The 72,089-nt window shown below is 37.6% G+C and overlaps 1 long non-coding RNA gene and 1 pseudogene across 1 annotated transcript; both read left to right on the forward strand.

Moving 5' to 3' along the window:
- The first annotated feature begins 18,890 nt into the window (after positions 1-18,890).
- LOC113319073 lies at positions 18,891-22,658 on the forward strand. The gene is made up of 4 exons (XR_003345054.1): positions 18,891-19,026; positions 19,476-19,552; positions 21,499-21,592; positions 21,684-22,658. It is a non-coding gene; the product is annotated as an uncharacterized LOC113319073 (long non-coding RNA).
- Positions 22,659-24,450: 1,792 nt separating this feature from the next.
- LOC113316802 lies at positions 24,451-34,866 on the forward strand (annotated as a pseudogene).
- The last annotated feature ends 37,223 nt before the right edge of the window (positions 34,867-72,089 follow it).

A 72,089-nucleotide genomic window follows, 5' to 3' on the forward strand; every position in this document is an offset into this window, starting at 1 on the left:
TGTACATGTTATGACGTACAAATGATGAAAAACTGGAAGAAAAAAGTACCATCCGTTTGGCTTTAATTTGTATGTGTTATCTGACTAATCTTTGTCATGTGAAAATGATGAAACTTCCTGGACTAGTCGGGTTTATACCGACAACGAGGGTCATTATCAATTACAAGGCTTTCTTTGATCATCATCACCATTGTCATCCCATTGTCTTTACCTAGCATTAAAAAAGAAAGATTATCATCGAAGACAAAGGAAAAGAAGTAAAACTCACTTTCTCATCGATATACATCATGGTCAATATCGTGTCAGCGCTTTCATGCTGGTTGCTCAAAGCGGTTGTTGTAGTGTTCCTATCTTACGTAGCTAGGAGTAGATAAACTAATTCAACTCACAAAACTATTCACTAACCGAGATTTAATTTAGAAACCGTAAACTTGACTCCCACATGGTAAATGATATCGAAAATGGGTCATTTGTCCAAACTTTTTAAAACATGGTTCGAATGGACGAGTAAAAAATTAGTATGGGTGAAATGGACATCAAAAAAATAGAAAGGATGAAACTGGATTCATCCTGACTTAAACTTAAAAAATAGCAAGGATGAAGTTGGATGCATCCTGATGTAAATTAAAAATAAAAGAAATATTTGAAAATTGATAGGATGAAACTGTTTACATCCTTACTATTTTTACATTTTTGTTCATTTAAATAGTGTCAAAATCTAAATGTCCTTTTCACCCAGGAATTGTTGATTTTGATCTTTTTAACCAATTTTGTGTAAACGATATTCGGTTAAAATAAAAATATTCCCAGAAAATCTTATATTCTAGGAATATATATCTCAGATCATTTGAAAATCGAAAGAAAAAAGGTTAAATTCTATTTTTCCCATTTTCCTGCCTATTACTCAAAACTTGGTAATTCGATTTACTTGCTAATCTTGTTACTCGTGTAACTTGAGAAAAGGCTAGTCTTCCCCCACTCCCTTCCCCCACCCCTTTCCTTCATTACGTGTCAAGCAGATAGTGGTGTGATGCCACACAAAAGGGTTCCCTGTTAACTCCAATCCAAGAGATCAAGGCCTAAGATCGCTGCCAACTAATAGGGGAAAGGGATGGAGAAGGGAACGGGGGAAGTGCAGCAGCTTCGTGTAACTTGTGTGTGTCAGAACAAGGACAGCTCCTTTCTGGCAACAACATACCTCGAAAAGAAGAAAAGGTTGGGGGTTGAATGGGCCGTTGGACATCCCTTGGGGCAACAACTATTTTGTCTTTAGAATTTTGCATTTGTCTTTAGAATTTTGCACTAGAGTGGACAAGACAGCAACCTTGTATGTGAATTTATGCTTTTGCCGTACCAGGATTTCCAGATGGGGAAATTGACAATTCGTTGAATCCAACTCCTAACAAGAATCCACTACAAAAGCTTGGAAGTTGGATTGCAATCCCAAACAAATTTGAAGGCTTCAATGGCAAGATAAGCATGTGAATGATCCCCATTAACATGTAACAAGATAAAGTATGTGAATGAATCCCCCTTAACATGTAACCAATGATGCTTCTTCACCAATGACCTCCTTGATTCAACTCTATTACATTTAAAATTAATAAATAATGCTTGGATTTTGGTTTTCTTGGACCTCAACCCCAATTTTGTTGTAGGTTCAAAGAATATATGTATTTAAAATTAGAAAATTAAAAATGAAATAGAAATTTATTATTGAGATGATAACTTGGTATTTCGGAGACAATTACTTGTAAATCAAGTCATACTAAATATAACCCTAATACTAAATTTTTCATATAGAATATTATAACCAATCCTATGATCGAACACCCTCCCTTGATCATATGGGAATTGAAAAACCATATGGGATTGGCCATGAAAACTCTTGTCGAAGTTCGGTGTCAATAAAACCCAAAAAGTATAAGAACAAAAACCGATTAGGAGAACCGTTAAAAATAGCGAAATTCACAAATTCGCTTATGGGCATATAAGAACCATCTATAAGAAATAAATTATAAAATAGGGATTAGAAAAATTTGACGAAGGACCACACAGTCATAGGAAAAACATAATTGATTACAAGAACCCCATGCGGCCATGCCAAGAACTGGATTCACATAATCATTAAAAGCGATCCACAAAACGTATCAGAACCATTAATAAACAAATAAAAACTACTGAAAAGGGGCAAAAGGAGCAAAAGTATGCCGCTACGTCTTCAACAAAATTTGATAACTTGAAATACTGGAGGTTAGATTTAGGATTTGACAAAAATGGATGAAAACCTAAAATAAAACTCCTAATACTACAACGGATGAAAATTAATGTGGCAGACGATAGCATTGAAAGCTACCGCCGCCGGTTGACAAATAATGAAGTGGGCACATGTCAGGATTGAACTTGCTCTGAACCAACTTAGATCTAGAAAAATAAAATAATTTTTTTTATTATTAAATGAGATGATCAACCTAGAGACCCCATAATGCTAGCGTAACTTTAAATTCGACAAACAATTACTCGTAAATCGAGTCATACTGAATATAACCTTAATACTAAGCTTTCCATGTAAAATATTACAACAATCCCATATTCTAACGTATGTCCTTCGTTTTTGTAGTTGGCCGACACCCATCTTGGTTTCAGCCCGAATCTTGCTACTTCCACAGGGTTAAAAATGCATGTCGGGAGCATCAAATCAACTACACTACACACCTTTTTTTTGTTCAATTTTATTTCCAAGATAAAATTGGAAGGATTATTTTAACGTCCTCATTTATTTATTTTTTTCTAAAAATATTATTTAAGGTATATATTTTTAGGATATTGTTGTTGATTTCGAATTTAGGTACCTTGCTGAAACAAGTGCTAATTGGTACCCAAATTTTGGTTTAATGATGAAAATTGAATCGAATTTAGGTTCGGAGAATTAAAAGTTCTAAACATCGAATTTCAGATCAAATTGAAGAGAAATTCAAAGAAAGAGTTGGTTGCGTGGGTGGTGTTATTGTGAAACAACAAGAGAAACAACGTCGGAAGTTATTGTTACAGGCAAAAAGTCAAAAGAAAAAAGGAAAAAATGAGAGAGAGAAAATATACGACTCCTTCTCTCTCCTGAATTGTATCTTTTTTTCTAATTCCGATCATATGGATCACCGAAAGAAAGAGTCGCAAATCGAAAGAAGGTTTGTGGATATAGAGAATAAATCTTATGAGATCTTAACCCACTGGGATAATAATAATCCAATAACACAAATAATCGAAAGATCAAAGGGTTTCTCTGTATGTTGCTGGGCTACTAAAACAGGGGTGTCATGGCTTATTAATATTTTGTGGGAAGCATTATCTGGGATCAGAAATCCAACAAAAAAATTTTTCTGGAGAAAGCCATTTGATAAAGATCTTTTCCATGTAATCTATTGCCAAAATTCTCATGGTAACTTCCTTGCTATTGACTGGTACACAGGGAATCATAATGATAGACCACATCATTTGATTGTACCTGAAGGCAAGGAAGGACAAGGGTGTAAGAGCTTTAAAGCTTCTCTAGAACTGAGTCAGAAGAGGGAGAAGGCAGCCTCATTGAATCATACATCATAAAAGCTCTTGGCCTAATCTCTCTTACAAAGAATCTGTCTTGAATGAAAAACAAATGCAAAATGTATCTGTGCAAAGAGAAGTCTACAGTAGTAGGGGGTTAATGGCATTAATTTTAACTCTAGAACATCAAAGGGGGGAGCTTTAAATGTTCATGGTGATGATGGAAGAGTACTGGGGCGGTGGAAAACAGCAATAATATGTGAAGTTCAACCTTATCCTGCAGAGTGGAGGATGGTAGCATACCGGATCAAAGCTGTATTTCATATTGGTGGTGTTTTAAAGGTTAATCCTTTTAAGAAAACGATGGGTGTTTTTTGGATTAAAAATCAGACCAGCTACAAGACTATTATTGAACAGAAGACAATTCCTTTTCTTGAAGGTACAATTTCTTTTCAAATTTGGTGGCCATCTGTTAATGAAGAATCTGTTTTTCTTGAACAAAATGAGTGTTGGGTCAATCTTAGAGGTGTCCCTTTTCATTTATGGGCATACCAAATAGCAGAAGAACTACTTCGCCCATGGGGAAAAATTGTCAAAGTGGATGATAGATGTTTAGTTGGGGAAGATCTCACAGGGATTAAAGTGCTAATTAGAGGGAATTCTCTCGTTGATAAACTTCCTAGAGCGCTGGAACTCGTTAAAGATGGTATTAATTACAAAATTGCAGTCTCTATTATCTTTCCCGGTGAGTTCATCGATCATCAACCGTATAAGAGCGTCGGAGAAGATGAAGTATTTCAATTGCACGTGGCAGAAAATCATCAGTCCAGGAGCAAACAAAAGGTGGTAGAGCACGAAATCAATGGTCACTCATCACAAGTTGGGGGTGAACATTTAAATATGGGTGAACAAAAGGGTCATTTAATGCACAAACCTACTCCATCAGGGAACAATGATAGTACTTCTGGCAATAAGACCGTTCCACCTGTTCGAAACAGTTTGACTTCAAAAACCAAAGGAAAAAGGATTACGAGACAAAAGAATAATGGGACACATCGGCAAACTAGTGGGACACCTGGTTCATTCTCAAGCAGAAACATCTTCACGTGCAAACCTAGTGCTACTCAAGTTTGGCGACAAAAAGAAACGGGACTGGGCATTCTTGGGCCAAAACCAATTGAATTTTTTAACTCGTCTAAGGACCCAGAAATGAGGAATACTGAAATTCATCAAAATCTGGTTAAAGGAAAATTTATTATCAGCGAGGGTTTCAAAGGCATACTCAATTCCTTGTGTCTAAGTACTTCGATACCAACTATTTCTTCTCCCATTGATCTCCATAATCGATTTTCTGTGCTTACGCCTGAATTACAAAAGAATCTAATCGAAGATGATAGTATTGTGTAAGATGAAGAGAGACTCTCGATAACTTCGCTCAATCAGATGGATCCAAATAACTCAATTGGTGAATCACACAGGGTGATTGATGGGTTTTCTGATAGAGGGGTAACTAGATATCAACACCAATCTTATCAAGAACAAAACAGTAGAGAGGTAAGTATCATAGAGAGTGAGGAAGCTCGATTAGAAAAAGAACATTTGATTTTCGTTGTCCAATCAGTGATGGCACTTTTCGGCATTGCACAACATGAGAAGGGGAAGGAAGTTGATGAAATTATTAATCGTCAAGTGAGGGAAATAAAGCAAAGAAAATTAGTACGGAAGGAGAAAAAACATCAAGCTATAAGGGAACTAGATGAGGCGATTCTAGATGAGGGACTGGAAGGGGCAAGATTACTTCTTATGGATTCTGAAGAAGTCATACTAGAGAATACTTCCCCGGAGGAGGACGGCACAGAGTCACCTAAAAACACGCCAATCACGACTAGCGCTACAAAAGTGCAGCGAGAGACAAACAGGTTAGTGTGCTCTATGAGTAACCTAGTTCCTTGCAGTTCTAAATTGGGCAAAAAAGTGGGCAATAGGGGCAGGAAAGGTTATATATGAATGCAAAAATTGTTAATTGGAACATTAGGGGGGCAGGGGATGCGATTAAGAGGGATATTATTAATGAAGCATTATTGAGAAGTAAACCAAATATTGTTGTTTTACAAGAAACTAAGACAGAGGTTATTACACAAAGATTTTGTAGAGAATTATGGAACAAGAATGGAGTTCAGTTTTGTTATGTTCCATCGCAAGGGGCTTCAGATGGTATGTGCATCATGCGGTTGGAAGATGAGTATGAATTATTAGACACATTAGAAGATCAGTATACTCTTTCATGTATGTTTAAATCTAGAAGGGATGGGACAGAATGGTTTGTTACTGGGGTATATGCACCAAATGATAGAGTGCAAAGAAGGAGAGTTTGGAGGGAGATTGCTAGTTTTTTGGGAGTCTGGGATATACCAGGGTTTGTTGTAGGAGATTTCAACACAATTCTCTTTGTCGAGGAGAAGAACAAAGATATTACCACTAACAGAGGTATGGCTAAATTTTCAAATTTCATCTCGGATTGTGATCTGTTTGACCTTCCATTATATGGTGCTCAATACACTTGGTCGAACTTTCAAGAAGACCCAATTTGTTGAAGGCTTGATCATATGTTAGTTAATAGAAAATGGGAGGAGATGTTTCCTGACACCACACAAAGAGCAAGACCTAGACCCACTTCTGATCACTACCCATTGCTACTTAATACTCATGGGATTACTGTTGGTCATTTACCTTTCAAGTTTGAGATCATGTGGATGGAAGACAACTCACTTTATGATTTGATCAAGGGGTGGTGGGAAGGGTACGAAGTTTCTGGAAATCCGAGGTACATCTTCTGGAAGAAATTACAATTGCTCAAAGGATATTTAAAGAAATGGAACTGGACACATTTTGGCAGTACTAAGAGAGTGATGGATGAAATTTTGGCCAACATTCATATTATTGATCAGAAGGATGAAGCTCGTTAAGCGACATTGGAGGATAGATTGGATAGAATCAACCTTAGAAACGACTTTCAGAAATGGGCTAGACTAGAGGCTTTGAGGCTGAAAAGTAAGGCGAAAGACAAGTGGGTGGACGAGGGCGATAACAATACTGGGTATTTTCATAGGTGTGCGAATCGGAGGAGAAGGCGGAACTTCATTAGTTGTTTGGTAATTGATGGGGTATTACATGATGATGATAATACTGTAATTAAGGGCCACATTGATGATTATTATACTGGGTTGTACAAGGAAAATTGTTCTCAGAGACCATTTATGGAGGATATTCGCTTCTCATCAATCTCTCCGGACGAAAATGCCAGATTAGTAAGACCAATTACCGAGGAAGAAATTCTGGGAACTATTAAGGAAATGGAGCATGATAAGGCTCCGGGACCTGATGGGTATCCAATAGAGGTGTTCACTAGATATTGGAAGATTTTGGGGGAGGATTTTATGAAGGTAGTGAAGCATTTCGAGTTAACTGAGTCATTGGATTGGAGAATAAACAACACCTTTGTTACACTAATACCAAAAAAGGAAACAGTTGAGGTGGTTAAGGATTTTAGGCCTATTAGCCTGATTAATACATCATATAAAATCATTGTTAAGACGTTGGCGATGAGACTAAAACAAGTACTTCCTAGTCTGATATCAGACACCCAAAGTTCATTCGTAGCTGGGAGACAGATTACTGACTGTATATTACTCGCTAATGAATGTATGGATACAAGGATGAAACAAAATGAAGCTGGATGGGTGATGAAGTTGGATGTGGAGAAAGCGTATGATAAGGTGAACTGGAATTATCTACTTAAGGTAATGAAGAGGATGGGGTTTGGTTTTACCTGGAGGAATTGGATTCGTTCTTGCATATCCCATGCACACTTTTCTGTCTTGGTTAATGGGGTGTCAGGTGTTAATTTTAGTAGCTCTAGTGGACTTAGGAAAGGGGACCCCTTGTCCCCATTCTTATTCACCATGGTCATGGAAGGGTTCTGTCGGATGATCGCTAGAGCTGAAGAAAATGGTTGTTTATCTGGATTTAAGGTCACTCTGGATGAACCTGTTGTTTCGCACTTGCTTTTTGCTGACGACACTTTACTCTTTAGCGCAGATAAGTCTCAAAGTTTACATACTATTAGGGAAATTTTAACCTGTTTTGAGTTAGTGTCGGGACTAAGTATAAATATGACAAAAAGTACAGCAATTAATATTGGAGATACTACACATGACGAGTTTGTGGAAGATGTTCTCGGTTGTACACTCGAAGATTTGCCTTTCAAGTATTTGGGAATGCCAGCAGGGGCTAAATATAGGTGCAAGAAGATTTGGGACATGGTAGTAGAGAGTGTGGAGAAAAGATTAGAAAGCTGGAAAAGAAGTTATCTCTCGTATGGTGGTAGATTGGTACTTATTAAGAGTGTTTTATGTGCACTTGCAGTCTACTTGATGTCTGCCTTCACAATTCCTCCTCCCGTAGCAAAGAAGATCGAAAGAGCAATGCGAACTTTTCTTTGGGAAACGAAAGATGGTAAAAATAGAACTGCACTGTTGGCATGGCACAAAGTATGTCATAGTAAACAAGAGGGAGGGTTGGGGATAAAAGTTATATCAGTGATGAATGATGCATTACCGTGCAAGTGACTATGGAGATTCTCAAATGAACCGGAGACACTGTGGAGAAGATTTGTTGAGGATAATTATGGGTGTGATAATAATGGGTGGGATGCTAAGAAAACTAAGCGACCATATGGCATGGGGGTATGGAGAGGTATTTGCAACAGAATGGATAAATTCAGATTGGGAATAATGTACAATGTTGGAAATGGGAGAAGAACTCGATTCTGGTTGGATAGATGGATGGGTGGGGAGGTGCTAAAGGACAAGTTCCCAAATCTTTATGAAGTTACTAGAAAGCAAGGGAGTTGGGTAAGCGAACTAGCTACAAGCAACGTAGAAGCGGGTACTAGTTGGGACTTGGATTTTAAAAGAAGACTCACTGATACGGAGATCCACGAGGCAACAACTCTATCTTTTCTATTATAGGGGGTTATCTTAAGTGATGTGGAAGATATCAGAAGTTGGAGATGGGAGATTAGTGGAGTCTTTTCAGTGAAGTCGTTCTACCAAGGTCTGGCGAAGAACTCAGCTATCATTTTCCCTTCTGCAGAAATATAGAAACCATTAGTACCAACCAAGGTCTGTTTCTTTGTTTGGTTAATTCATCATAAGGCTATTTTAACTCAAGATAATCTACATAAGAAGGGGTGGCAGTTAGCAAATAAGTGTATATTTTGCAAGTTGAATGAAGAAACCATCGGTCATCTCTTCAGTCACTGCCCTGAAATGTATGTTGTTTGGATGTACTTCATGAAGGAATTTCACAGGGATTGGGTTATTTGTGAAAACGCTACAAACTTGTTTATCGAGCAACGGGCTCGAGGGCTCACTGAGAACGGAAAAACTCTTTGGGAATTACTACCCTTTGCTTTCGTTTGGGGAGTGTGGAAACAAAGGAATAAGTGCATTTTCCAAGATTCGGAATACTCCCAAGAAAACTTGATTAGGAGGATTAAAGCTCTATTACTATATTGGACCTCTACTACCATATCATTTAGAGGCATTACTTTTCAGAATCTATACTACAACTGGGATCTTGTAGTTAATAGGAAGTGTTGATTGCACTTTCTTAATGGAGGTCTTCCTCGATTTTGGGGCAGTTCTGGTGGTTTAGGTTCTTGATAGACGCATTTATGTGTCTATTTTGTTCTCAATTTTCTGTATTTTTAGACTCGATTAAGTACTTATTGTGTTATTTTGTGTTCTTGTAGATGTTTTTAGAGAAATAAGCTCTTGCGGCGATATTGGCTCAAAAAGTGGTGTTTTATACCCCAGGATAGAGTACTAAAGGCACCCCAAAAATGCACCGGAAGCGTCCCAGAAATGTGCCCGAGGAATCCAGAAAAATTATTATTTCCACCCCAATTTCTAAAGGGACCCCAGGGATGGATTAGGGGGAGGTCACTTTCTTCCCCGAATTTGAAAATAATATTTGGCGGGAAAATTTCTTCATGTACTGGTAGATTTGCCAATCGATTTTTGAAGGTGTTTTAAGGTGATTAAATCGCTGAAACTTAATGGGTATATGTGATATGTATATAAGAAGATATTTTGGTGGTTGGGATCGATCAAATTTGGCCAGATACTCGATTCTCGATTAAAACAGGAAAGAAGAGATATCGGTTAAACTTGGAAAGAAAATTACGTGAAGATGCTGCATGGGTTGTGGAAATTAAGTGCAGATATTCTCCTAGGTTGCATATCAACATATTTTGGAAATTTTCAAGACAATTAACGCATGCATAGAAAGAAAATAGGGAATTATTCCCAAGAATAATTTTCCTTTACTGTGAAGATTTTGAGGAATTAATGGAGAGATTTGATGCGCCTAAAATGTATAAATAGTAGCTACATGAGTCCTGGAAGGGTGGTCGAGAGTTTGGGGTCGAGAGGAGAGCTCAGGAGGCGTGAATCAAGAGTTTTCAGAACTCTGTTGCTGCTGCTCCTGCTTCTCGTGAAGAACAGGGAAACGACGACGGTTTATTCATCCGTCGTAACAGTTTCTTCAACTGGATTGCAACGTTTATCTTCATTGTAACAGTTTCTTCATCCTCGTTTGCAACATTTATCTTCAGATTTGTAACGATTATCTTCAGTATAACAGTTAAGACTTAAAACAGTCGGTCTGTAACGCATATGCGCTGTTGCAGATTTCCTATTTCATTGTTTTCTCTTCTTATAAATACGAATTGAGCTTAATAAAATATTTTGAGAGGTATTTCACCATGATGAGCTACACCCAACATTGGGACAACAGGAGGCGATTTTCGTCAGTCTGATAAATTTAGTTTATTCTTTTTATGACTTTTGCAGTGATTTAAAATTGAAAAAATGATTTTGATTAATTAGTTATCATTTTATTTGATGCGGCTTGCTTTCTTAAATGTTTGATGTCACATGCTTACGATTTATAACTAATATTCTGAGAATCTATATTGGCAAAATAAGAGTCCTTACATTTTATGTTTTGAGCGATAATTGTTAAGGATAAATAAAATGTACCATATGCATGAGAATTGGCCAAGTCCTTAGTCCCAGTAACTCTCTACCAATTTGTCAATATATTTGTATATATTTATTTTCTAAAAAAATTATCCTTCACAAATCCGAGAGTTTGAACCTCATTACTACAACCCCACGAAAAATCTTTAATCATTTTGGCGCCACCGACGCGGATTTGTGCTTAGGTAGAATTTTTAGGTTTTTATTATTTTATTTGTTCCTTTTTACGTTTCTTTTTTTTGTCTTTGATTTACAGGTTCGAAGTGGAATACTAAGGAGAAGAAAAAAAAAAGACATAATTTTTTTTTAGGATTTAATTTTTATTATTTTTTTTTTTTTGTATATAGCTTTTATTTATTTTTTTAGAATTTATAAATAGGCTTTATTTTTCATAATTTTTGTATTTTTTTTGGACTTTTTATCTGGACTTTATTCTGGACAATTGGACTTTATTCTTTTTTTTAACCCTACGGAAGGGTATTATTAAAAAAAAAAAATTTTATATAAACTGTGTGCAGGGAAGGACGACGATTACTATATCGTCTCGGCCCCTCGGATTCGTACATGACATAGGAGTCGTGGCCCGAGTCGACTTCAACGGTTCATCCCCCGTCTGGTACGGGAGGTAAGTCCATCGAAACACTCGCGAATCTCCTGTAAGCGAGTTACTGTGTTCCTTAAGGTGATTCATTGATTGAGGACGAATTTGGACTGTTTTAAATTCCTAGTAAAGGGCAAAGCCTGGACAATACAAGATAAGGGTTCGGATTTCATCACCGCTCCCTTCTTGCCCGCCTTAGGCAAACGAAACCAAACGCGAACCTAAGCTTTAAAATTTGGAATAGAACGAGACCGATATGGTAACGAGCTTAATAGGAAACTCGTTCGGAAAATATTGGTTGCTCTTTAAGCACACCAAAAAGTTCATGATGGTTTCTGTGAGTTGAATGCGTGATTGCGTCGCCTTGTGATAGCGGTGAGGCCTTGGGTAACAAAGCTCCACTGAGCTTCCCTCGCCTCGGTTCAACTTACATTAGCTCGGATTGATTCCAGAGGGGTGTGCTCAAATTGTAACGAATTCCTTTTCGAAGGAATAGAAGTTGGTCTAGAAAACAATCTAAGTGGATCCATCATGCTTTTTGTTTGCTAGATTCTATAGGTTTGATTTGGTCGAGTCATCCTTGTTTGTGATTGTGTAGAATTCCTTTGCAATTAAGAATGTCGAACTGGTGTGATAGAAGCCAATACAATGAGTATCGACCTGAATTTGAATATGGACATCATCCTTTTTATGACCATGTTGGGAATAGTGGTTGGGAACGCAATCCTTTGGAAGGATATGGGTCATACCCTGGTGAGCCCAATTACTATCCACACATGCATCAGTCTTACGAGCAAGAAGATTATAGTACTAGTTCTTCGTCTCTAGAGGATACAATCAAACTATTGAAAACTAGTCCCTATTATGATCCTTCTGTACCTGTTCTTCCTCTAGAAGAGTCTCTCAAACAATTAACTGAGAATACAAATAGGTTTGTGTTAGAAATGAATAAACAAAATGCACCCATGAGTGAACCTTCTATACACGATTACGTCAGGAATTCATGTGAGTCGGCCCAAAAGCTTTTCTTAGAGACCCAGAATAGAACTTCTCTAAAAGATCTAAATTTCCAAAATAGTGTTTCCAATTTTACCCTTGATGTAAATAGTGAATATTTTCCTAATTTAGAGGACGAGGTTAGAATAAAAGACACTACTTATTTAGATAAGGTTCAATCATCTTCGTATTATGATGATGAGGATAGCAGTAATGAAGAATCTGAAATATGTAGGCATAGTGATCAGGAGTCTAGGAATCCAATTCAGCTGTGTAGTGATTATATTATTTCTAGTTCAAATCCAAACAATTTTTATGATTATTCACCTATTCAAAAGGACGAGGATTTGATTAGGGATACCACCGTTTTAGACGATGTAGTTTTTCCTTTTGATTACGAAGCCGATAGTGGTTTAGAGGAACGGGTTCATTTCGAAAATACTGTTTTAGAGTCTCGCGACTTAGAAACAATAGTATTGGAAGAAGAAGATAGACCCGTAGAGATGAGTAAAGATGCAATACCTGATAATAACTTAGAAGAATCTCTTGAATATTTTAAGGACTCTGAAGATACGGAAATTCAAGAAATAATTAGAGGTCTATCTAGAGACACTGAAAACTCTAAGTTTGGGGGTGATTATCACTTCCCTAGTGCCTTACCTTTAACTCTCAGAAAGTCCCTACACTTAGGACTTGATATCTGTGCCTCGACTATTTTACAAGATTACCTTCATACTCGTTTTCCCGAGCCTAATGATGTCCATGAAGGAGTTCAGTCGTTAGAAACCCATCCTCTGGTTGATGTGGTTTGCCCAGGATATGATCCCCACATTGACTTTGTTTTCCCACCAAATAGTTTTCTTCCAACTGTGGGAACGTTTATATTCCAAATGTGTCGAATATTAAGTTGTGAGACTAGACCTAAATGCTTTAGGAAATTAGAGTGGACACATTTGCTTAAGAATGACCACTACTCTCACTGTGGTCAATTATGTAAGTCAAACCTGATTGACTTAGAGGATCCTCAGTTATTTAGATTATTATTATTTTGTGATTCTAAGTTCTTATTTGAGTTTTTCCAGACTCTAGGACCTAATAATTTGGATCCAACCTATGAGGAAATGCATCCGAGGAAAATATTTTATTTAGACCCTTTCATAAAACCTGAACCTGAACCACAATTAGATATAAATATCTTAATCAGGAAACTAGATAAGGGCATGTTATCCTTGTTCACTTTCTTGGGTTATTGTAGTTTCCTTTGGTCAGTTCTATTTCGTTTTGAAGACCCAAAGTTATTTCGACTGTTATTTTATGGTTCGAGTAGACTAATCCTTTCCGATGTCTGGCTGAAGACTTTAAACTTAGCGCTTCTTGGGAGGTAACCCGATCTCATGCAACACGGTAATATCTTTCCTTATCTCTTTTGCTTCAAATGGTAACAGTTTCTCCTTGTTCATGCTTTTAATTTCATCTTTAGAACATTGAGGACAATGTTAGATTTAAGTTTGGGGGTATGGGAGAAACTTTTTAGTTGAAGTATGAATAAATAAACTCCAGAGCCTAGAAATTTATGCGTATTTAGGATGGCACTAACCAATCTAAGTGGATGGAAGCATTTTGGTTGTAGGAGTTGAGGAACCAATCTGACTAGATGGAAACATCTATAGAGTCTATTCATAAAAGCACAGAGCTCAGGTGTTAGAAATAACATGATAGTTTCTCCATATCTCGTCGATTCCTTTTCACTTACTATTTTCAGTTTTATTTTATTTCAAGTGATTTTTTGGGGCACACGATTCAAGTTGTTACCAATGCTAGGGTGAATTAGAGTGACTGAATTACCAAAAAAAAAAAAGACCGGACCAGTTAGACCAATCGGAATAAATATTAACACTTGGATAGCAATATGCGTGTGTTCTCCCTGTTTCCGTCGCCTAAGAAAGCGTGAAATGCAGGACCTGTGGGAACTATCGTGTAATCTGCTGACAAGAAGCATGCGCTTGGATCAAAAAGATCTATTCATGCCGTTAAGTTAAAAAAAATGGTTATTGTTATGTGTAGTCAACTGCTGGTTCCCTTATATTTGCCAGTTTGTTGATCTAGATTTAAGTTATTGACCACTGGTTCCCTTGTATATGCCAGTGTGTTAATATTAGTCAGACTGGTATCTCAGTCATTTAGGTTAGGTTCATCTTGGCAGAGGCCTTCAGACAGATATGGGAAACACCGTTCGCTTTTCAACCATCTACATTTTTCTTTTTCCATCTTCTTAATCTTTTCATGTGATTAGTCTGACTCCGAGTATGATGTCCATCGGGAAACTATCTTAGTAGAGCTATGTCACTTATATGAATTTTAGTATGCTTGAGTGCAAACTCGTGTACAGCAATTGGAATTTCGCATCAGGGTTCTTCCTCTTAGAGTCAATAATTGTATGCCAACCAAGGAGGTTCTTTAGTACTTTCCAAGGTTCTGCGTAGATAGCTAGGGTCTGGAGTATTGGTTTTTTGGGTACACCTCTGGTAAACCCTCCGGAGACAACACTCCGCCACTAGGGCCACCTAGGGGTTCAAATGATTTTCCTTTCTAAAATAAATTTGCTCGAGGACTAGCAAATAATAAGTTTGGGGGTATTTGATAGACGCATTTATGTGTCTATTTTGTTCTCAATTTTCTGTATTGTTAGACTCGATTAAGTACTTATTGTATTATTTTGTGTTCTTGTAGATGTTTTTAGAGAAATAAGCTCTTGCGGCGATATTGGCTCAAAAAGTGGTGTTTTATACCCCAGGATAGAGTACTAAAGGCACCCCAAAAATGCACCGGAAGCGTCCCAGAAATGTGCCCGAGGAATCCAGAAAAATTATTATTTCCACCCCAATTGCTAAAGGGACCCCAGGGATGGATTAGGGGGAGGTCACTTTCTTCCCAGAATTTGAAAATAATATTTGGCGGGAAAATTTCTTCATGTACTGGAAAATTTGCCAATCGATTTTTGAAGGTGTTTTAAGGTGATTAAATCACTGAAACTTAATGGGTATATGTGATATGTATATAAGAAGATATTTTGGTGGTTGAGATCGATCAAATTTAACCAGATAATCGATTCTCGATTAAAACAGGAAAGAAGAGATATCGGTTAAACTTGGAAAGAAAATTACGTGAAGATGCTGCATGGGTTGTGGAAATTAAGTGCAGATATTCTCCTAGGTTGCGTATCAACATATTGTGGAAATTTTCAAGACAATTAACGCATGCATAGAAAGAAAATAGGAAATTATTCCCAAGAATAATTTTCCTTTACTGTGAAGATTTTGAGGAATTAATGGAGAGATTTGATGCGCCTAAAATGTATAAATAGTAGCTACATGAGTCCTGGAAGGGTGGTCGAGAGTTTGGGGTCGATAGGAGAGCTTAGGAGGCGTGAATCAAGAGTTTTCAGAACTCTGTTGCTGCTGTTCCTGCTGCTCGTGAAGAACAGGGAAACGACGACGGTTTATTCATCCGTCGTAACAGTTTCTTCAACTGGATTGCAACGTTTATCTTCATTGTAACAGTTTCTTCATCCTCGTTTGCAACATTTATCTTCAGATTTGTAACGATTATCTTCAGTATAACAGTTGAGACTTGAAACAGTCGGTCTGTAACGCATATGCGCTGTTGCAGATTTCCTGTTTCATTGTTTTCTCTTCTTATAAATACGAATTGAGCTTAATAAAATATTTTGAGAGGTATTTCACCATGATGAGCTAAACCCAACATTGGGACAACGGAGGAGGCGATTTTCATCAGTCTGGTAAATTTAATTTATTCTTTTTATGACTTTTGCATTGATTTAAAATTGAAAAAATGATTCAACCGTTCATCCTAAAAAAAAATATCTTGAAAATATTTGAGACAAACTTCAGCCAATCAAATCTTGATTTCTAGTCAAATCCCTTCTACATGATCTCTATATTTTAGGTAATCAATAACAAAAAAAAAGAAAAAAATCGGCTTCTTTATTTTTAGGTAAGAATGAAGAAAACTTCTCTGAGTCTCTGAGATTTTTTCGATAGAAAAAAGGTTACAAGGAGAAGCGGAAACTATATTCTAGGGAAGTTGTATCATATACTTCACGATGCACTAAATTAGGATACATCAGACCATTCATCCAATGGGACTTTCCAGGCATTATTCAAAAACCAAAGACCAATGCTTTTTCTTTTTTTAAGCAAATAATTTTGTTTTTGGTAGTAAAGACTAGCTTTATAATTTCCAAAAAATTCTTCTTGACCTCGGCGGGCGTTGCACCCGGCGTTGCACCCGGGACCCGCCAGCGCGCCTTTGACGCGTGAACGTCCGATGATTAACCTAAATTCATCCTCAAAGTAACCTGGAGGATCGCTAGCTATTTAAGAAAATGCATTCTAATACTAAGCAAATGAGCTTGTGCAAGGATTTTAAGATACCCGGTGCATTTTAGGACGGGATAACAAAATTTCAAGTGCGCGCTGATAAATATCGAGTTGGGAAGTAAATTTTTAAATCAATGGAAAATTATATTGCACTTGAGGTTGAAATTTGTATTAGGTGGCGAATTCACAAAAGAAAATTTGTTCAAGAAATCTTGAGATCCAGTCTTTACCTTCATAAGTAACTGAATTGTGAAGTATAGAGGAAAAACACAAATGACCCTCTTTGTCCTTACAACTCAGTTACTTATTGCGAGATTGTAAGATTATAGAAACAAATGAAAAGATATCACACAAATTTAAAGTCGGGTTAACAAATTTTAGTTACACTGGAAATTTTAGGGTTGGTATTTAAATTCTTGATTCACAAGATAAATTTTAATGTGGTAATACATTTATGCTTGTATTTAAATTTATATTTGATGGAAAAAACAAGTCACGAAGAAAATTTTGGCTACAAATAATAATATACTCTGTGTATATGTATGCATAATGACCACTTATAGATGGGAGGCTCTTGAAGCACTTAACTTCTCAACCAAAAGAAATTTGGACAAATTAGAGCGGAATTTGGGGAAATTTTACTGAGATTGTAGGATATTATACAAAGAAATAAAAAGATACGGAGCAAATTTCAAGCCGAGCTAACAAGATTTTGTCACACAAGAAAATTTGGGATATACAATTAATATACTAGATGGACACTTGTAAAGTTGTAAGCCAAGAACTCAACTTCTTAATAGGAACAAAATTTGGAAAAATTAAAGAGAGCATGAAAAACATCATAGTGATATTGTAAATTTATTGAAAGAAATGAGAAGATACCGAGGATATTTCAAACAAAATTGGCATGTATTGGGATTAGATTCTTGGCTTACAAAACGGAATTTTGGTACAATAATTAATACATATATTCTTGAATTTAATTTGAACTTGATGAAAATTTTGAGTCACTGAAAAAAATTGATTATAGGTAATAATAGTATTTCGTGTACATATGCATGCTTCAACCAAATTCGTCACATCTTCTTCATTCGCTGGATGGCTTAAGGTGAGGTGTACTGCCCAAAAGTTGACTGTCTAATAACTAAAACTAATACTATCTAATAACTAAACTAATATTTACAGAAGTTTCTCCTTGATATTTTCAGTCTTGATCCATCGCGTATTCAATTTGTATATATTAAAAGCGTTAGTCAATTGAGATTTATAGGGAATTTTGGAAACATACTAAATTGTATATATTAAGCTATAATAAATTCCATGCATATATATATAAAAAAAACTATTATTTTCCAAAAACTCCACATTACGCGAGATCTCAACCCATGCATTATATTCGTGTTCAATTTCGTTTAATTTTCGGTTGACAAAATAGTTACAAATTTTATTAGGCACGCGTAAATTTATAATTTTTCATTGATTATATTCTTCCATTTTCTTGTATTAAATCTATGAATTATTTATTATATATTAATTTTATAAAATGATTTTTGAATTTTTCTTATTCTTATATGATGTACGTAAGGTAAAATTCTAATATATTTTTGTCTCAATGACTCACTGAGATTTCTTCTTCTTATATAGACTTACAGAGAGTCTCCCCAAGTTTCTTACAAAAAAAATTCTCTCGATATATCTAAAAATCTCAATTCACTAACCCCTGTAAATGATCGCTTTCATGGTGGGAGGCCGATGAAAACGCAAATTCTCAGTCAGAAGAAACTGGAACAATTAGAGTAAAATATGAGAAAATTATAACGAAATTGTAAGATTATAAGTGTAACTTTTATTGCATAAAATAATATATATTCAATTAGTTTCAATGAAATTGTTTGTTTTAAACACGATAGTTTATTTTCTAATATGACTTATTTTTAAATTACGTGCGATGTAACTCCAAAAATGCTTAAAAACTTATTTATGCAACATGGAGTAATTCACTAAAGAAATAAAAAAAAATGCTTGAATAAATAAATCCTAAAGGAAAATATTTTGCACAAGTAAGAATTTGCTACGATCATATTACGATACATCCAAGTTATTCACCCATACCAAGGCTCCACGTGGGTCTCTTGGATAACTAAACGGTTTAATAACTATGGAGCAATTTATTATGCTAAATTTGGCTACACCATGTTATAACCCAACGGAATCTCCCATATGCGTAGTTTCTAGGGCATTCGATAGAAAAAAAGGAAAAATGGAAATCTCTGTTTCGTCTATGTTCTTCCGTAAAATAAAGAAAACGAAATCGAAATTGATGATGAATGGAGTAATTAATGGGTAAGATGGGTAGGAATTGAAGAAATTCTGCTGACTTCAGGTATGATTCGATTAGTTATGCGCTTAATTTTGATGAAGGTGTTTCTGATGATACGCATCCTGATTATTATCAGTTTCATATGATAAATTTTTCTTCACGATTACCCGCTTCTCCACCGGATACTCCATCTGCAAAGAAATCTTCTCTTCTAATTCTTCAGTTCTTGTTTCGTCTAGAGAGATCACTGCCTATAGTTAGGGTAGGGATTCATCTCTCTCCGTAATTCTTGTGTGAAGATTGAAGAATCATAGATTTTGAGTTATTTTCATTTCATTCTCTTCTTTTATTCTATGTTTAGTTAATGTCTTCTGAAAATACGTATGTAATTTCTTATTCTTTTTTCTATGTAATTTAAGATAATCCGCTGCTAAAATGTGCCAGTGAAAATATATACCGTCGGTGAATGGTGCTTGTTTGTGTAATTTCGGTTTCGTTTTCTTTATCAACAGTTTGAATGGGTTAGGAATTGAGTTCGACTTTCGATTTCTAAAGAAGGGATAGAGACGAAGAAGTGTTGCAAAGAAAGGTTAGTATTCTTCTTCTGTTAACAACAGTTATCCTGAATGGAGTTGTCAATCATATTTTCCCCTAAAAATGTTGATAAAATTATTAATTGTGTGCTTCAATTTCAGTTTAGGGCTAATGATAATAAATTCAATTCGTCCCGACTGAGACTACTATTTGAATTAATTGTATTGATGCTGTTTAATTTTGCACTTTGGTGATTGCTGAAATTCTGGAAATATATGAACTCATGCTTGACTATTAGGGAAGTCAGATCGGATAAGACTCTTGATTACTTTGGCCATAATTTGTTAGTTAGCTATTTGTGGATTTAATTGTATGCTAGACCAATCTAACTATACAGGCTTCCTTGAATAATGATTTGGAAAAAAATTTGTTGTACTTATCTTTATTTTCTCTATCTCGTCTGCTCACCGCTCCGTTATTCTGATCATGATTATGCAAGACAAGCTTATGAATTACAAATTATTGAGCTCTTGTATGGTTCCATAGAATTGGTGTTTGAGGCTCTTAGAGTCTGTAGTTTTGGGTCTGAGGTGAGGCGGATTAGCAGGCCACCTACTAACTTGGTTGATGCCCAGAAAAAATCCTAGGCTTAAATTATAAGCAGGTATCACTTATACGTGTTACTTGTTTGGCATTGTTAAATTTTCTTAGATCGAAACAAGAAATGTTGAATACGAAACATTTTAGCGTAGCACATGCGTACTTAATCCACTTTTCTGTATATCGGTTCTTACATATTAGCCTAACATATTAGGCCCCCATATTATATGCTAATGAAGGACTAGTTATAACATAGTTTGCAATTTGATAGATGAATGTAAAACACCCTGGTCAATTTTTTAAATCAGAAGGGGAGGAAAACAGATGATCTAGACTGTGTTTGCTGGTCAGGAATATCGAGACCATGTTTCAAGAAAGTTAACACACATGAAAAATGTTTGTGCAAAAAGTTCATGGTTGTTTGCACATTTATTAGTTTTGAGGCTTATGGTGGCTTTTGTCGGACCAGGCACAAAGAAATAAAATATATTTGGTCGTATTGGTGTCTGAGTCTACAAGGAACTGATTATGATTATGCAAGACAAGCACTTGTTGTTACTCTGAGTAAATTGCAGAGGATTACATCATTAATGAATGTTTGACATTCATCTCAATGCACTTCACTGAAACTGAAAGTAAATTTAATAGGAAAGAACGAAATGATGATGAATTAGATGGCATTCTACGACGCCAAGGAACAATATCTGTTTTTGCTCAAAAAGTCCGCCCAACTGGTGCTACAGAAATAAAGTCATTGTCACTAGAAGAACGAGATCAGATACATTGGTACATCCTGAACAATTGCGAAGAGGTGCAACCTTACATGAAATAAGTAAAACTATCAAGTTGTTTCTAAGATTATTTTTAGTAAGGCTGATAGTTTTACTTACTTCATCTAAGGTTGGTAAACATGTACACTCTTTAGTATTTATTCTAGGTAGGTTGGTAGATAAATTCCATATTTTCTTTGTAACCTCAGTTGTTTAAGTGGTATCTACCAAAGTGACATCTCAATTTTAGTATTTGGTCACTATTTTGGAAATTTAATCCTATAATTGGGTATGAACATCTTTTATTTTAATATTTAATCTTAACTGAAAGAACTTCTTATAGCGCCAGCAGTCTCAGACAATAGTTGAGCCATAGCGCCAAACACGTTTATTACTTGTAGTTGAGGCAGAGACAGTGTGCCAAGTTCGTGTGCATGTGTGTATCGGTGTTTGTTTGTTTTTGTGAATGTGTGTGTATTTGTTTGAATGAGTTCAGAGTCCATGCTTTTATTTAAAGAATGATAAAAACAAGTGTAGCTCATTGAATGAACATTTCAGAGAGGGACTCCACTGGAGTGTCTTATGTGTATTTCAGATTCTATGCGATTAACTTTTCTGTTTTAAAATATAGGGAACACTTGAAGAAGTTGAAAGAAGAGACGAATAATGATAACTTGCTGTCACAACGACAACAAAAAGAGTTTCCTGATTGGTTTAAGAATCGGGTATGTGGAAAATTTCATTATCTCAAATTTTAATACATTATGATCATCTGCTGTATATTTATTCACGTAGTATTTTTCAAACAATTTGCAGATGTTTGATTTGTGTTTTATCAATTCACCGGAACCTACTGACGAATTGTATTCATTGGCTTTGGGGTTTGAGTTAAGAGCAAACTCATATTCATCTTGCAACCTGAATGGAATTCGGTATCATACGAAACAACGTGAAGCTCGCCGAACAACCCAAAATAGTGGATTGGTAGTTGATTCAGTATTTGAAGGCAAGGAAATTGAGTTTTATGGTACATTATGTGATGTTATTGAGGTAGAATACCTGAAAAATTATAGGGTTGTGTTATTTAAGTGTGACTCTACGGAATAAAAATCTTAAAACAGATTATGATTTGACATGTTTAAATGTGAGTAGTACCTGGTATAAGAATGACCCATATGTTATCGCATCGGACGCGCGACAAGTGTTTTACCTGGATGATCATAAATTCGGAGCAGGCTGGAAAGTGGTTCTAAAGATGCATCACAGACATATATGGGATGTGCCTGAAATGGATGATGATGATGAAGAAGAAGATGTTTATCAACAGACTGGAGATGTAACAGTATCATCAGTCATACAAGAAGATAATAACGTTGGACTAGATGAACTCCATAGAGATGATGTGGAGGCAGAGTTGGTAGATGCAGAGATTGTACATGCAGATGATATTGACGTGGATGATGTTGATGTCGAGGAAGAAGATGAGACATTAGTTGATTATAATGACTCAGAGGTGGACGAGGAAGACATTGAGCCAGTTGACGATGATACAGATTTAGAGGATTAGTTATTTGCATTTTATTTACTAAAAAAATAGTTGTTTGGTTTGGTAATTATTTTGATTAGAACAATAGCTCTTTATCTTTCAATGATTCAGAGATTGGTTTTTTATTTTTATTTTGAACAAAGGGATTGGTTATTTTTGTTGTCGGTTGGATTTCAACAATATTCTTTGTCTCAGATTCAATTTTTTTTTCTAATGCAGTATGGGAATCCACTTTCTTCATGTGCTTTTTGTGTCTTTTCTGTTCTCCTTGTGCATGGTGATCTTTTCTGGTGGTCCTGCCAAGTTTCCCCGGTTTAAACTTGAAATGGTAAAACACGAAATTGTTGTCCAGGAAAAGGAAGGCTGGTTGCACCCGACACACTTTTAATTCAATCTTATAGATTCAATCTTTAGTCTATAGAGCATTCTTTTCGATCTTTTTCCATTAAACAACGTATACAAATGACGACTTGTATGTTTTCCCAATGAAAAATTACTTCGACAAGTGAATTGATTCTCTGTAATTTATTACATTATATTTTAAGTATTATGTTTTACATGATAAAATATATCGTTAGCAAAAACTTATTCTTTAGCAGCTACGTATTTTTTTTATCACCATAAAGAAATCTTTGTGACAACATTTCAGTAATCACTGAAATCACGAACTGCGACGAAGTTATACTGTCACTGAAAATGACTAAAGCGACAAAATCTAGTTCGTTGCGAATGTTCTGTTTTGTGACGATTAGAAGTTGTTACTATATAAATATTTGCAACCAAACAAGTTGATGCTCACTAAAAATAAATATAGCCTCAAACATTTAGTTTCGCCACTATAAAATTAGTTAGTGACGAATTAATTTTGTTAGTATAAACTTCTCTTTTATAACGAAATTTAAAGATTATCACCAAAAAGATTTTATGTCTATGTTTTAGCATCATCACAATAGCATTGAATGGTGACAAACATATATAATCACAACAAAATCATTAGTGACTAGCAGTGTAGTCAATATCGGCCGTATCGTCCGATATATCGGGGATATTTCGGATATCGGCCCAGAACGATACGATAAGAAGGATATCGGGGTTACGATATTCGCCCGATAATATCGGCCGTATCGGTCGAATATCGTCCGTTTCGGTCAAATATCGGCCGTATCGGTCGATACGAAATTTTCCTACATTTCCTGATATGAGACGGTATTGGTCGTTTTCTATAAAGTTTAAGGGTAATTTTCGATCTTCCAGATGGTAGTAGAGGTGCATGTAGCTCTCGAAGCAAGTCTACTAAAGTTACTCTTTTGTTTTTTTGATAAAATTGATGTTATCTCTTATATCTTATCCGAAAATGTGTGGAGAAATGTTTAATATAAAATTATAGTCTCTAAATCTAGAACCGATATTTCAACGATAATATCCCCGATATAAAATCGTACCAGTGTATCGGTCCCGGCCGAGATGAACCGATATCCGATATTAACTACATTGGTGACTAGACATTTTTTCGTCTCTAAATAAGGTCACTAAAAACTTATGAGTGACGAAACCCGAGTCTCGTTGCTGAAAACCGAACAACAGTGACAAAAATTATTTTGATCACAATAACTAAGCTTCAGCGATGAAATATTCTTCGCCGCAAAAACTGTCGTCACCAAAACCATGTTTTCTTGTAGTGAATTGATTTCCATGAACTCGCCAATGAACAGATTTGGTGATTTTGTATGTGGATTGAAATTGGGGATTCGCTGTGGTTAGATGTGGACTGAAGTTCAGGGAATAAATTGGTGTTTTGGCCGTAAGGGAGAGGTGATGGTCTGAAGGCTGTGTATATATGAAACAAGATGGAATCAAACTCCATAAACAGTTGACAATTTGATTGTTATACTGGCTGAATTAGTGACGATACAATTTGGGAGTTCAATGTCTGTTGCCGGAGTTGGGAGATATATTCTGGAACGGGTTATGGCCGGAATTGGTGGAGATGATTGAGCTGTTGCAGTCGGTGGACGAGAGTGCTTAGAGGGACAGAAAATGAACTTAGGTGCTGTAGCCGAGATGGAGAATGAATCGGCAGTAAACTAATTCCCTGAGATGCTGGTGTTGGTTGGATGGTGTGACGGCGAGAAGAGAATGGTGTTGTTGTCGGACTTTGAGGGTTTAAATTTAGAAGTCAGTCGGTGATGGTCAGGCAATAGAACCAGTGGTGTTGGTTGAGAAGTATGTTGGCAGTTGGCTCTTAAAAGTATGGTTGTGAAAAAGGAACGGCACATGATGATGTCATGAACTCAAAGAATAGAACAGCGAAAGTATGGTTTGACTGAGTTAACTCAATGATTGAGACTGAGTTAACTGTGAAACTTAGTGATTTGAGGACTTAAACGTCTTTTTATCTTACCCTAACGGTGAGAAGTATGTTGGCTGTATGGTTGTGAAAATTACAAGGAACGGCAGATGATGATGCTATGAACTCAAATAAGAGAAGAGCGAAGTATGGTTAGACTGAGTTAACTCAATGATTGACACTGAGTTAACTATGAAACTTAATGATCGGAGGACTTAAACGTCTTTTTATCTTACCCCTAACTGTGACAAAAAGGACGGTTAGCCCTTTTTTCAAAAAAAAAAAAAAAACGTTTAAAATCAGGCTAGAATTAAAAAATAAGCCTATAAAAAAAATAAGCCTGTTTATGTTTTTCACACTTTAATCTTTTCTTGTAATATTTTTGATCGGCGAATAAATTGCTTCAATTAATTTCAGGTGGTTGGAGGTTGCTGGTACGAAGTTGCCGTAGGACGTGTCGCCTCATGCGTCATAGACCAATGCCAGGGAACGGAAAATTGCACTCTCAAACTAGCATGTCCACGGGAAACTTGTCATCATCTATACTGTGAAAGTAATTCAAAAATATTTCCCAACTTATATCCTCTTTGCTTGAATCCAGTCGGTTACTTCCGCTTCGGTATCTACAAAGAAGCTTTACAGGTCATTTCTAGCGATTCAATCACCATGAAAATCATATATCCATTTTACTGGGGTTTCGTGACTCTCAGGTAAGTAAATTTTTAAAAGTTTTTACTATAAATATTCGTTTGAATTAAAATTTACTGCTACATTTGTTTTAATTGAAATTCAGATTTGGGTGCAATACTTAAATAAATTTATTACTGTATCGTTTTAATTTATTACTGTACTTATCCAGCACTCTTGGGAACGGCCTCCAACCAACCAAGAATTTGTTAGAGGTCACATTCTGCATTCTTGTCATACTGTTTCGGTTGGTGCTTGTTGCTATGTTGTTTGGTAATATTAAGGTGATCATCCTGAAATTGTTCTCTTTTAATATAAACCTCGTTTTCAATTCAATTAAATAATAATGGAGATTTTGACCTCAAAGTTTTTCCCCTTTCAGTTTTAACCTTATGTAAAAAAAAATCTGTAGGTAGTTGCTGATACAATTCGGATGAGGAAACAGACAATTCATCAAAGATGGAGAGACGTGGAGCTGTGGATGAGAAGGAGGCAGCTGCCCACGCCACTAAAAGAAAGAGTGCGTGGTTTTGAACGCGAAAGATCGGCGGCAATTGGAGGGGACGAAGAAATGAAGCTGCTTAACACCTTGCCTCACGGACTTCGACGGGATATTAAGCGGAGTCTTTGTTTCAATCTAGTTTAAAAGGTTAGTTACTATTTTTTTTACCTTTTCTTGTAAATTAGATTTACTTTTCATTACATTTGGTATTTACTGACTTTTCTCTGAGCATGTGTAGGTGCCTTTCTTCAAGAGCCTGGATGACTTTATTTTGGACCACCTATGCGACCGACTTAAACCCCTTATATACACCAGCGGTGAAAAGGTAAACCTTTACTACAAAACTAAATTTGCAATCCATTTCCTTTACTACTACAGTATCTTTTTCTCATTAGTTTATGTTTTTTTCTTTACCTTAGTAAATAATTTAGGGAAATTGGGGGTTTTCATTAGTTTTTTTTTTCTTTTTTTTAAATTATGGGTTTTAGTCAGTTCAGATCATACATAAAATGAAATTTGATTTTGTTAGTCATATATAACTAATATATATGTAAGTTGAACAAATCAAATGCGGAAGCGGGTTATTAGTTCGTACTTTGTAATCGCTCCAAATGAGGATGACGTCGAACTAACGGATTACTTGCGTTTCACGTTTTTGAACCTTCAAACTCGGCGGTGAGTAAGTGCCACAAAAATGAGCACGAACTATATTTCCACAAACTAAATACCGTATAGAACTTCAATTTTCTCTCTAAAAGACACTAAGAGATCAGTGTTCTTTACAACTAATGTTTGAATACTAGAAGACTTGCTCACTAACTTGAATGCTCACATAGAACTCTCTAGCTTAATCTCCATACTTGGTTTATCTCTAGCTAAACTCACTAATATTGAGTTGTAGTATTTTCTACTTCTTATTCTTGTTTCAACAAATGAAACTAGAAGCCTATTTATACTCAAACTTCAAGTATCTTCTCTTGGCAAGTGTCAAGGAAGAACCAAACACTTGGAGCAAGTTCTAACACTCTTTTAGCATGGAGTAAACACATGGAGTAAGTGATCAAACACTTGTTAGCTTCATGCAAATACATGGTGGCAAGAAACAACACACATGTTTCACCATGGCTTGTTTAGTTGGAGAAGGATTTCCCCTTTGATAAAGTCAAGCATATGACTTTACTCATCCACCCAAGATGGACTTCGGGCATGCACATACACAATGGGTGCCCATATTTCCAACATCTCCCACTCACACATAGTGTGTGTAACGCCAGCATGCTTCCCAATCAAAGTCTTAAAAGAAAAATGTTCATATTAGTAAATAGTTTGTGCGACCGCCGAGATACCTTCATTTTGGGAGATCCATACTAGAACCTCATTACGAGTCAGCATGGAGACATCAACCTTTTACAAAGAATGTCTGTATCTCATTACCTCAGATAATTTGACTACACCTGACACAATACTCTTAATCCCTCTATCAAGCAGTATTGCACCCATGTACATTTTATCAATTGTACTCATGATTTTCGACAGACGAAAAACGCTTGCTAGCTATGAGTCACAATTCATGGTGTATCATCAAATTTTCTTCCAAGAAATTCATATCGTTCCAATTCAACTTAACAACTTTCCTAGACATGTATCATCATACGGGAAGTTGCATCGTATTAGAAAACATTCTAAAGTATCATCATTAAATATCCTCTTCATGACATAAACTCAAGTCAAAGGGGTAAATAAATTGGATATTAATACAGTGGCTCACACAACAATGAAGCAGGGAATCATTCATTGCTCTCACAATTGGTCGACTTAGCAAATACATCACAAAGTGTATGCTATGGCGTTTCTCCCACTCAAATGGGCATGTCCAGCATAAAAGCATACGCCATACAATCTTAGTCTAGTCTTCCTTTAAGGCCTAACTTGACTTTCTGTTCCAACATCATTCACAAGTAACTGTTCATAATTCACATCTGCTGTATACAGCTTCATTAAATGTGGTTACATTTAATGATCGATCTCTTTGTAAGATCTCATCTTAAACATATTAAGGCGACTTCTAGTTGTATAGAAAAGTTTGCCATTAAAAGCACGTGGTTTTTCCGAAAAACATATATGCTATACTACCCAACGCAAGGCGAATCACCGTGTGAGTAGGCCGATTCTTGCCTGCTACAACTTTAGTATCCGTGTACGCATCAAAGTATATGATTTCTATAAACACGATATTCATTTAAGAAAGCATTAATACTTATAATAATAATGTCTTATCACATGTTCTATATATCAAATCTGTTTAATCCATGTTCTCTACGTGATTGAAAAGCAATTTTCGGAATGGGCTTAGTCAAAGGTCAGCCAACATTCTATTTGTGGAGATATGTCCTAAGAAACCTTTCTTCGTGTGCAACCATATCGCGTATAAGTGGAATCTCCTACCAATGTGTTTGGTTTTTCCATGTATTTGGGAACTTTCACATATGCTAGAGCGGATGTGCTATCACTGTGAAGCAACACCGCTTCTTTTGCGTTTTGAGACACCGAGTCTCTTAAGAATCTCCTCAACCAGACAACTTCTTGGATGGCTGCCGCAAGTGCAACATAATCTGCTTCCATTGTATACAAAGCAATACACTTTTGTTTCTGACTAACCAAGTGATTGCACCACCTCTCAAGTTTAAAACGTATCCTGAAGTGGATTTAAACTCATCTCTATCTTGCTCCAATCGACATCGTTAAATCCTCTGAGTATAATGTCTTCACCATGGTTACAAAAGGGAGATTAGCAGTCCTTTAAGATAACGAAATATCCTTTTTAACTGCTTTCCAATGATCTGTCAAGGGTTACTTTGGTACGACTTACCATCCTTACTGCAAACTGATGTCGGGTCTAGTACACAACATAGCGTACATAGGTTCCCAACCCGCAGATGCATATGGTACATTGGGAATGTATTTCTTTTCTTCTTCATTCTTAGGGCATTGGTCTTACTTAGGACACATGCTTTGTCCATAGAGTGTCATGGGTTTGCAATCATGCATTCGAAAGCGTCAAGTATCTTTTTTATAATATTTTGAGACAACTAAGAGTCTTTCTTGAGCGGTCTCGCATGATCTTAACACTAATACATAATTAGCTTCACCCATCCGTCATTTAAAATTAGAGGACAACCACTTCTTAGTGGCGACAATTCCTTCTAGATCATTACCCGCTAATAGAATGTCATCGACATATAAGGCTAGGATAAGAATGCTTTCCTGGGATCGTTTTATGTACACAAATGGTCTTCCTCATCATTTCATAACCAACAGAGGTGATAGATTGATGGAAACACATATACCATTGTCTAGACGATTGTTTAAGGCCATAAATGGAATGTTTGAGACGTAAAACTTTGCGCTCTTGTCCTTTGACCTCGAAACCCGTTTGTTGAGACATGTAAATCTCTTCGTCTAGTTCCCCGTTAAGGAATACAGTTTTAACATCCATCTGGAACAATTCTAAATCCAAATATGCAACAATAGCAAGGATGGGGCGAATTGAGGCAAACCTTTACCACAAGAGAAAGGTTTTCCTCATAGTGTCAATACCTCTGTTGAGTATATCCTTTTGCCACTAGACGAGTTTTGTATTTTTCTATTGAACCTTCCGCCTTGCATTTAATTTTAAAGACCCATTTGTTTCCAATGGCCTTTCGCCCAGGTGGAAGATCAACCAACTCCAAAACGTCATTCTTATCCATTGATTTAATTTCCTCTTGCATTGCAAAAATCCATTTATTGCAATCAACTGAAGAGATGGATTCTCTAAAAGAAGTAGGATCATCTTCAATACTTGCAGCATATATTAATATTCCCCCTTCAATCTCAAAGTGACGACGGGGTACTTTTCCACGCTTACTTCTGCGTGGTTCAAAAACTCGTGTCTCTAGCGGTTCACTCCCACTAGGATGTAGACCACTCCCACTATTTCAGCGATTATAGGTTGAGAAACTAATTCTCTACCTTCGCTCGAAGATGGTAAGATATCTTCACTCTCTTTTATTTAAAAGAGTTCCAAGTTTGTTAATGTCAGTGATTCGAGGAAAATCATTTTCAATGAAAACAATATCTCGGGACTCTATCTCAGTCATCCCTCCACTTGGATGTTCACCATACATCACATATCCTTTTGAGCAATCAGAATATCTTATAGAGACAAGCTTTCTTGCTCTAGGACCTAGCTTTCCATACACATGAGAAGCATTGTGAACATAACCAGCTGAACCCCATGGGCAAAAATTACCTAAATTAGGTTTTTCGCCTTTCCAAAGTTCATATGGCGTAGAAGGAACCGATTGAGTTGGGACACGGTTCAAAATGTAGGACGCAGTCATAATAGCATCCTCCCAGAAAGATATTGGGAGGTTGGCTTGCGCCATCATTGATCTAACCATATCTAATAATGTCCTATTCCTTCTCTCTGCAACATCATTTTGCTGCGGAGCATTTGGAATAATAAGATGTCTAGTTATTCCCTTGGTCTTACAAAATTCCCTGGACATATCGGATAAATATTCGCGTCCACGGTCGGTACGGAGATTCTTCAAACTCTTCCCAGTTTGATTCTCAACTTATGCAACAAAACGCTTGAAACAATCCAAGGCTTCGTAGCGGTGAGCCATCAAATATACATAACCAAATCGCGTATAATCATCAATAAATGTGAGAAAATGAGAATAACCATGTCTATCTTTAACATTCATAGGTCCACAAATATCAGAATGTACCAGCTCAAGAGGTTGAGCAGCACGTTTGGCCTTGCCAAAAGGTTTTCTACAAGCTTTTCCTTCTAGACAAGGTTCACATACGGGTAAGGAAACCTTAGCGAGTGAGCCAAGATGGCCTTCTCGAGCTAACCGAGTCATCCTATCTTGCCCGATATGTCCTAGTCTAGCATGCCAAGTCACACAGTCAATAACACTACTACTAGCATCAGACACTAAAGTCTCAGAAGAAATAGAATTAAACAAGTCTAATTTAAAGAAATTATTACGTAGATAACCATGTCCAAATAAAGTACCATAAAAGAAGATTTCCAACCTACCGTCTTCTATTTTAAAAGGGTACCCTAAACTAAGAAGAGAAATAACTGAAAGTAGATTATGATGAATTCCTGGTACGTATAACACATCGTGAAGTGTTAAAATGCGTCCAGAGCGCATAGAGAGCTGATATGTGCCAAAATTCCCATAGCATCCTCACATGTGCCATTGCCCATATAAACTCTATATGTACCATGTAAAATACGTCGATAATCTATGAACCCCGCTTGATCTCGAGTTACATGTTTTGTTGCTCCCGTATCTACAATCCATTCTGGGAGAGAGCGAGCAACCATTACATGTGAACACACATATGTGTAAACAAAGTTAAATGAACAAAGTACATTTTTCGGATCAGTGCACTCACGGCCAAAGTGTCCTTTGTTTCCACAGTTATAGCATTTTATCTTAGATTTGTCTCTTTTTCCAGCACGTTTTCCACGACGGCGCTTAGCTGGTTTTTCTGCCTTTTCAGCATCCATTTGGCTATTTTTCTTGCGCTTCCCTTGTGGTTTGCACTCACCTTGAGCATACTAGGTAGCAACACGTGTCGCCTCTTGGCGCTCAACTTCAAGCTCAACGTGTCGAGAGAGGTCAGAGAAATTCTTGATGCTTTCATTATGTGTCAGAATTTGCTTCATATGCACCCAAGAATCAGACAATGACCTTATCACAGCTAAAACTTGTTGTTCATCACTTAGAACATTCCCAGCAGATTTCAACTCACGAATCATTGACGACATCCTTCTTAGATGTTCTGCCATTCAATGCTTGGGATCCTTTCGGTAGACCACAAATTTCAGCACTAAGCTGCGAAGTCTAGTGGTGGACGTACCACCAAAGTCAAATTTTAGTTGGTCCCACATTTGCTTGGCAGTAGGAAAATCCTCATATTCTCCAATAAGATCATTGTGCATGCTACTCAACATAGTGTGGCGTGCACTACGATCTTTCTTAACCCAAGTTTCGTAGGCTTCAAGGTCACGACGGTGTTGGGCAGTATGACCCTCTGTGGGTCGGACCATTTCATTTGTTAGGAGTTCCATTTTGCCTCCTTCATCCAACAATTATCGGATTTTTCTAGGCCATACATCATAGTTCTTCCCATCAAGTTTGTCACCCTTATTGAGATCAGCAACACATTGTTGCTAGGCATTTCTACACATTTGTTGCACAAAGTTGGACATTATTATTATGTGTACACTCACTATATTGTCTCAAAATCTAATTGATAAAATCATATCTACACACAAATCCGAGATCGAAAATTTCGCTAGGCTCATAATCATCACCCAAATATGCATTTTAATATAACCTCTATCAATTAAATTGGACTAAGAAATATTGGTAAAGCACATAACTTAAACCAATAAAACCACTTAAATTCAACCAACATATGATGATTATTTATTTATCAACAGAGATAAATAAGCTACATATAAACAAAGTACATCATGTGGAAAACGGACACGAAATCAGGAGTTTATTGCTACTAATTTTCAAAGTATCTCGCTCACGAATTATTTTCATCTAACGAAAATAAAGCAAAAATATCCACTGTTTCGGAAACATATATTATTGAAATTATTTTCAACTAACGAAAATAAAGCAAGTAAATTATTTTTCAACTAAAGAAAAATAAAATAAAAATATGCCCCGTTTCAGAAATAAATAAAATCCATTTTTAGATTTTTCTAAAATTCTGAAAATACACAAAGTAATATATATTTTCGCAAACACATACACTAAGTATTTTTGTTGAGCAAGACACTAATGATATTAAATTAAACAACATGATTCAACAAATTAATCATATTAAAAAAATATTAATATCATGCATGTTGTATTTATATGAAATTAATTAAATCAACCACGAAGGTGATGGTTCCACATAATTAATTTAAGGTCGTAGTCCTTTCGGGCAGAGGCCGTTTAGTCCATGGTCCATTTGATGGTCGGTCCGAGGCCAGAAATTGGAACACATTGAGCCACAAAGGTGATGGCTCCATATAATTAATTTTAGGTCATAGTCCTTTCAGGGAATTGTCGTTTAGTCCATGGTTCAAAAAATAACGAAAACGCATGAAAGGCTCTGATACCAATGTTAGTCATATATAACTAATATATATGTAAGTTGAACAAATCAAATGCGGAAACGGGTTATTAGTTCGTACCTTATAATCGCTTCAAATGAGGATGACGTCGAACCAACGGATCACTTGCGTTTCATGTTCTTGAACCTTCAAACTCGGCGGTGAGTAAGTGCCACAAAAATGAGCACAAACTATATTTTCACAAATTAAATACCGTATAGAACTTCAACTAATGTTTCAATACTAGAAGACTTGCTCACTAACTTGAGTGCTCACATAGAACTCTCTAGCTTAATCTCCATATTTGGTTTATCTCTAGCTAAACTCACTAATATTGAGTTGTAGTATTTTCTATTTCTTATTCTTGTTTCAACAAATGAAACTAGAAGCCTATTTATACTCAAACTTCAAGTATCTTCTCTTGGCAAGTGTCAAGGAAGAACCAAACACTTGGAGCAAGTTCTAACACTCTTTTAGCATGGAGTAAACACATGGAATAAGTGATCAAACACTTGTTAGCTTCATGCAAATACATGGTGGCAAGAAACAACACACATGCTTCATCATGGCTTGGTTAGTTGGCGAAGGATTTTCCCTTTGATAAAGTCAAGCATATGACTTTACTCATCCACCCAAGATGGATTTTGGGCATGCACGTACACAGTGGGTGCCCATATTTCCAACAGATTTGTACTAGGCAGATCTGGGGGTTTTGCATCTACGGGGGTTAAAGTTATTTTTATATAGTGTTTCATTAGTTTAGATTGAGCAGGCCGATGAACTAAAAGGGGTTTCTTATCGACTTTGAGATAAAAGATAATCATCTCATCATCTCAAATTTTCTCTAAAAAAAATACGAATAAAATTGGTCGTTGTTCATCATTCATCAGCGTTCAGTTTTGTTTTTATATCAAAATTTACACTCAAATTCAAGATATATTTTTTTTCTTCTTTCCTTCAATTTTGTTCTTTTAACGATATATAGATTGTGACTGAGATGGAGATATGAGGAAAATGTGGAGCAGAGAGCTTGATGAAGTTTATCTCTAAATCGCCTCTATGAGCTCTTGATTTGATTTATATGAACCATTTCGCTGCCGTTCATGGACACACTGAAAAGGGCGATGATGCTATGAAATTACGATTACATCTCATATGAGGAAAATTCGACCGTTTAATATCACGATAATTCTTATATTTCCTACCAGTATATTATATCGCACTTATATTAATTCATATGATTTTAAACAGATCATCAGGAAAGGACAACCAGTAGATCAGATGATTTTTGTAATCGGAGGTCGGATAGAAAGTACAAACGGAATAGTCAAGACAGGCACATTAGGACCCGGAGATTTTACTGGAGAAGAACTTTTATTGTGGTCCCTTCGTCGCCATTTTGAAGACCCACTTCCCGCTTCGTCGACCACATTAGTTTGCATGGAGACAACTGAAGTGTTCGGACTTGAAGCCGATGACCTGTGCAACCTAACAGAACGTTTCCAGTACATATTTGCGACACAAAGGTTTAAACGAACAGTAAGGTATTACTCCGCAAATTGGCGTACGTGGGGTGCAGTAAACATACAGTTTGCTTGGAATCGTTACAGAATGAGGGCCAGAGGTCGTCCTGCTGAAACCCAGGAAATGGAAAATGGTGATACTACTGAGCGTATACTTCGGCAATGTGCTGCTATGTTCTCATCTTTAAGGCCGCATGATCATCTGGATTGAGGAGTTAATGAATCCATCATGATAGCAATAATTGAACTTTATGAACTCTATTAAGTTTAAATGGAATTTTAGCTATAAGGTTGTTTTAATTTTACTGAAGATATGTATTAAGTGAAGCTTATAATGAGACTGCTGATTTTCTGGTATGTTAATGTGTGGGATTGAATAAGTTTTCTTTGCAGCTTTTGTTTTTCTTTCATGAAATCTTATTGTTATCAAAATATGAATCTTGTAATATAGGAAAATACTATTTTCTGCAAGAAGGTTTGAAACTTTAATTTTAACGTGACCACACCGACCCTGTTTTCTCGGAAAGAGACAGTCCAATGATCCAATAGTATAATTTCATGCATGGTTACCAAAGATGAGCAGATCGGCTACTGACATTTGATCTACCATAAGACTAATTCAATAGACACTTGGTCAACAAAAAATAAGAAATTTAGTCCAGGATGAGGAAACTGAAATGTACATATCTATATGGCTGGTTTATAAAAGTTATTGGAACATCACATAGTTTTGAAATATGTAAATAATGATAGTGCAAACATGATGCGATTTTCTAGATCCCCTTATGTTTGCGTTTTCAGGAATGGAGATTCAAATTTCTTCTCAATCAAAACCAATTTTGAAATCAAATCTGAGCTTAGGAGAGGCAAGAACTTCGATTGATGGAGAAACGAACTTTGGGTCAGTCGATTTCCCCTCTCTAAATGAAACTTATGGTGTTAATGGCGTTTTATCATCAAACCCTAGAACTGGTGTTTCATCACAAATAGGGATGGATCGAACTGATTGTGATAAAACTCACATGAACACCGAGATTATCATTCATGGTGAAGTTGAATGCAGCAGTGTTTTGGAGAAAAGCTCAAAGAATGGAGCTATTGGGCTTAATTCTAACCCAAACTCAGATGATTGGAGAACACTTTTCCCTCCAGCAAAACTAATCACACCCGCAACCTTCAATGAAATTCAATCCACCTTCAGCACTTAATGGTCAGAGAGTGGTGTGGATTACTCAGCTAGGGATTTTACTAAAGGAATCAAAAGATGTGAGGAGTATGTTGTGGGTTTTTGTGTTGGAAAAAGATTATCTTTTCCAGCAGTCAAGGATGCTGCTAGGAAACACTGGAAGCTAAAGAATGAGGTAAGTATCAAACTTCATAGCAACTGTGCTTTCATATTTGAGTTCAAAGATGATGAAGATCGTAAAAAGGTACTAGAATTAGGCTCTTTTTACATCTCAAACTGTCTCTTCACCTTAAGGCCTTGGTCTAATTTGATTGAATCATCAATAGCTAGCATTAGAACTTTATCCATCTGGGTATTGATATTTGGGGTACCTTTGCACATGTGGGATAATGAGGGTTTGAGCTTAATCTCTAGTTACTTCGGGAAACCACTACTTGCAGATGACTGCACCCTGATGAGAACAAGACTATCATATGCTAGGATCTGTGTTGAAGTGGATGTTGATTTCCATTACCCTGCGACTATAACCTTAATGATTGATGGGAACATTGCCTTGGAAATGCCCGTAGAATATCAATGGAAACCCCCAAAGTGTAAATCTTGTAAAGTTCTTGGACACTCGTCTAGAAACTGCACAAAGAAACTGAAGCCCAAATGGAATCCTAAATTTTTTGAAAAGGTCAATGAGAAAAAACAATCAAGAGTGATGGAAGGTGATGTTTGTGGCGAGCAGCAAGGAGAAACTTTTAAAGGAACAGTTGGGAACAATTCCAATGTCTCTCAACTTGGAAGGAATGGGCTGAGTGAGGGTACAGAAATCGAAGTCATTGAGAATGGTGGCAGTCTAAGCTCAACCGGTGTGACTAAAGAGGCATTTATTGCTAGCACTAGCTCAGTTGCTGCATTTGGCTCTATCTCAGCTAGGGTTGAAAAGTCTAGTGCTCCAGCAAGTGGCAGCAAAGATGTAGAGGAACAGACTTTGCTTGTTGATCATTCCAACCAAATGTCAGCGACTTCAGCATTAGCATTAGTAAAATATGGCAGTAGTGGAGGGAGTTTAAATCCATCCGACTCTGTACAGGGAGAGTGGAAGTATGCTAAGGTTAAATCTCCTCCTAAAAAACGAACTACTCAAGCGCCATCTCCAAAAAAGATTACCAAGACAATGGATTTTCCAAAAAGGAATCCTTTTCTGTTGCTAAGTGATTTCAGAGAGGAAAGTAGATTTCACATTGATAGCAGGAAGCTAGTAGCTCATAAGACGGAAGTTTCTGCCCCTTCAAAGATGGCTACTGCAGATAAAGTCATAATAGAAAAGGTTTAAGAAGATAGTGAAGAGTTGGATGATTGTGACTTTGAAGATAAGATCTCTAAAAGAAAGGAGAGAGATATAAATAGAAAGGATAGAGAACTTCAAAGACTCAACTGGAATGGGAATCAGGGAAGCTCAAATAACAAACAAGAGCAGTTGGGGAGAGGGCATAGATCTCAAAAGAAGAAGGGGATCTCTTAGTTTTTTTTTAGTGCCTGTCAAGTTTATTTGTTTTGATTTTTGTTTTCTTTTCACTATAAGTGAAAGGGTTGTTGTTCTCTTTGTTTTAGTTGGTTTCAAACCATCCTTTGTACTCGCTTAGGCGCTCTCATCTTGTTTCCTTTTTCTTTTTCTATAAATGAAATTAACCTTTTAAGTAAAAAAAAAATAGTATAAACATGAATAGGTTTCCAAATAACATTTGGAAAAGTTAGAAATAGCGATAGCATTCTCAGTTGTGACACATGTGGTACTTTCTCTAGTTTTCGTAGGGTGCATTCTCTTTTCGGAGCGTGCATGCCCATCCAACAATCATTTCTGAAGAATCTTATTACTGGGGCTTAAAAAGTCTTGGTCTTTTGGGGGCTTTTTAGGGTCACCAAATAGTAATCGGGACACCCCCTATCAAATATTTATATAATGACTAATATGTCCCCATATAATAAACTTGATTAACATCACTAATGATGATATGCTAATTAATCAACACTAATTCATTTCTTTAAGTTAAGTGTTGTGGATGAAAATCAAAACAAAATAATCAGAGGGAAGAGAAGAAGAAGAGAAAAAAAAATTGGGGAAAAAAAATGAAAATCAGTGATTCAAGCAGAACTTTTGATGTAGGTGAACCCTCATCTTCAAAATACGATAACATATTAATACCCATCAACAACGATGAGTTCTTTGCTGATTTTGCAGAAAATCATGATATTTTTTCTCAAACTCAATATAACCCTTATGAACCCTACTATGATTTTGAAGGACCAACCCAAGAAGAAGAAGAAATCGAAGAAACAGTTGCTCAAGATTACCAGGTATACCTCTATTCTAACTCTTATTTCAGTTTTTAAGCTCAGAGTATCAAGAAGTTTCGATTTTTTCCTTCCGAAAACCCTAGATTTCCAGCCGCCAAGTCCAATCATGGATGGGAACCCAAGAACTCCTGGTCATTATCCTATGTTATGGCTCACAATTAATGAACTCCCAGCCTCTATAAAAAAGTTACGGATGGAACGACGAATACTCCTGGCCGTAACTAAAAAATTATGGTCAGGTTTTTTCTACGTGCATGGGAAGCATTTAATACTGTCGGCGGTGGTTCGGTTTCCTGTCCGAAAATATTAATTGCTATTTAATGTTGTCGGCGCCGGTTAGGTTACCCAACCATAACTTGTTTTACGGCTCGTTTTCTAGGCAGTAAAATGACTCTTCCAGTTACAGGGAAATTTAAGTCTTGGATTTCCTGGACGTAACCGGTTTACGGTTCGGAAATATACTTTTCGACCCAGCCGTGTAAGTGATGACGTCTGGAATATCATTTTTCGACCCATCCGTTTATACTGTGACGACTGGAATATCACTTGAAGACCCAGACGTATACTCATAGACGGCTGGATTATCACTTGTCGACCCAGCCGTTTCTGTGTGTTTAAATTTCTTTTGCGAATAATGATGTGACATATTTCATTTTATTATAGATTGTACCGTACATTCCGGTGGAAGACCAAGAGGTGGTTATGGAAGACCAAGAGGAGGTTATGGAAGATCAACCCCAACCCGTGCAAGTTTCCGAGGACACAAGTTCTCACTATGTAAACAACTATCATAGTCCAGAATAAACAAGTTACATTCAACAGCTTTCAAATGGTTTGCGAATGCAGTGGAAAGTATGAGAGCCATTGGAAAAAGGGTAGTGAGTATATACGAAAAACCACAATGAAAAAGGGAGTATATAATACGAAGAAGTGTGGATGCCCTTTTAAGCTTCAGTTTAAATATAACGACGATAAGAAAGTGTGGTATATTGATAAAGTCGTCTCGAGTTATCAAAATCATCCTATTCCGGAGAGTTTGATCAACCATCCTTATTTGGCAAGGCTCAAGCCCTTAGAAAATGAGTTAGTACACGTGTTGAGTAAAAGACGCACATGACCCTATTGATATTCTTAGTAGCGTGAAGGTGTTAAACCCCCAAAACTCATCCTCCAACGAAAGAGAAAAATTTAGAAAAGAGTCATGGGAAGAGAGAACGCTTATGCAACAATTATTGTTTTTGTTTGAGGAGGCAAAGTACTCTACCGCCTATGAAACGAATGAAGAAAAGGAAGTTGAATATCTTTTCATCGCCAATCTGGAATGTGTACAATTGGCAAGATGCTTTCATCAAACTATCTTTATGGATTGCACGTATAAAACTAACAAGTACAACATGCCGATATTGAACTTTGTTGGGAAAACATCTACCAAGTCGGCATTTACCGTTGTGTTTTTTTTCTTGAAAGACGAGACGAAGGAATGTTATTTGCGGGCATTGCAAAAGGTGAATTTATTGTATCAAGAAGGTTATACTCCATAGGTGTTGATTATGGATAAGGAGCAAGCATTGATGTGGGACATACCACGTGTTTTCCCCTACGTGTGTCATCATCTTTGCAAGTTTCATATATGGAACAATGTGCAAACTAATTGCAAGAGGGTTATATGGCCAGCAAAGAAAACCGAGATGGAGAGGACTACAAATCTACCGTTGGAGAAACAACAAGAAGAGAAAGAAAAGTTTGAGATCAATGACAAGATCGCCGACCTGCTTTGGGAGGATTTTCAAAGTGATTGGGAACAACTAATATGGTCACTCACAGAACCATTATATTTCCTAAGGGAGCGTTTTGAAATGGAAAAATGGTAAACCTACCCGGATGTTATAACATATTTGAAGAACGAGTTATTGGATACCCACAAAGAAAAGTTTGTTAGTGCATGGGTAAACCGTTATAGACATTATGACAATAAAGCCACAAGCACGGTGGAGTCGGATCACTATCGGTTCAAGAGTAAGTTAAATGGTTGTGATGGTGGATTCGTTGTTGTTTTTGAAGCTATGGTCGAGTATTTCAAGCGTGATCTCCATAGAATTAAAGGGGATTTTGAAAAGAGCCGATCTAGAATAGTTACCGACTACCGGGATAACCCTTGGCTCCGGGGAATAAGTTTATATGTTTCTCAATGGGAAATCCTAAAAATGATAACGGAAGTGGAGGCTTGGGAGGAACACAATTTTCCACCGGGAATGAGATGTAATTGTCCCATTAAGTCGGTTATGGGGCTCCTATGTAGGCATGCGGTAGCAAATTATCCCACAAGGATGATTCCGATCGAAGATATAGATTCATTTTGGAAACAACTAGATTTTAAAGATCCATTACCAGATCAAGGTTTTGGGGACGTGTTTTACGACACGGGGGTACACAAGGAACTTTTTGAGAAGTATGCTTCTTTACTACCGGCGCAAAGACAACTTTGGTTGTATGAAATGCGGAAAATCAACCGTTCATTCAGTAGAGATGATATTTTAGAACCTAACAAGGGGCAAGGCAAGGGTAGGCCTTCGAAGAAAATAGCAAAGAAACAAGAAAGGGAAGAAGCTAAGAGAAAGTTTCAAAAGGGTCCACAATTGACTCCTTTAATGCGAAGAGATCTTTCGGTTTTTGAGAAGTTGGACGAGTTGTACGAACTTAAACGAAAAGAAATGGAAAAAGGAGGACCAAAGCCGATCTAGTGAAATGAAGGTAAAAGGCCGTCAGAAGAATGTGGTTGTTCCATCGCAACAAGGTTCAAAAAAAAAAGTTGATAGTGGAGTCAAAATTAGAGACCCAGTTGTTCCATCCCAACAAGGTTCAAAAGAAAAAAAGTTGATAGTGGAGTCAAAATTAAAGACCCGGTTGTTCCATCCCAACAAGGTTCAACAACAAAATAAGCTAGTAGTGTACAAAGAAAAGTTGGTGGTGCGGTGTGGTCGAACCATCGCAAATCACCCCATAAAGAGTTGTTAGTAACCTTGATGGTGAGAAAGAGACGGTTACCTTGGATGTAGGTCCAATGAAATCACCCCCTATAGATGAGGAAGGTAATTATATCCGACCTACATACACGACATACAAAAATTACATGCACTTTTTACCACATTTTATTCATGAGTACATCAAGTCCACCGACGATGTTGAGGACGACGGAAATTGTGGTGACCATGTGTTCGTAGATCAACTTGGACCTTTTGAGGAGGCAAAAGAATGGGGTGACGACCAAATTACTTATGTAAGGAAAAAGTGTTTGATTGAACTACGTGGTTTCCCCAATTTCTACAAGCCAATTGTGAGACTCGAAAGAAATGACACGGAGGCGATGCTAAAGGAGGAATTCAAAGTACTTGAACGGCGTTTAATGGGAAACAAGTGTTTGACAAGTGAATATTATATGAGAATGCCAATATATGGCTATCTACTTTCCAACTCATTACATTGCGTTATTCATTCCATCTCCTATGCACATAGTGTTACATGCGCACCAACAAGACGTATTTTCACCGAAGAAGAACCTCCAAAAATAGTCATCACGGGGTTCGTGAACATGAACCATTATATCGGCCTCCAATTGAAAGATGGATTCCCATTACCTCCATTAAGGAAGGGAGACGGTGGTGACGGTGAATACCATTGGGTTGGTGTCATAGGTTCGATAAAAGATTTCAAACTTGGGATGCATTACAGATTTCCAGGGATGGCCCTTGTCTACTAATGAGTTCGGAGGAGGATGACTATGAGTAAATGTGGTGTGAAGGTTAGTGATAATTGTTAATACCCAAATTTCAGCTTAGGTCCTACCCGTCCTAGTTGCCTCACATGACTTCATTGTACCAATTGTGGTAACAGAGAGAGTTCCCTTTTCATTCTACCTTGTCCTTTCTTTTATAGGCTTTCCCGAAAGCCCCTCATTTTGTGACATCACGCCATGTGTCCTAATACTTCTTAATTACTTTTAATGCCACTCCTTAAGCTAAACCCTTTCTTCTTTGTTAATTCCTTCTTAATCCCTCAATCCTTTTGGGCCTTTTCCACCTAGACTTGGGCTTAGTCCCCAAGTCTCCATGCCTTGACCCAAGTTTGTTACCACTCTTAAGGGTACCCTTAACCCGTTAAGGGGAGTATTTTTCATGTATCAACATTAGTCCCCTGACTATTGGATTATTTATCAAATAATCTAATAGTCAAATCTTCTCTCGCTCTTGTTCATTCCATGCATCATCGTAGGCAGGGCGGTTGTCGAAGCATTTATGATTGCTTCCCTTTATATAGTAATACCGCGTTGCATATTCAGTCACTTTTCAGCTAAGTCTTCCTTTATAGTTATATCGTTTGTGTTCATGGCTCACTCTCTTCATGGATACGTGCTGACTTTGGCGTCCGTCCCCGCATTAGTCTCGATGTTTAAGAAGTTGGAACTGACACACTTGTTGTCAGTGAAGGCAGAAATAGAGGCAGAGGCGCTCTATGAACACAGGACGATCAACAGGGATACAACGCGCTCTCAATTCACGGAATGCTTTGAAGCTCGCCAGTCCTCCGATGCGGCTGGTCGATTGACATCTGCAATTCAGAACGCCTTGGATGATGCAGTTACGACTCGTAATTCTGCTGCTTCATTATTTGACGAGTCCTTGACGATGAAAACGACTATTGAGTATGTCATCAATTACTGTTAGTCACATATCTATGGTCATTCTGCCCCTCATCTCCTTGGGAATACTCTGTCTTTGACCGTTGTTTCTGCGCTTGTTAATCCGTCTTATCTTAGAGACGAGCTCGCGCGCCTTCTAGTATTGAGAGAGGAGATAAGTATGCTGCGTGATTTCAGACAGGCTCGCCGTAACAAGGCACACCAAGATCCTGAGGAACACGAGGGTACTTTGGCATGGGCTCAAGAGGAAAAAGCTAAGAGGAAGGTCATCCGGGACATCCGCCGACTGTTGAGTGATGCCAATTGGGAGTTATCTCAAGCTAGCATTCAATCTGATGAGTGTAGACTCATGGCCGAAGACGTGAATGCGGACATTGCTCGTTGTCATGCATTAATAGCGGGTTAAATTAGGTGTTAGTTTTATATTTCTCCTTTTGTTGTCCCCTGTACTAATATCGAGGTCATTCTCCCTCCTTTTAGTCTGTCATTGACACTTTTCATGGCATGCAAATGGGATAAACAGTTGCTTCGTACTCTGTACCCTCCTTAATGTGTGTGTATATATATATATACCCTCTTATGTTTCCCTCACAGGTCATTCTGATTCCTTGATCACCATCATACTTTGTTCATCGAATCACTATTATGGCCAACTCTCTTCATGGTTATGTATTGTCTTTGGCGCCTATCCCCATGCCGAGATTGAAGAGTTGCGGACACAACGGAGAATAAACAAGGATGCTAAGTCTGCGGCTTACAGATCACAACGTGAATCGTTCCACGTTGCCCAGCGAGATGCTTCCTTCGGTCGGGTGTCGTTTGAGGTCCAGCGAGAGTTGGATGAAGTGTCTCCGCTCGTGATGCTGCTAACCAGTTATTCAATGAATCTTTGATGATGTTAAATGCTATAGACCTCTCCATCTCCGATTGTCATCTTTGGGTTCTGGGTTGGGCAACTCCCCCACTCCTTGGTCATACCCAGTATAGTTAATCTCGGCCGAGATGACCGAGATACCGCCAATAATATCGGTTTCGGTGTTTCACTGAGATGCCGATATTTCCGGTATTGTCCGGTATTTGGCCGATATTTCACCGGTATTCACCGAAATATCGCGTCTCGGTACTCGACCGATATTCACCGAAATCCGATATTGACTACATTGGTCATACACTAGCTTTAGCAGCTGCGTCCATGCTCGTTCCTCATCATTATCTTGAGGATGAGTTGGCTCGTTTGTTGATTCTGAAAGAGGAAGCGGGCTTATTATGGACGCTCAGGTTGATTCACCGGGATAAGATGCGCAAGGAATACGATAATCATGAGGATACTCTTTCAATTGCCCGTGAGGTTGGGGTTGAAGGTAATGTTGTCCAGGGCATCCTTGATTTGGTCCATGAAGCCGACCAGGACCTTCGTTTGGCTTCTGTGCAGCAGGAAGATGGTCGCCTGATGCTAGAAGCCTTGGATGCTAACATCGCAAGGTGTCGGGCGCTACTAGTCGATTAGGTTGCGCAACCTTCAAATGTTGTTTTGTTGCTGTTTTCTCTCGTGTTAGCGAAGTTTTCTCCTTTACTTTTTGTTAAGTTGTTTTTTTTATGCAAATATATCGCGTCTTTGGCTTGTATGTGGTCTGTTTTTATCTTACAAGGTTGTTACATGGGTCAAGCGTTGATTGAACGCGCCTTCTCCTTTATTTAAATCCCTTTTTCTTTTAGATGGATCATGCGCCTGCCCCCCTTCCTCCCCCCCCCCCCTTTTTTACGGGGGTGGTGTGTGGGGTGGTTGTTGGGTAAACACGCCTACTCTCCCCTCCTTTTCTTATCGTAAATGGGTGATGGGTGGGTCGGGCGTTAGCTAAACGCGCCTACTCCCCCTCTTTTGTCTTGTGGAAAAGGGGGATGGGCGGGCGGGCGTTAGTTAAACGCGCCTACTTCCCCTCTTTTTTCTTATGGCAAAGGGGGATGGACGGAGCGGGAGTTAGTTAAACGCGACTACTCCCCCTCTTTTTTTTTTTCTTATGGCAAAGGGGTGATGGGCGGGGAGGGCGGTATTTAGACGCGCCTACTCCCTTTTTTTTCCTTATGGCGAATGGGTGATGGGCGGGGCGGGCGATACTTAAATGCGCCTGCTCATTCTCCTTTTCCTTATAGCGAAGGGGTGATAGGCGGGGCGGGCGATATTTAAACGCGCCTACTCCCTCTCTTTTTTCTTATCGCAAAGGTGTGATGGGCGGGGCGGACGTAGTTAAACGCGCCTAGTACCCCTCTTTTTTCTTGTGGCAAAGGGGGTGATGGGTGGGGCGTGAACGCGCCTACTCTCCATCTTCTTTTTTCTTGTGGCAAAGGGGTTGATGGGTGGGGAGTGCGTTAGTTAAACACGCCTACTCCCCCTCTTTTTTCTTATGGCGAAGTGGTGATGGGAGGGGCGGGCGATATTTAAACGCGCCTACTCCCTCTCTTCTTCCTTATAGCAAAGGGGTGATGGGCGGGGCGGGAGATATTTAAAATCGCATACTCCCTGAATTTTTTCTTATTGCAAAGGGGTGATGGGAGGGGCGGGCGTTAGTTAAACGCGCCTACTCCCCCTCTTTTTTCTTGTGGCAGAGGAGGTGATGGGTGGGGCGTGCGTTAGTTAAACGCGCCTACTCCCCCTCTTTCTTTTTCTTGTGGCAAAGGGGCTGATGGGTGGGGCGTGTGTTACTTAAACGCGCCTACTCCCCCTCTTTTTTCTTATCAAACTTAAATTTTTGCTTTTAAAATTGATTTATTAAGAAAGGGTAAATCTGACATTTTAATTATTTGAGTTCTCCCCGTATCCATTTTTTGGCTACACAAACCATTTTAGCCTCCAAAAATTCACCACCAACACACTACAAGAAAAGTTGGATTAAGCGACCAGGCATTTTTGGTTGGAAAAGCCCATATTGAGTCGCTCTATCCCTTAAAGCGATTTAATTTGGCTCTCGCTCTGGAGTTGCAAAAAGTGGGATTTCAACAAGTCTAGAGCAGCTAGGCAATCGCTTTAGTAATCAAGCAATTATCATGTAGCGTCTTTTTTCTTAATTGCTTCATGGCTAGACCGACCTTCCTAGAGCAAGAAAAATAGTGATCGCTTTAAAGCTAGACCAACCAAAATACAGCAAGTGAAACGATGATCACTTCATAGATAAAACAACGATAATAGAGCAAGTGAAACGCCGATCGCTTCATAGATAGACCAACCATAATAATAGAGCAAGTGAAATACCTGAAGTTGGTTGCTTACATTTTTGAGCTACCAAACTTTTTGTCGGTTACATCTGTTGTTCTGGTGCCGGAAGTATCTGGCCGATTTCGATTTAGATAATCCCAAATTGAAATTAAAGTTAAAATAACAATTAAAATTGATACTAAAACAAATTATGAACCAAATTAAAAACTGAATCAAGTTTTATCATATCACATAGATCAATTTACATCATTTCTTAAAAAAAGAAAATCTTTACAGGAACAAAAAGATTAAAAATACAAACTAATCATTTCTTAATAAAATGATGATTACAATTTCCTTAATTTTGAAACAAAAGATGAACACTCCTTAATAATTTGGAGGAGATCCAAACAGTAAACAAGGCGTACCATCTAAAAAATGAGGGCAAGAGTACATAACATAACTCTCATTGTCTGACAAATATATGGTGTCAAATTGATCCTGTACGAAAACATAGGTTAAGCGACCAAAATATTGTTTATACAAGACTCTACTAGATCTCGTGTTCTTTTCCCATGTGCGAGAACAATTAATTTAAATAAATAAATCATCCAACACCAGGTAACCAAATCAATTGGATCTGAAGATCGAAATGATACATAATCCAATAACATTCTTCCATTTTGATTAAAAACTACAGTAGTCATTTGCACCAAGTAGCCTTGAGGGACAAGAAAAAATTAAAAGAAAGAAAGAATTATAAGCAAACACACAGACAAGAGTTTAAAGTATTAAATCTGAGAGATCTACATAGGATCAAACAGATGATGGATAGTCAAAGGCCCCACCTAAGAGCAGGAACAGGCTCTCTATAGTCCCCAGGTGGCTTTTGGGCGCTTAAACTAAGGGCTTGCCCGACTAGGCTTCGCCTAAAGCCGAGTACGCAAAACATAGAGAGTAAGAGAAAGAAGACCGTCTGCCTTCTTCTCCAATTGTTAAGAGTTTTATTTCTTCCAATAATTTTAAAACCACCTCTGTCTCTCTATACACATGCAAAATACTGCATATCATATATCGGACTATACTAATACACCAAGTCCTCGACTAGTCCTTCTAGGCACCAGCCCCCCTTGGCCACCTAGCGACATTATCTAGAGTTTATCCCTTAGATCATCATCCTCAAAGGGTCATTTGAAACTTCTCCTAGTTTCTAACATGAATAGAGAAATAGATAATAACAACCTTGTCAAAATTTAAAAGCAATGATACCTTCCTTCATGGGGCGCGCAAAAACCCCTAAGAGAATAGACAGAGTAATGCCTTTTAGGATCAGGGGACAATAAAGAAAAGGTGCTGCTTCTGAAGGGAAAGGTAGAATACCATCTCCTTCATAAGATATTATCAGGATGTGCTGCCATATCCTCTTCAGTCTCGCGGCCCCCTTTAAGATCCTCTCCTTGCACCTCGTACCCAAGTTGATCATCGTGGTCGTTATCAGTGGAAACGTAATCATCCACAAAGTCCTGCGACACGATTTTTTCACCAGAGAAACTTTAATCAGCATCATTCATGCAGATTAAGACTCTGAACAACTACAGATTATTGCAGCAGGAAACAAAAAAGGAGTGCATGTACCTCTATGACTAAATCTGGTTTCTGCGGGTGGAAGACGCTCGCCATAACCACCTTCCACTTGAATTGTCATCCCTGGTGGTGCTATATAAAACAAGAATGTACTAATTTGTAAGGATCACAGAGATACAAGCTCAACAGAGACGTAAAAGAGCCACGGTGATTACAGAATGTAATATAAAAGAGTGACAAGAGAAATATTAAGATTCACCATGAGTAAGATGAACAATATTCAAGATATGTCAGTTGTCTAAAGACTAATCCAATTGGCTATACAAGAAAAAAACAGCTAAGATCTACCATCATTGACCGGGCATGTGCAGCTCCTTGGTCAGTTAAATCACCTTGCTCATCATCCATCTTTGCTCAGTTAAAGTTCGGGAACCAGATTGAGATCATAGTCCTGAGAGAATACAGAATGTACACTTATATTTCTACTCGATCTCTCCCACTTTTGACAAGAGATAAAGATTTTCCCTATGTTTTATAAAATTAAGAGAAGAAAAAAAAAGCAGCCACTTCTCATTACCAGCACGGATTGTCCACCTTCATAAACTCTAATTTTGGAGTGCAAGGTAGCTTCCAGACATAGTTGCCCCTGCACAATCTCAGATATTAGCCTCACATAATAATACGAAGATTAGAGAATTCATGTAATCTACAAAGAAAATAATTTGCCAGCTATTTGCAATAATCTTTCCATGCCTCCTCCTCATTTTATCTTTTACTCTATGCCATCAATGTCAAATACCGTTTCGAAACATGAAACAGAAAATAGCAACACATGCTTTTCAGTGGGATTATTTCATAGGACTTCAACTCAGAAAAATGGAAATCCCAACTCTCTCAGCTATAAGATTAATTCCACCAGCCACAAAGCGTCAATAACAAATAAACACGGAGCTTCCGCCTGAATACATAATGACATGCTAGTGCAGTTAAACATGTTACTAGTTTTGTAAATGAGGACAGAGAAACACTTCCACATTCAAAATGAAGATAAATTTCCTATTGGATAACCATTTGTGCAGTTCAGCAGGAAGTGCAACATTGTGTATGACAGAGATAAATGAAACATTAAATCCTGATGTGGAGGCACATTATAGCAGCACATATCTTTACTTAGGGACTCTAACGGAATAGGACAGACTTGTATCCGAGAAAAATAATTGAAAAGCAAAAAGCTTATTTGATACTTAACACGACTGCATATTCTCATGAATGGGGATGCCATTCGACACAATTCATATGGGCCTATGTACTATGTTGAGAATAAGTTACCTAAGAGATGGAAATGTGAATTCCAGTCCTTTTCTTGTCCAGCGAATCCAAAACCTGGCTGAAACCTTTTCCGCGTGGAAGGAGCTCCCTTCACCCCCATAGGTCTTCAATCACCTCTACCAGCTCCAGGAACAATGCCATGTTGACAAGGGGGCAAACTTGGTTTTAGAGACCTCCAGTACCAACATTACCTCCACCAGGTACCATTGCTAATGCCAAATGAAAAAAAAGGGTTAGTTCGAATGATAAATAACAAGGAAACCAAGTGGGTAATCACCACGGAGAACTCCACCATCTGTCTCAGCACAATCCATTCCCATATTACATATTCATTACCAGTGTCTCAAGATTTACCAGACCACACACACCACTAACACAGACACCCATACTCTTCATTTCACAACCTGCTCAACCCACTTAAAAATTCTTCTTCCAATAATCTAAGCATTCGAATCACATAGAGAACCATTTAGTTCTTCTCTACTCAGCCGACATCACCGATTTCAATTCCTTCTTTTCTGTAATCAATTCCACCTACAGTTCAGTCAAAATCTTCATCTCCAATTTCTTGTTCAAACCCTAACTGTAATTCACCATCCATCTTGATTTCTAGCAGCAGCAACACCAATTCCACAAATCGAACCCATGATTAAGAAACTTTAATCAGAGATGGAAGAGATAATGAATTTTCTGTTGTTGATTCGATGTTCAGGGATGGAGAGATATGATTCTTATGGCTAGGTTAGATGTTGAGTGAAGAATTGAAAGGGGTTCTGAGATTGAATCAGTGAAAGAAGAAATCAATAGTAGATTACGAATCGTTTGATTTAGGGTTTGTAGAAGGTGGATCTGAGGTATTCAATTGATGAGTTTCTGTGACTGAGGTTGTGATGATTTTCACCAGAAATTGCAGATGAGAATTAATATGGGTCAATTCAATCAAGAAATGGAGATGAGAAGAGGGATTGAGAGAAGAGCAGCGGTGGTGATGGAGCGCCGACGGTGTGTTTCGGAGGAGAGGAAGAAAGAAAGAAGAACCAGATTGGAATTAGAGTTCGAGTGGTCGAGGGATACAACCAAGAATGAAAATTAAAATGATCGACGGACCATATCTCGTTTGATCCACTCATACGGATCAAGAAAAAGATCTTGATGGTTGATATTATATTTGGGATGTTCATACGGATTGAGAAGTAAGTGTGTTTCTGTTTGTGCTAATACGAACTCATGTATCCGGTTTTGTTATCAACATTCGACACGAAAAAAAATCCAAAAAAAATATTAATAAATTTAGGACATTGTTATCGACATTATGATATAAAAAAATCCAAAAATTACATAAGAATGAATCGGCAAAATGAAAAATGAAATCGATAATTGGTGTGTTTCTTTGTGTTTTTGTGCTTTCTCTGTGTGTTTCCGCTTTGAATTTCGACTAGTCACATAGGTCATGAAGTAATTTCTACTAGTCATATAGTTCATGAAGTAATTTCTAATATTCATTACTGATAAATATGAAGATCGGTATCGATTTGAACTTCAAATTTGGTATAACGGCATAGGAACTATGAACCATGAAGCTCCGGGAGGGTTCTGGCTTCAAACTTAGCATGATACATCATATTTATCGATAAATATGAAGCTCAGTATCGATTCGAACTTCAAATTCGGTATAACGACATATAAACTATGAACCACAAATCTTCAAGAGGGTTGTGATTTCAAACTTAGCATGATACATCATCAAAATCGATAAATATGAAGCTCAATGCCGACTCGAACTTCAAATTCGGTATAAAGACAACGATACTATGAACCAAGAAGCTCTAGGAGGGTTCTGACTTCAAACTTAGAAGGATACATCATCAAAATAGATAAATATGAATCTCAATGTCGATTCGTACTTTAAACATGGTATAATGGCATACAAACTATGAACCACGAAGCTTCAGAAGGGTTCTGACTTCAAACTTAGCATGATATATCATCGAAAATCATCAAATATGAAGCTCAATGTCCATTCGAACTTCAAATTCGGTATAACACACTATCATACTACTTGAACCAGCTTTGTCATTGATACCACTGGTGGGTTTTGAAAGAACCTACAAACTGACCTGCAAGTGCACAGGATCAATTGTAGTTAGTGATGGGAAGAAAAGGTTTGTCCACAGGGACTTGGAGGGAGCTATTGAAATTTTCTAGCTAGTCTGAGCTAGTGACAGGCAGTGAAGTTAAGAGACAAAGCAATGAAGTAAAGCAATGAAACATGAATAAGATGGTGTTTACAGGGGCAGTGAAAATGGTATTTACAGAAGCAATAAAAATGAAGCAAAGAGAAAGACCAAGGCAGAGAGCCAAGGGCAGGGACAATGAGCAAATAACCAAAGGCAGTGAAAGAGAAGTAAACAAAGAAAATTCGAGAACAATTTAATCAAAACAGAAAACAAGCAAAACCGTTGAAGATGGAAGTGTATGAAGATGGGTGAGAATTCTCCTTCACCTAGCTAGTTCACCTTGGTTACATCCCTGTCATGTGGTTAGTTAACTACCTAAAGTCCTTGGATAACCCCTAGCATTGTCTATCTGATTAAAGCATAGGCAATCACAGGTCATTTAGGGTCTAGGTCTCTAACTAATATGGCTTTGTGAATCCCTTAGATTATGACTAACTCCTAGCATTAATGGTCTGTTTAAAGCACCACTAATCACAAGCCAGTGAACCTTTGGAATGTTACTAACCTAAATGTTTTGAGCTCAACAGGGTCTAACCCAAATGGCTAACCAACAAAGTTCAGTTGACTTCTCACCCTAGTGGTGAATTAGAACTTAACAAACATGATGATTTACATGAACATTAACATACACAAGAACATGAACATAACAGTGAAAAATAGAATTGCAAAAAGCATAACATAACAGGACATTGAAATTGCAAATTAAAGATTAAAGAACCCTAAATTAACAGTAAATTGACATTGGAATTAAACTGAAATTAACCCAATTAGGGGGTATCTCGGCTAACCAAGAACACCTCAACAGTAATACCCAGCCCTCAATTTATACAAAAAAGAAATGACGAACCCTAATTCCCAAAACCGAGAAAACTAGGGTTAGGGTTTACCTAAAATTCTTCACCCACGTCGACGACCCATGCTCTCTTCTTGTTCCTCCTGCTCTTCCCATGCTTCTATTGCTTCTTCTTCCATCTCTGTCATGCCTATAACTCTATTTCCCTAATTTCAAAACCCTAAATTTGAGAGGGTTTGTGAAACTAGCGAAATAGGCTAATAGGATGGATGGGTTTCGATGTCTTTGATGTAGGGTGGCTATGGTGTTCTGGTGGTGGCAGGACAAGGTGTCTCTGCAGAGGTGAGGGGGGTGAAGGTGATGGAGTTGCAGAGCAGCTCTCTGCAACAGGGTATGGAGGAGAAGAGGTCGAGTGATTTTGGGTTAGGGGGCGTTTGGCTAGGGGTATAGGGTGTTCGATACTTAGGTGTTAGGCGGGTGCAGCGAGGTTCGATGATCTGCGACAAGGAGCGATGGATGGGAAGATGGTAGGTGGATCTGACGGCGATGCGGAGGCAGGCGATGAGCGACCGTCGGATGAAGAGATACAACGAAACGAACGGTACTTGATGGAGTTAGGTACTGTAGTTTAAGGCGGAGATATCAAACTTCGATGCACAGCAAGGGAGCGACCGTCGGATGCTTCTGAGAACTGATCTGACGGCTGAAGACGCAAGCGGGTATGGATTTGGGTTTTAGGCTTTTGGGTATAGAATATGGGTTTGGGAAATGAGTTTGGGCTTGGAAAACCTTGAGCCCACTTCTTCTTTAAGAACAACTTTCTTCTTCAAGCCCATTTCTATCCTTTTTTTGGTCTTCCGCACATCACTCTTCGCGGCTTCCTTGCGTAATTCCTCCTGGATTTTCACTACTTTTCACTATATGGGATAAAATGTAGAATTAATGCACAAAAGATGAGTTAAATGCCAAGAAAAATATATAGAAATATGCACTTTTTAGCACTCATCAAATACCCCCAAACCTGAATTTTACTTGTCCTCAAGTAAAACAAAACTAAGGAAATCCTATCTATACCACTGTCGCTGGTCTCTCGAATGCATTTAGCGTATGCACTAAGCCTTTTAAACCACTAAGTGTCCCTAGTGGACGAGTTGAAGTCTCGTGAAGGTTTGCTTAGAACGTACCTACAAAGTTCTAGGTCAAAATATAAGCTCAGATTCCATCAAACGTGACATGTGCAAAACAGTTTAAGCTCACAGCAAAATGGAGATGTCAATCTAGCTATCGAAGGCACAATCCTAGCACTGATAACAAAAAAAAAGACATGTGATAAGAGTGTAAAGTGTATCTACACATGTGTAAAGAAAGATCTGAAGTCATGACTACTAATCACCAAGAGATAGTTTCTCAGGCTAAGAACTGAGGTCGAAATCTAGCTAGCTGTCCGGACTTTACGAGAATTGTGAATGAGTTGGAGGTATTTCACAATTGCTCGCGTTGTACATCAATGGCATACACCCTCCTTGCTTATTACAATGAAACAACAAAATGACTCTTTACATGACTCTTATTTACATTGACTATTCTCTTTTTATTTTTGGAACAAGAGATGATGGAATTGAAAAATACTTGATTTTTTTTTTTTTTTTTTTTGGAAACACTTTTGATACATAACAAAAAGAAACAAAAGATTACATGACACTTTGCAAGAGGTAGCCCTTTTTGATGCACCCAGTTAAATTCGATGGTTGTCTTTCTTAATGTAACCTCCACCTTCTATCCCAACCAACCAAAGAACAAGCTAGTCAAGTTTCGTTCAGTATTCTAAAGTGATTGGCAATCGTAACTTCCTATCAAACACCTTGAAGATCGAGGCCATACATGTATTGGTAGATCGTGCGCGTGCAAATTTCTTATCACTATGTGAATTGTGCTAGAATCAGGGTGCCTAAATATCTAGACTAAGACTCCTAATAATTACATATTTGCACAAGAGTCAACATTTCAAGGTAAATGAGCTCCATTTTTATGATTTTTCATTTTTTTAATTTTTTTGGAATTTTTCAATTTTTTCAAAAAGAAGAAGGAGTTCGTTTTCAATTATAGCATATTATCATGGTATCTACTCTATACCCCCAAACCTAAACTAAACATTGTCCTCAATGTTTCAAAATATGGAAAGAATTAAAATGCAACATATGGAAAGGGACATGCTGAGTAGAGTAAAAGGAGAGAGAATACCCGATTTCGGCGAAAGCAGAATTAAAACTCCGTTATTCAAGGCAAACAATCCAACATATTTCAGCCGAGATCATATTGGATTAGCAAAGTATATACAAAAGGAACAAAAGGGTTTTTTAAAATTTTATCTACTGGATTATATACAAAAAAAATCACCATACACTAACAATCTAAAGAGTTGAGGATCAACCCAAAAGACAAAGTGTAGAGGTTTCAACAGCTTCACACAATAATAATATGATAGGCATGCAAGTGAAGCTGTGAAACAAAATGAGCTACCCCCAAACCTGGATTTTACAGAAGATATAATTTTGAAAACAAAATCGCGCAGTTTCGGGGGTTCATCATGCAAAAGGTCTAGCTCGAAATGAACTGTGCTAGGGACGGGCAAACATGCTAATTCCAACTGTGGTTCCTCAGATGTATTATACTTAGAAGCAAAATAGTCCAAAAGGACTTGGGAAGCATACAGTTCCAATCCTAGATTAGGAATTTTCAGAAAAATTGGTTTTACAATATTGGTACAAACCAAATCTAGGTTGGGTGGAAGGCCAACAGATTGTGACTCATGTAGGAGAATAGGTGCGTCATTATTAATCAAATCAAAATCTCCTAAGTCATCCACACATGTCACATCATGCTCACAATCATCAATCAGTTTAGCAAGTTCACACTCAGAATCATCAACATCATCAACAAATTCTTTCTCATGCATTGGCAAATCAGGAGAAATATCACAATGTGACCTAGGTAGAGAATCAGACACATCAAATATGTTTTCATGCATATTAGTGTCTACAGAAGATTCAACTATTCCTATGTCATGCTCATCTTCACAGAATAATTGTACGAATCCCATGTCAATATCAAAATCATATGAATTACAATGAGTATTAGAAAGAACAACATTCATGCAGGTCGAGGGCGAGAAGCCATATGTTATTGAACCAACAGGTTCCACAATATTTTCATGTTCTTCTAACATATCATCATAATCATCATAATCATCATCATGGTAGCATGCATATTGGTCCTCATTAAAAGTGGTGGTGTCATTAGTCGATTCATGTTCCTCTAAATTAGGTTCATATTCAACATCATTTACATGGATGGGACTAGACACTTCATTAGGGACAACATACATTTCCTCATGAATTTCCTCCTTTTGTAGGTGAAGCAAAATCTGATCTAAATATGCCTGAATTCGTGATGTAGATCTATCGAAGTTTTGCTCACTGAGTCTGAAAGCTTCTGTGGTGGAGTCTAAATTCATGGGAGTACAAAATTCTTCATGTTCAAATTGTGGTGATTGGTACATGTGTGCATGGTCATTAGGGTTTATAAAAGATTGATCGCAACCCTCAAAGGATTGATTATGGTCACAATGACTACCATTCTCACAATTTATGGGCATTTCATACCTTGGATTTTCTCTAGATTGCCTAAAATTATGCAAAATATGACAATTCTCAACAGGGTGGTCTAAACTACCACATGCGGGACATGCATAGATTTCAGGTTGCCTAAGAAAATTAGATGTGACAGATTCCTCATGTGATTGCATTTCTAAAGCTGCGATTCGAGCTTCTAATTGATCCACAAGAGATGATTGTGTGAGTGAGGCACTAGCAAAATGTTCATTTTCACGTTGTGGCAAACGATGCATGTGCGAATAGTCAGTAGGGTTCATGTATTGAAGCTCGGGACTTTGAAAATGTCCATAATAATTCATATAACTATTGACATCATGGTCTGTGGGAGGTTCATAACGTGAAGTTTGTCCATACGCAAGTTCTCTAAGGGATTCGTTGTATTCCCCAACTGTAGAAAAAGATCTAGACATGATTGGGCTCAAAGGCTAAGTAAAGAGTTTACAAAGCTCAAAATTTGGTTTTTAAGGGATTGGACTTTTTGGAAAAATTTGGTTTTGTTGGGAAAAATTTGGTTTTGGCGGGAGACATTTGGTTTTAATGGGAAAAAGAAAAATTTTGGTTTTTAATGTGGGAGCAGAATAAAATTTGGTTTTTGAATTTGGGAGCAAGTAAATTTTTTTTTTTTTTTTTTTTTTAAATTATCCTATCATAAATTAGCACAACCCATAAAAGAAAATAAAAACAACAATAATAATTACAAACCCATAAAAGAAAGAAAAAGAAGAAAAAGAAAAATTATTACAAGCCCAAATAAAAAAATAAAGAAAAACAAAAATTATTACAAGCCCACAAATTAAAAATGGAAGCCCACAGGTTGGGTTCTCTTAATGGGTTTAGGCTTACCTTTGAAGCACAGCCCAGCTGTTCAGTTAGGTTGCAAAAGCCCAGTTGGGCTTTGGATCATCCTAAGCTTTGGCTTTTCTGAGGCCCAGTTGGGCTTTGGTTCACCTTCTGCAGCTTACAGCCCAGTTGGGCTTTGGTTCACTTTCTTCACCTTCTGCAGCTTACAGCCCAGTTGGGCTTTGGTTCACTTTCTTCACCTTCTGCAGCTTACAGCCCAGTTGGGCTTTGGTTTTCAGGCTGCAGCTTTGGTTCAGCAAAGCTGCAAGTGCACAGGGTCAGTTGGCCTGGCACCAGGAGGAGCACCACAGCAGCACAAGAGCACCAGCAGCAGCAGGTGGTTCAGTTCAGGGCTTGCAGCAAGGCAGGGCAGCAGGTGGTTCAGTTCAGGGCAGCAGGTGGTTGCAGCAGGGCAGCAGCAGGTGGTTCAGTTCAGTGCAGGCAGGGCAGCAGCAACAAGGGTCAAGTTCTTACAACCCAGCAGCTTGGCAAGCTCAGCAGCAAGGTTAAGAAAGGTCTAGCAGCAACAGGCAACAGTTAGCTAGCTAGCTAGCAAAGGATAGCCAGCAACAAGACCTGCACCAGCAAACAAATGCAGAGAACAGCAAACTAAGGTAGAACAAAGAAAAAACCAAAATTCAAAAAAGAAACAACAACAGCGCCGCTAACCGAGTCCCCGGCAGCGGCGCCAAAAACTTGGTGGGTTTTGAAAGAACCTACAAACTGACCTGCAAGTGCACAGGATCAATTGTAGTTAGTGATGGGAAGAAAAGGTTTGTCCACATGGACTTGGAGGGAGCTATTGAAATTTTCTAGCTAGTCTGAGCTAGTGACAGGCAGTGAAGTTAAGAGACAAAGCAATGAAGTAAAGCAATGAAACATGAATAAGATGGTGTTTACAGGGGCAGTGAAAATGGTATTTACAGAAGCAATAAAAATGAAGCAAAGAGAAAGACCAAGGCAGAGAGCCAAGGGCAGGGACAGTGAGCAAATAACCAAAGGCAGTGAAAGAGAAGTAAACAAAGAAAATTCGAGAACAATTTAATCAAAACAGAAAACAAGCAAAACCGTTGAAGATGGAAGTGTATGAAGATGGGTGAGAATTCTCCTTCACCTAGCTAGTTCACCTTGGTTACATCCCTGTCATGTGGTTAGTTAACTACCTAAAGTCCTTGGATAACCCCTAGCATTGTCTATCTGATTAAATCATAGGCAATCACAGGTCATTTAGGGTCTAGGTCTCTAACTAATATGGCTTTGTGAATCCCTTAGATTATGACTAACTCCTAGCATTAATGGTCTGTTTAAAGCACCACTAATCACAAGCCAGTGAACCTTTGGAATGTTACTAACCTAAATGTTTTGAGCTCAACAGGGTCTAACCCAAATGGCTAACCAACAAAGTTCAGTTGACTTCTCACCCTAGTGGTGAATTAGAACTTAACAAACATGATGATTTACATGAACATTAACATACACAAGAACATGAACATAACAGTGAAAAATAGAATTGCAAAAAGCATAACATAACAGGACATTGAAATTGCAAATTAAAGATTAAAGAACCCTAAATTAACAGTAAATTGACATTGGAATTAAACTGAAATTAACCCAATTAGGGGGTATCTCGGCTAACCAAGAACACCTCAACAGTAATACCCAGCCCTCAATTTATACAAAAAAGAAATGACGAACCCTAATTCCCAAAACCGAGAAAACTAGGGTTAGGGTTTACCTAAAATTCTTCACCCACGTCGACGACCCATGCTCTCTTCTTGTTCCTCCTGCTCTTCCCATGCTTCTATTGCTTCTTCTTCCATCTCTGTCATGCCTATAACTCTATTTCCCTAATTTCAAAACCCTAAATTTGAGAGGGTTTGTGAAACTAGCGAAATAGGCTAATAGGATGGATGGGTTTCGATGTCTTTGATGTAGGGTGGCTATGGTGTTCTTGTGGTGGCAGGACAAGGTGTCTCTGTAGAGGTGAGGGGGGTGAAGGTGATGGAGTTGCAGAGCAGCTCTCTGCAACAGGGTATGGAGGAGAAGAGGTCGAGTGATTTTGGGTTAGGGGGCGTTTGGCTAGGGGTATAGGGTGTTCGATACTTAGGTGTTATGCGGGTGCAGCGAGGTTCGATGATCTGCGACAAGGAGCGATGGATGGGAAGATGGTAGGTGGATCTGACGGCGATGCGGAGGCAGGCGATGAGCGACCGTCGGATGAAGAGATACAACGAAACGAACGGTACTTGATGGAGTTAGGTACTGTAGTGTAAGGCGGAGATATCAAACTTCGATGCACAACAAGGGAGCGACCGTCGGATGCTTCTGAGAACTGATCTGACGGCTGAAGACGCAAGCGGGTATGGATTTGGGTTTTAGGCTTTTGGGTATAAAATATGGGTTTGGGAAATGAGTTTGGGCTTGGAAAACCTTGAGCCCACTTCTTCTTTAAGAACAACTTTCTTCTTCAAGCCCATTTCTATCCTTTTTTTGGTCTTCCGCACATCACTCTTCGCGGCTTCCTTGCGTAATTCCTCCTGGCTTTTCACTACTTTTCTGCTCTTTTTGCTCCGCAACTCATCCAATCTTTATTTATTACCTAAAAATGCAAAATTAAGTAAGAAAAATATTTATTCTTGAAAACAATGAAAATACAGAATATGGGATAAAATGTAGAATTAATGCACAAAAGATGAGTTAAATGCCAAGAAAAATATATAGAAATATGCACTTTTTAGCACTCATCAACCACCGCCCATATTTTCAGATCTGAAAATGAAGAGTTCTGTGGTGTTGAAGACATTTATTTATGGTGAAGAAGATAAGGTTGCATACGGATTATGAAAATCTTTGGACGATAAAGATTTGATTTAAGACTGTCATACGGATCAAGGAAAGTGTGTTTTCTTGGTGCTTTCTCTTTGTGCTTTTGTGCTTTCTCTTTCTGCTCGCACATATTAGATATGCAGTCTGTCTCTATTTCTATTTCTTCGGTCTCGATTTAAAAATAGATTCCTGATTATAAATTAGACCGGACTTGTTATCCGAAACCTACTGTTTGGTTTATACAAGTGCATCTCAATCGATCGACCTTAGTCAATTTCCCCACATAGTTATCTATCAAATAAACCGAATTTTCGTGGCTTCACTTAATTTCACTTGTTATTTGTCAATCTTACCCAATGTCAATCGGCCTTACTCAGATTTTCCCAAAAATTATTAGGTTCTTTAGTTATCTATCATTTTAATTGAATGTTCATCGACCTTAATTAATTAAAGACATTATTTATCAATCTTGTCCAATATTACTGGATCTCACTCAATTTTTCTTACATTCCACGAGTTTATATGGTTATCGATCAAATAAACTAAAATTCCTTCGTTTTAACTTAATTTAACTTGTTATCCATCAATCTTATCCAATATCGTTAGACCTCACTCAGTTTCTCTTAGATAGATTGGTTTATCTAGTTATCCATTATTTTAACTGAATGTCTATCGACCTTTGTGTATTTCACCCTTTATCTATCAATGTTATCCAATTCGATCGACCTTACTCAATTTCTCTTACATAAATTGGTTTATCCAGTTATCCATTATTTTGACTGAATGTCCATCAGTAGTTCACCGAGGATGGGAACTAGTGACAGTAAATCGGAAAAATTGACCAAGTTCCACTGATTTATTGAAAAAAGGAATTAATGATATAATTTAAAAATTTTCAAGGTTTTGATAAAACACCTAAATAAATTTCATGTTAAATCATAGGAATCAGATTTTTCCGATTCTTTCTTTTCTCTGTCCCAATTTTTTTTTTAATCACAAAATTAGGATATAAATAGTATTTAAGATCATAAAAAATTGTGCTAATCACAAAACGAACAAGGAATGCGATTTTTCAAATTTATCTGGCCAATAGAAAGCCAAGAGCTAGGTAATGATTGGAAACAAATTCGGTAATTACCTTCTCAACAGATAGAATTTCGAGTAATGTATTAGAAATGGACCGGAATGACCAAGTGAATTATTATCGTAGAAAATATGTAGAACATATAAATTTTGGATTGAATACTACGAATGTTTATAAATCAATTGAATGAAAATGATTAGCAAAATGCGAAAGAATGGGAAACCCACCTCGTAAAATTACTATATAACTTTTATTGGAAACCCACCTCGTAAAATTTCTACAAATCAAAATTAAACATCTCAATATCAAACATCAAACACTAGATTGGTGATCGCTTCCCTTTCTCATTATTAGAATCATCTACTTTCCTTTTCTGAATTGGTGGTCGCTATACCTTGGTTGCTGAGACAGGTTTTTAGCAGCCAAACATATTTTGAATTGTTGATACATGGTAGCTTGAAGTAAATAGCTACTAACCTACTATTCCACTCGCAATGTAGTACTGGGAAAAATGCTGGAGTAACCCACAAATTTAATTAGTAACTACGATTTAATGGGAGCATGTTAATAGCAGCCAAAGTTTTTGGTAATTGCAAACATGGTTGCTTAACTATTAAAGCGACCAAAATTTTAAGATCTTGCTAAGATTTTGGTCGCTTAAACCAAGTTTTCTTGTAGTGACAGCGCCAATAATGGGATTCTTTTTGAACCGGGTATCTATCGAACTAAGTACGAATTAACTAAGAATATGATGAATGATGGGAAATACAACTTCTCTACCAGCGAACAAAATATGTCTGTTTTTTAGTCTCATTTTTGTTTGTTTGATAACTTCACCGGACTGCACTATGAAATCTACTACATATGGGTTCTCGTTTCAGGAATTCCAAAGAACATTGTGACCACAATAAGTTTATTCCCAATCCTCTTACGTTAAGGTAGTCAATAAATGGAAAAGAAAATGCCAAAGCAACCTCTCTCCCCATAAACAAGAAAATTCCCAAGGACTTAGGTTTTGCAGAAAGGAGTGTCCATTTTTTTCCTACCAACCAGGCAACCACTCATTAAGATGAAGATACTCTTATCCTCATAACAAGCTTCTAACCCGGTGCATATATTTGTATACATGATGATGCTAAATCACCCATCCACGCAAAACATAAATAAAAACAAAGATTTTTCATACATGATCTATAATATATGCTTCAAAAAATAAACAAAGTGATCTATAATATATATCGCGTATTTTGTGAGTCAATATTACTCGCATGTATTATTTTGATTGAAATAACAATTTTCATTCATATGTATTATTGGCGAGTGAATACTATTCATGTTCGGTACTAACACGTTCACCCGGATTAGGATAATGACGACTGCAAGATGAAACTTAGTTTATATAAAGACAACTCTCTTTATTGATGTTTAGAAAATCTCTCAAAACTAAACACAAGCTCTAATCTTGCTCATATGATCAACCACAACTTTGGTGATCATATATATATAGAACTATGAATTCCTTTTCCTAGTCCTATTACCTTATTACATGTTTTTCCTTTTCTTAGAACTTAGCTAGCTCTTAATTCTTAGAACTTCATGTATTTCCTATTCTTATCCTAACCAACTTGTTAGTGATTTCTATATTGAAGATTAACCAACATTCTCCCCGTTAAGCTTCAACCTTACCCATGACATATCTTATACTCCAATCAGTTGTCTCATTTCTTCAAACTTGATCCGAGCTAATGCCTTTGTCAATATATCTTATTTCTGCTCAGTTACAGGTATGTGTTCTACGTTAATGACCTCCTTCAAGATGCATTCTCGTATGAAATGATACCTTTTGTGAATGTGTTTCGTCTTCCCATGAAACACTGGATTTTTAGTGAGTGCAATTGCAGAGTTATTATCAATCTTGATGAGAACCTTTTCAGGTTCTCTTCCTTTGATTTCACCCAACAGTTCTTGAAGCCATATTGATTGTTTAGCTGCTTCTGTTGCGTCCATGAACTCAGCTTCGCATGATGACAGAGCTACTGTGTCTTGCTTCTGTGAGCACTATGTAATAGGTGCTTCACCTAGATAAAATATATGACCAGTTGTACTTTTTCCATCATCTTGGTCAATATTATGATTGCTGTCACTATACCCAACAATTCCTTTTGATCCTCCTCGACCTTACTTTAATCCATAGCTCATTGTTCCTCTTAGATATCTCAATATCTGCTTTATTACATCACCATGAGACTTGCGTGGACTCTGCATATAACGGCTTGCTACTCCCACAGAGAAAGCCAAGTCTGGTCTTGTGTGTAACAAGTATCTAAGGCATCCAACATTTCTTCTATAACTCGTTGGATCAATCTCAGCTTCTTCTTGTACCTTTGAAACTTTAAGTCCAAACTCCATTGGTATCTTAGTTGGATTACAAGTTTCAAGTCCTGGTTCTTTCAGAATTCTCCTTGCATAAGCTTCTTGTTTAATCTGAATCCCATCTACTCCTTGATGGACTTCTATGCCAAGGTAATAAGTGAGTTTTCCGAGGTCTGACATCTCAAACTTTGATGACATTTCTCTCTTGAACTCATTGATCACCTTAAGGGAGTTGCCAGTCAAAAAAAGATCATCTACATAGACTGCAATCACAAGAAACGTTCCCTTTTCTTCTCTTCTGTATACTGATGTTTCTTTAGAGCACTTAACAAATATGATTTCTCTTAAGATTTGATCTAACTTTGTATTCCAGGCTCGAGGAGCTTGTCTTAGACCATATAGAGCTTTTGATAACTTTATAAACCTTATGATATTGTCCTTTTACTTCAAAACCTTTTGGTTGTTCAACATACACATCTTCTCGCAATTCACCATGTAAGAATGTTGTCTTAACGTCTAAGTGGTGAATTTCCCATGAGTTTGATGCTGCTTCTGCTATTAAGAGACGAATTGTCTCTAGTCTAGCAACTGGTGCGAAAACTTCATCAAAGTTTATGCCTGATTCTTGAACGTATCCCTTAGCTACAAGTCTTTCCTTATATTTGTTGACAGTACCATCAGCATTCCGTTTTATTTTGAAGATCCACTTAAGACCAATCACTTTTACCCCACCTGGCTTATCAACTAGAAACCAAGTCTTGTTTCTGTTGATTGAAATAATTTCTTCTCTACATGCTTGTGTCCATTTAGTCGAGACCTTTGCTTCCTGAAAATTCCTTGGTTCATCATTAACACAAAGTAGCATAATCTCACATTCTTCTGCAGCTTGAAGAAAATAATCCTCCAGATACTGTGGCTTTTGTATCTGTCTTGTTGATTTTCGCAGTGGAATGGGTTGAGTTATTTCATCGATCTCTTCTTCTTCTTCTTCTTCTTCTTCTACTTCTTCGTTATTCTCAGTAGTTTCATTATTCTCTTGTTCTTCTTGATTAACATCATTGTTTCCATTGGTATTGATGATTATGGGTCCTTCGCCTTCATCAATTACTTGACCCCATCTCATGTGAAACGTTCCTGGATCCCTACTTGGTCCATCATTAGTTTCTTTCCAGTTCCAGTTTGCTTTTTCATCGAATACCACATCTCGACTCACTATCACTCTTTTCGTTGTTGGATTGAATAATCTGTAAGTTTTGGATCCAGGCTCAATTCCTAGATTCACAAGAGTCTGAGATCGATCATCCAGTTTCTTAAGAGTTGCAGAATCAACTTTTGCGTATGCTTTGCAACCAAACACTCTTAAATGATCTATGTTTGGTTTTCTCTTTCGCAAACTTTCATATGGAGTCATGTCTTTCAGATCTTTCGTAGGTATCCTGTTTATTAGGTATGTGGAGTGTCGTACAGCTTCTCCCCATAGATAATTAGGTACCTGCATATCCTTTAAAGAACTTCTTGTCATCTCCATTAGAGTCTTGTTTCTCCTCTCCACCACTCTGTTTTGTTGTGGTAGCCCTCGAAACATCTTGTTCTGAGACATAGTTTTTAAGTTTCTGAAACTTATGTGTCCTAACCTTGCGTGCCACTTCCATGTCTGATCTTCCAGTCTCATATTCAGACACAATGGCCTTCCAATCATGAGACTTATCTTGTAGAGTCTATTATGTGAGCGTGAGACTCTAACTAAAAGTCTTCCACTTGGGTCATGAACTGTTAGATAATCTTGTCGCATTCTAACATCACATCCAACTTCTGTAGCTTGTCCTAAACTTAGAATGTTGCTTTATAAGTTTGGGATGAAGTAGATGTTTGTGACAAGCTTATGTTCTCCGGTCTTGCTCTGAAATAGAATTGATCCTTTCCCTTCAATTTCTACAGAAGATCCATCCCCAAACTTCACTTTTCCTTTGATTTTCTCATTGAGTTCAGAAAATTAGTGTCTCTTACCAGTCATGTGATTGCTGGTTCCATTATCTAAATACCAGATTCCTTCTTCTCCATCCTTTGATTCGTAGTTCTTTGGTATTAGTTTCCCTTCGTTTAAGAATACAACTTCGTGCATGAAAAGAGATGTATCTGCTTCCCTTGTTTCATTCTTGTTCGCTTCTTCCATCTTTTGTATTCTTTCAGCGCATACAGAGGAGAAGTGTCCTGGTTTATCACATCTGTAACAAATAATGTTTGATCTATCCTTCTTTTCTTTCCCTAGTTTTTGATCATTCTGACTTGTTGTTCTATCTTGTGAGTTAAACCTTCCTCCCCTTCCTCGGCCTCTGTTTCCTCTACCACCTCTTCCACGACCTCTTCCTCTTGTCGCAGAGTTTTGTTGGTAAGAGTTTGTGTACAAGAGTTTTCCTTGAGTTTCTCCATTGTTTTCTTCATATGCTTTCAATCTTCCAATTATATCTTCATAGCTAGTCTGCTTTAAATCTAAGACTTGTTCGAGAGAAGCTATGATATGAATATACTTGGATCTTGGTAAACTATTGAGAAACTTCTTTACCAGTTTATCTTCATCAATGGATTGTCCAAGTGACACAGCTTTTGAGGCTATATCTGATAGCTTTCCTGCAAAGCTATCAATAGTATCAGTGTCTTTCATCTTCATTCTTTGAAATTCAGACATTAAGGTTTGTAGACGGGCTTCTTTAAATCGGTCAGCTCCGAGATTACGTGCCTTTATTGCATCCCAAATTTTCTTTGAAGTTTCCTGTTCACCAACTTGAAGAACAAGACATTATGGTATTGCTTGAAAGACTAATCCAATGACAACATTATTTTTGTCTGGGTCCAATGTACCATGATCAGTTGTTTCCCAAACCTTGTAGATTTTCATCAATACCTTCATTATCATGGCCCATACTGTGTTGTTTGTGGCGTTGAGGATTGGAACTTGTATGATGGTGGCGTGAACTGTTTTGCACCCACAATGGTGGTTTCGTTTGTCATGGCTCAGAAACAAGCTCTGATACCAATTAATGGCAACTACAAGATGAAACTTAGCTTAAATAAAGACAACTCTCTTTATTGATGTTTAGAAAATTTCTCAAAACTAAACACAAGCTCTAATCTTGCTCATATGATCAACCACAACTTTGGTGATCATATATATATAGAACTATGAATTCCTTTTTCCTAGTCCTATTACCTTATTACATGTCTTTCCTTTTCTTAGAACTTAGCTAACTCCTAATTCTTAGAACTTCATGTATTTCCTATTCTTATCCTAACCAACTTGTTAGTGATTTCTATATTGAAGATTAACCAACATAGAAGTACTTCTACTTACTGTGAAAGACAATTATGATAAATGTACTCATAATGATTTTAGCATATAAGCCTATAGTTGTAGACCTTACCCTTATCTTGCAGTCGATTCCTTGTTTTCAGAGCGGAAGAATCATGAGCTTTCAAGTTTCTATGGTACATAATCCTTGTTACTCCTCTTTGATGCAAACTACATAACTGCATCGTATTACGTAAGGTCACCTGCCGATATATTCTCGAATAGCATACAAACAAAATTCATGTTTTTGTTTTTCTTTTGAAGCATAAAAATTCATGTTGGCTTTTACATCGATGGGTGCAACAGTGGACAAAATTTTCTTTCATGGAAAATGATCGTGCATTTCCGAATGATGGAAAGAGCTTTTCCAATGGTAAGCAGAAAATTTCAAATGTTGTAATGGAGTGAACTTACACGGTTGTTTGGGGATGGTGTCATAAGATAGGATGCATGTCATCAACCGTCACCTTAATTTGGGCGTTGATTCACACATTAAGTTTGTTGCTGAACTGTACAGCATTAGATCAGGAACCTTTTTCTATTTGGGTGGCCACCATAGAGTCGGCGTTGCTTCACACGTTAAATTTGCTGCTTAACTGTACAACGTTAGATCAGGAACCCCTTTTTTATATTTGTGTGGTGTATATCAGTCTCTAACTTCTAACTATATATATCTAATGGAAGGGTCGCATGGGTAGTTATGTGCCTTTTGTGTTAGACTATTAGTTGTTTCTTATGGAATTTATATCCAAAGCAACGGGTTGATGAGTGCTAAAAAGTGCATATTTCTATATATTATTCTTGGCATTTAACTCATCTTTTGTGCGTTAATTCTACATTTTATCCCATATTCTGTATTTTCATTGTTTTCAAGAATAAATATTTTTATTAATTAATTTTGCATTTTTAGGTAATAAATAAAGTTCGGATGAGTCGCGGAGCGAAAAGAGCAGAAAAGTAGTGAAAAGCCGGGAGAAATTACGCAAGGAAGCCGCGAAGAATGGTGCGCACAACCTCATTTTCTACACACAAAAGCGCCTCCGACCTCAGCCATCAGATCATTTCTCAGAAGCATCCGACGGTCGCTCCTTGCTGAGCATCAAAATCTGATGTCTCTGCCAAGCACCACAGCGCTGAAATTCCAAGCCTTCAGATTAGATGGTAGCTGAATCCAACGGTTGCTCCCTTGCTGTTCATCAAAGTTTGATATCCCCGCCTTACACTACAACACCTAACCCCATCTAGAGCCGTTAACTTCGTTGTATCCCTTCATCCGACGGTCGCTCCTCGCTTGCCTCCGCATCACCGTCCGATCCACCTACCATCGTCACATCCTACGGACCAGATCGCGAACACATCCCTCGCTGAAACCGCTCAACACTACAGTACCAAACACCCTACACCTCTACCAAACGCCCCCCTCTTCCCAAATCAGTCGACCACCCTCCCCTTCTCCCAAAATCAGTTGCAGAACCACCATCTCCTGCAACCCTCTGCAACTCCACCAGACCTCGAGCTCCACCACAACCACAAACACCCGACAACACCACCATCTCCATCAACCGACAACAAAACCCATCATCCTATTTCACCCATTTCATTAACCCTACCCACTGTTAGGGTTCTGACATGAGAGAACTAGGTTGATGGGAACTGAATTCGTAGCAGAGGAGCAGAAGAGCATGGGTCATCGACAAGAAGGACAAGGAACAACAAACAAGGAAATTTGGTGAGTAATTTTGAAAATTGAAAAAACCCTAATTTCAATTTAGGGTTTCTTAAATTTGGGGATTTTTTGTAAACTATAAAAGGGAAGTGTTAGGGATGTAAAAACTGTTCTTGGACTAGCCAAGTTTCCACCCAATTTGGGTTAGCCTAATTTCAATTGTTCTTGCACTGTTAATTGTCCTGTTAAATTTCAGTTTCAACTGTTAGTTGCATTTTCACCCTTAGTTGCATTTGTTGTCATGTTAGTTTGCCATTGTTAAATGTTTGTTTGTGTGTGTTCATGTTAGACTCTCTTGTTACTGTTAAATGTGTTCTTGTTAATGCACTGTTAATGTTAATGTGTGATGCTCCTGTTGTTAGTTAGACTCATTGTTGTGTCACTGTGAATGCTATGTTTAGTATAATATTTGTCATGTTCTAAATCACCTTGCTAGGGACTAGATGAAGCTCTATTGTCTTATTGTGTAGTACATTGATCACATTGTTCTAGAAGGCTAAACAAGTTTAGGACAATACTGAACTTAGCTCATCATCACCTCACTTTCACAATGTATGCCAAGTATGCTTTGTAGTTAGGTTCATGAGCTGCTGATAAGCTGCAACTCAAGCTGAAGTCATAATCCCTTGACTAGTTGTGCTGTAGAAAGACAATTAGTGCTTTGGAAATAATACCATAGTTGTGTTTAACTTCCTATAGGAAAATACACAGTAAAAATTAGAGTGAATTCAACCCCTAGTTCCCATCCATAAATCCATTTCAACTGTTAGTATTGTTTTCTTTCATTTGTTTGGTTTACATGCATTTTCTGTTTTGCATTTTCACTGCTTACTTGCTTTCCCTGCTGCATTTCTTCTATTGCTGCAACTGCTGCTGCAGTACTTGTGCTGCTGCACTGTTTTTCCCTCTTCTTGGCCTTGTGCTGTTTTGCCACTTCTTTGCCTGCTGCTCTGCCAAAGTGCTGCTGCTGCCCCTTCTTCTCCTGCAGCCAAGCCAATTCTTCTGTTGCTGCTGCCTTTCTGCAGCTGCTGCTGCCAAACTGCTGCAGCTCTTGCTCCTGCTGCTTGCTTTGCTCTCCATTTACTAAGCCCAACCATCTGAGCCCAACTCACAGTTCACTTCCAAAAACCCAGAGAACAATTTGAGCCCAACTGTAAGACCAAGGCCAAAGCCTAGTGAAATGTTAAGCCCAAGTCATAGTTGAACTGTTGAGCCCAAAGCTCAATCCAGTTTCTAGAACCAAAGCCCATTTGCACTTTAAATATAACTGAGCCCAAGCTCAGTTCATTTTATGTTTAACAAACCACTAAGCCCAATTCATTCAAAGGGCATTCAAACCCATTAGCACTCAAAACCCCATTTAAGCCAAAAGGCTTCTAAACCCAAAGCAAATCTAGGAACCCAATTAGCTAAAACACTTCCGAAACACACCCAATCTCTGTGGATCGACCCGTATTTGCACGAGCTACAACTGACGACCGTGCACTTGCGGTATTACTGTAGGCCCGCGTTTCATTGCGCTCAATTTTATACACATCTCCGGACCTGCCAAGTTTTTGGCGCCGCTGCCGGGGATAAATTTTTAGGACCTTTTACAAGCCTACCAAGTTTTTGGCGCCGCTGCCGGGGATTGGTGCTGTGTTTTATCTGTGTTTTTCTTAGCTATTTTGCATTTCATTTCATAGCATTTGCATCTGCATCTGCATCTGCTTCATTTCATTTGCTATTGGACCTGCTGATTCTGAACCTGTTTTTCCTCTGCTGGGACGCCACTAAGGAAAAGAACCAAAACCCAACTGGGTTTTTGCAACAATATCAGAGCAGCTGGGCTGTGCTAAAAAGGTAAGCCTAAACCCATTCAATTGAGAGAACCCAACCTGTGGGCTTCCAATTTTTTATTTGTGGGCTTGTAATAATTAACCCAATTTTTTGGGCTTTTTATTTTTCTATTTTGGGTTTGTAATAATTTATGTGTGGGCTTGTTGTTTAATTTGTGGGCTTGTATTTATTTTGTGTGGGCTTGTTTAAATTTTTCCATTGGACTTGTATTTGGACTCTGGGTTTAAACCCAGCTGATAACCGATTGTGGGCCGCAGCCTTCCTTCCATTTCATTAGAGGCTTGCACAGTGGGCTTGCTCCCATTCAAAAACCAAATTTAAATTTTATTTTTCTTTAAAAAAAAAAAAAAAAAAAAAAAAAAAAAAAAAAAAAAAAAAATATTTCTACTTTGCTCCCAATTTTAAAACCAAATTTTTACTTGCTCCCATCTTAAACCAAATTTTTATTTTTACTCCCATTTTAAACCAAATTTTCAAATGTCTCCCACCAAAACCAAATTTTCCCAAAATCCAAACCCTTTAAAAACCAAATTTTTCCCAAAAATCCAAACCCTTTAAAAACCAAATTCTGAGCTTTGTAAACTCTTTACTTAGCCTTTGAGCCCAATCATGTATAGATCTTTTTCTACAGTTGGGGAATACAAACAAATCCCTTAGAGAACTTGCGTGTGGACAAACTTCACGTTATGCACCTCCCATAGACCATGATGTCAATAGTCATAGGAATTATTATGGACATTTTCAAAGTCCCGAGCCTCAATACATGAACCCTAATGACTATTCACACATGCATCATTTATCGCAACGTGAAAATGAACATTTTGCTAGTGCCTCACTCACACAATCATCACTTATGGATCAAATAGAAGCTCGAATCACAGCTTTAGAAATGCAATCACATGAGGAATCTGTCACATCTAATTTTCTTAGGCAACCTGAAATCTATGCATGTCCCGCATGTGGTAGTTTAGACCACCCTGTTGAGCATTCATATTTTGCATAATTTTAGGCAATCTAGAGAAAATCCAAGGTATGAAATGCCCATAAATTGTGAGAATGGTAGTCATTGGGACCATAATCAATCCTTTGAGGGTTGCGATCAATCTTTATAAACCCTAATGACCATGCACACATGTACCAATCACCACAATTTGAACATGAAGAATTTTGTACTCCCATGAATTTAGACTCCACCACAGAAGCTTTCAGACTTAGTGAGCAAACTTCGATAGATCTACATCACGAATTCAGGCATATTTAGATCAGATTTTGCTTCACCTACAAAAGGAGGAAATTCATGAGGAAATGTATGTTGTCCCTGATGAAGTGTCTAGTCCCATTCATATAATAATGTTGAATATGAACCTAATTTAGAGGAACATGAATCGACTAACGACACCACCACTTTTAATGAGGACCAATATGCATGCTACCATGATGATGATTATGATGATTATGATGATGTGTTAGAAGAACATGAAAATATTGTGGAACCTGTTGGTTCAATAACATATGGCTTCTCGCCCTCGACCTTCATGAATGTTGTTTTTTCTGATACTCATGGTAATTCATATGATTTTGATATTGACATGGGATTCGTACAATTATTCTGTGAAGATGAACATGACATAGGAATAGTTGAATCTTCTGTAGACACTAATATGCATGAAAATATATTTGATGTGTCTGATTCTCTACCTAGGTCACATTGTGATATTTCTCCTGATTTGCCAATGCATGAGAATGAATTTATTGATGATGTTGATGATTCTGATTGTGATCTTGCCAATTTGTATGATGATTGTGAGCATGATGTGACATGTGTAGATGAGTTAGAAGATTTTGATTTGATTGATAATGATATGCCTATTCTTCTACCTAAGTCACAATCTGATGGCCTTCCACCCAACCTAGATTTGGTTTGTACCAATATTATAAAACCAATTTCTCTGAGAATGCCCAACCTAGGTTTGGAACTGTGTGCTTCCAAGTCCTCTTGGACTATTTTGCTTCCAAAATAATACATTTGAGGAACCACAGTTGGAAATAGCATGTTTGCCCGTCCCTAGCACAGTTCATTTCGAGCTAGACCTTTTGCATGATGAACCCCGAAACTGCGCGATTGATTTTGTTTTCAAAACTATATCTTCTGTAAAACCCAGGTTTGGGGGTACCTCATTTTGTTTCACAGTTTCACTTGCGTTTTTCCTGTTATATATGTGTGAAGCTGTTGAAATGTTACACTTCGTCTTTTGGGTTGATCCTCAACTCTTTAGATTGTTAGGTATGGTGAATTTTTTTTTGTATATCATCTAGTAGATAAATTTTAAAAACCCTTTTGTTCCTTTTGTATATATTTTGCTAA

Source organism: Papaver somniferum, chromosome 10 (genome assembly GCF_003573695.1).
Source record: "Papaver somniferum cultivar HN1 chromosome 10, ASM357369v1, whole genome shotgun sequence".
NCBI classification, from domain to species: Eukaryota; Viridiplantae; Streptophyta; class Magnoliopsida; order Ranunculales; family Papaveraceae; genus Papaver; species Papaver somniferum.